The sequence below is a fragment of the Populus alba genome, chromosome 2 (assembly GCF_005239225.2).
Source record: "Populus alba chromosome 2, ASM523922v2, whole genome shotgun sequence".
Taxonomy (NCBI): Eukaryota; Viridiplantae; Streptophyta; class Magnoliopsida; order Malpighiales; family Salicaceae; genus Populus; species Populus alba.
Window position 1 is genome coordinate 14,341,020 of NC_133285.1, and position 72,089 is coordinate 14,413,108.

The 72,089-nt window shown below is 34.4% G+C and overlaps 4 protein-coding genes across 6 annotated transcripts; 3 read left to right on the forward strand and 1 right to left on the reverse strand.

Moving 5' to 3' along the window:
* Window positions 1-23,511: 23,511 nt before the first annotated feature.
* Window positions 23,512-30,245, forward strand: LOC118050009 (receptor-like serine/threonine-protein kinase ALE2). Its single transcript, XM_035060206.2, has 9 exons — window positions 23,512-24,017; window positions 26,564-26,647; window positions 26,821-26,934; window positions 27,016-27,123; window positions 27,200-27,568; window positions 27,653-27,913; window positions 28,247-28,636; window positions 28,835-29,075; window positions 29,322-30,245. Exons 1-9 carry the CDS (start codon window positions 23,954-23,956, stop codon window positions 30,031-30,033), a joined length of 2,343 nt encoding a protein of 780 aa, XP_034916097.1. The 5' UTR covers window positions 23,512-23,953; the 3' UTR covers window positions 30,034-30,245.
* An 885-nt stretch (window positions 30,246-31,130) lies between these two features.
* On the forward strand, window positions 31,131-37,702 carry LOC118050044 (uncharacterized). Of its 3 annotated transcripts, none has more exons than XM_035060263.2 (13): window positions 31,132-31,432; window positions 31,531-31,582; window positions 31,665-31,754; window positions 31,839-31,916; window positions 32,360-32,434; window positions 32,616-32,668; window positions 33,330-33,480; window positions 35,014-35,124; window positions 35,505-35,631; window positions 35,746-35,816; window positions 36,669-36,807; window positions 37,295-37,347; window positions 37,455-37,702. In XM_035060263.2, the coding sequence occupies exons 1-13, from the start codon at window positions 31,299-31,301 to the stop codon at window positions 37,536-37,538; spliced, it is 1,218 nt and encodes a 405-aa protein (XP_034916154.1). In that variant the 5' UTR covers window positions 31,132-31,298; the 3' UTR covers window positions 37,539-37,702. The 3 variants fall into 3 exon arrangements, 2 of the variants coding, with proteins under 2 accessions (XP_034916154.1, XP_034916153.1); XM_035060262.2 differs by having other exon boundaries at window positions 31,135-31,432; window positions 35,746-35,843; XR_004687791.2 differs by lacking the exons at window positions 37,295-37,347; window positions 37,455-37,702 and having other exon boundaries at window positions 31,131-31,432; window positions 35,746-35,957; window positions 36,669-36,797.
* LOC118050043 (multiple C2 domain and transmembrane region protein 10) lies at window positions 37,677-41,462 on the reverse strand. Its single transcript, XM_035060261.2, has one exon. It carries the CDS (start codon window positions 41,045-41,047, stop codon window positions 37,976-37,978), a length of 3,072 nt encoding a protein of 1,023 aa, XP_034916152.1. The 5' UTR covers window positions 41,048-41,462; the 3' UTR covers window positions 37,677-37,975.
* Window positions 41,463-51,907: 10,445 nt separating this feature from the next.
* LOC118050000 (myosin-6) lies at window positions 51,908-65,931 on the forward strand. The gene is made up of 39 exons (XM_035060199.2): window positions 51,908-52,272; window positions 53,835-53,963; window positions 54,230-54,373; window positions 54,505-54,650; window positions 54,734-54,890; window positions 55,004-55,062; window positions 55,167-55,326; window positions 55,770-55,919; window positions 56,009-56,145; window positions 56,266-56,412; window positions 56,570-56,671; window positions 57,226-57,283; window positions 57,379-57,480; window positions 58,180-58,217; window positions 58,375-58,501; window positions 58,603-58,773; window positions 58,854-58,985; window positions 59,090-59,199; window positions 59,281-59,341; window positions 59,556-59,733; window positions 59,814-60,019; window positions 60,172-60,291; window positions 60,755-60,853; window positions 61,393-61,605; window positions 61,769-61,908; window positions 62,054-62,168; window positions 62,249-62,293; window positions 62,376-62,459; window positions 62,564-62,734; window positions 62,915-63,067; window positions 63,145-63,336; window positions 63,457-63,585; window positions 63,659-63,729; window positions 63,812-63,911; window positions 64,055-64,111; window positions 64,207-64,263; window positions 64,485-64,565; window positions 64,670-64,752; window positions 65,376-65,931. Exons 1-39 carry the CDS (start codon window positions 52,270-52,272, stop codon window positions 65,488-65,490), a joined length of 4,542 nt encoding a protein of 1,513 aa, XP_034916090.1. The 5' UTR covers window positions 51,908-52,269; the 3' UTR covers window positions 65,491-65,931.
* The last annotated feature ends 6,158 nt before the right edge of the window (window positions 65,932-72,089 follow it).

Here is a 72,089-nt window from a genome sequence, read left to right on the forward strand (position 1 = left end):
CCCCTTGCTCTCGGTGTTGCTCGGTTTATATAGAGGCCGACGGGTTGGTAACGGGTGGTAGGCTGAGGGTCGACCACCATTAAAGCACCCATAACTGAGGCCAACGGATGATTACTGCTGCAACGTCTCCCTGCCTTTACTGTTGAAAAACCGTCGCTGGCTTAAAGAAGAAGGAAGACGAACAACGTCTTAAAACGACATAACACATTTTCACTTTGACCCGTAAAGTTTCGAAAATTTTGATAATTAAGCCCCTAGTTAAAATTAATCGGACCCCTGCATTTCGGCGCCTTTACAAATTAATTCCCTGGACTTTAATCTTTTTCAATTATGCCCCCAATTAACCTCTAAACTTTGATATTCTTCAATTTAGTCCCTGATTTCATTAAAATTTAATTAAAATCCAAAGTCCAAATAAGTCTCAAAACTCAAAATTAAACCCTTAATTGGATTAATTAAATCAATTCCAAGCTTAATTAAGTCTCAAAAACTTATTAATTCTCCAATTAAATCCTTGATTGGATGAATTAAATCAATTCCAAGCTTAATTAAGTCTCAAAACTTATCAATTCTCCAATTAAACCCTTAATTGGATTAATTAAATTAATTCCAAGCTTAATTAAATTAATTTCAAATTTTAATTAAACCCCAAAACTTCCATTCATATTGCCCTTAACCCAAAATTTAATTCATTCTTCATTTATTTCATTTTACTTGTTTTTTTCATCATCATTATTATTTTTTTCATCAAATTTTTTATCCTTTTCAATAAATAAAATAATAATAATAATAAAAATAAAAATGGTCAAAAATTGGGTTATGACACCTGCTGTCTTTTCATCTACGTTGCTTGATAGCAGAACCTAATGATTATTTGTAGTAAGTTGTTATATCTTGTTGAATAACCAATATTGGAAGAGGCCAGAGAACAAGACATGCTCATGTAATAAGGAATAAAGAGGTTTTTTCTCATGAAAAAAAGGTTTAAGATTCGATGATAAAAGACATTCAAATATAGATTGTATAATTGACTCGCTAGTTGTAAGAGGTGAGAACATCTAGGGATTATGAGGAGACTGATTGTGGTTTTATGGATAGCTCTGAAAACCCGTTCCAAGGGTGAGAGTAGATAAGGCAACCTCTTGGTCAGGATGAGTATTGTGAAGATTTTAATGATCTCATTTATAATGAGATGAATGTGAATTGCTATTCTCAACCAATTTATAATATTTATTTCGATGATGGTTATGTTGATAATGATAATATAAACAATAACATGAATCACAATTATAATGTCATTGGTAGTATCTTGTTGATAAGTAATCAACTAGGTCTTCGATTAGTTGAAGCTAGAGATATTTAAATCATTTCATTAATTTTATATACAAATTAAGGTCAAGATCATAGAAAAATACTAAAATAAACACCTTGATCTCAAAAAGACAAAGTATAGGGAGGTCAAACTTTAAATTAAGAACATAAAGACTTATTTTCTCACAAAGAGGTTTAACTAATTTAATAATCAATTGAAGTGGATATTTTTCTTCCTAGTTGAGTGCTGCTAAAATCACATAGAGCATTATTTGTCAAACGTGTAAAATAAATGGTCTATGTATTTATAAAGGTGGAATCACGTAACTAAGCTATTTTCCTAAAGATAATCTAAGGTATTTTAACTTAAAAAAATGTTGTATGGGTGCAATTTATGTGAGGTAAACATTTTTCATCTAATCATGTGTATTAGGTTCTAAAGCAAATTGATATGATGTTTGTGTGTTTTGTATTGTGGTAGCTTTTGTAGTTGTGGTTTGAAAAAAGTTATTTTATAAAAAGTATTTTTAGTTGAGGTTGGTTTGATATTTATATATGTTTGGTTAAAATTGTGGTTAAATTTGAGGTTGAATAAAAAGTAATTTAATGTGTTTGGTTAAAAAATTGTTTTCCAAATTGAGGTTATAAAATATATATATATATATATATATATATTGATGGTTTTTAATTTAAATATTATAGATTTAACTATTGCTATTACATCATGAAATAAATAATACTTTATATAAAATATTTTTTTATTAATCAATTAAACTATCTACAATTCCATCACGTATGAAATACATCCGACAAGAACTACTATTTCCTTCGTTTCTTAAGCGTGCAATAACATCAGGTAAAATACAATCAGGAACAAAATTGGGATTGCGATCAAATTCTGCAAATGCTATGTCATCAATAAAATACAATTAAAAATAAAATTTAATTTTTATTACTGGGTCAGACCTGGTTCAATGCATTCAGCTTTGAACCAGATCCGGTCTAGCCAGAATCATGCACCACTATTCACATGAACAGCAGTGCATGTCTCCATTGTTCACTTTTAAGAGCATAGTGGAGCTCTCCACATTGAAAGCATCATTGTGTTGCTTTCATTGAGCCTGCGTTTTTAACGCGAAAATTGTTGGGGCCTATGCACGTGAATTAACTTTTCAGCCATTACCAAAAATTTATTTTTGTGGCTGACTTCAAACACAGAAACAACCACAGAAACAAACGGTATCTAATACTTTTATTAGGGTTAAATGTTTATAGGTTATAGAAGTTAGTTTCAAACAAATCCTTCTGGGTTATGAGTGATGGTAAAATTATGAAGGTTTGTTCGATTAACTTGGTAGATTTTAGTCTTTTTTGAGTTTTCAAGAGTTTCCAATGGTGTTAATGTATATGAGTTTGTTAATTATATGGAGCATGAAATTAGGGTAAACTTTAACAATGATCATCTTCTTACTATATTGATGATACATTTCTTATCTATGTTTCTCATATTAGAAATGACAATGATCTCATTTTTCTAGAGAGAGGGAGTGATGAGTTTTTAGTTGTTTTAATAAATATACATTTGAATAAAGAGAAATGAGACTTTTCAAATAAAATGTTAGAAAATAGCGTGGAAGTGAAAATGGTTATAGTGAATCATAAACATGAAAAAAAACCCTCATAAAATAGTAAAGATTCAAAAGACACCTAACATTATGAAAACAATTGTTTGTGTATTGTGCAATCTAATTATGGTAAAAGTCTATGTTGATTGATGTAATGTATTTAAAGTGATGGGATTCCTTTATAGGTTATCTTAATCTATTTGGTCTACTAAAAATGTGTTGATGGTGTGTTCTAGTAAACTCATAAAGGAGTAGATTATTGTATTTACCATGGCTATTTGGTATTTCTAATATTGGTGTGATAAAAAGGGGTTGACAATATTCTATCGTGTTTAATAATAACTTTTTTTTTGTGATATTCAGGGTGTAACATCCAGCTAAAGTAAATGAAAAAAAGTAGATCCAATCAGGTCATAATACAAGATAGAATAAAGCTCGAAAGGTGGCTCTTTCAAAATATCGAAGTTGCTATCTAAAGTATCCCTAGTTTACCCATAATTAGCCAACCAATCAATCACTGAGTTTGCTTCCTTATAAACATGTATAGTTTGTACCTCTCAATCTCTATCTAACAACCTCCTAATTTGCATGATAAAATTATAATTCCTATCCATGGTAGCATTATTCCTAGTTATAAGATTAATCACAACAACAAAATTTGACTATAACATAACTTTTATAAACCTTTTTGTCATGCCAGCTCTAACCCAATATAAACTGCCTACAACTAAGTAATTATCGAAGAGCAAACCTTATTATTCCTAGCAAAAACCACCAACTAGGTCCCCATACTATCTTGAATAGCTCCTCCTGCATCTGCCACCCCTGAGTTACATTTACTACAACCATCCATATTGAGCTTGGCCCAATCTCCTGCAGGATAAATTCAGCTAATCTACCTGAACTCTCTATTAATCGTGTTCTCCTTATTTTCATGTGTTTAAATCATTTTAACATCCACCACCATTCTTTTTACAACTAAAACAATATCGTAACAATTAATTTGCTCCACGTCAAAAACTCTTTGACATTAACCCTTCCAAATAAACCACAATGCAGTGCCAAACTTTAAAGGCCAATATGCATTATGAGAATCTCTGTTTCTCAAAGCAAGATTAGAAATCAGCCAAGTATACCAATTTATGATTGTAAAAATACCCTCTCTCCTTAACCTTGACAAGAGATTCCCAAGCCTTCTATGCTTTAGGATAATCACACAAAGTATGAAGCAAAGTCTCCACTTCTGTTAAACAATGACTGCAACATGAATTTAACACAATTCTTCTTCTCTACCTCACTTTATTGGTCATTATAACATAATAACCACAGTTCAAATAAATGCTTTAACATGTTCAATTCCTTTCCACTTCCGGATACTCTAACATAAAGGATCTCGATCCATCATAACATTATACGTCGAACCTTTTTTCGCAATTTAAATTTAACAAGTAAAGGCTTTGTGAGATCTACCTCCACACACAGTTTAGCGAAATTTCCTCTCATAATTATTGATGTATTCCTATCAACCTTTAAAGTTTTCCCAGTTTTATTGCCTAGTCCACAGCACTGAGGTGTCATAATATTCTAATGCCAAATCTGGAAATCTAACCCAAACAATTACCTTGTCTATTTTAGCCTTTTAGGAATCAAAGTTGGGATGCCATGTATAAACCGTAATATAATGATCAACCACCATCCAAGGACCTCCAAATAATATATGCTATCTGTCCTCAATATTAGAGAACTTCATCAAAAATAATTCATTGCCCAAATTTGTTAGCTAGAAATCACCTTGTAATTTCCATATTGATCTAAGACGTTTGATCATATACATGTAACTCACCCTTCTTCCCATAATTTTTATAATTAAAGCTTGTTTTTATGGTGCATGAATTCTCTTTTTTTCCCTCTATTGAAAGCTTGATAATTAGACAATAATCCTTATCACAATCATTCTCATCATCTTTGGATATATATATTCCTCGATAGGACTGTCATTCTCAGAATGTTGCACCATAAAAGATTCTCTCACAAGAGAATCCTTATAACCATTCTTATCTTTTGCCCTTTTTTTGAAGTTCATGCTTAGAATCATTATCAACAAACTTATTATTTTCTCTAATCTTGACTTTATTACTTGAACGTGCCAATAAATTAGACCCTTCTATGGTTCTCTTTGTAGCTTCAGGAGATAACATAATGTTTAGTTGGAAAAATAACTTAACAATGCTTTAAAATGGTTAGTTTCTATTATGTTAAGATCAAGCAAGCTTGAAAAAGCTACTTTTCTTCAATTTCCTACCACCTATATATGGACAAATTAATGGAGCAACTAGATCTATTATCCTAATGGTTGGACAATATCAAATATAAATGAGGCAAGATAGGTAAGGTCAAATTTGGTCAATAATCTTGTGATGCTTTCGGTAAATTTCAAGGTGGTTTTGCATATAGAGTAAAGGTGTGTAATGACCTTGATGCTAAGCTAGAAGTGGTGAAGATCATATTAAAATTGACTCGAAACACTAAACTAAAATAACTTCAACTCGAATAATTCATGGGTTGTGTGAGAGCTTATAATTAGTCAAGTTTTTATACCATGACATCAAAACAAGTTTTATACCATAACATCAAAAGATAATGATGTCGTTACAACTAGTTTTAAGGAAGGAATAACTAAATAATCTTTAGAAACCATGAGTTTTGTTTGGGGTATACGAGCACAATTAATTAGAGGGGAGAGAAAAAAGAACTAGAGAGATGATTTTCTTTTTTCAATTTAGTGCGTAGGTCATTTATTTAAGCATATATTTTTTTTTTTTAATGTTTGGATGCATTTTAAAAGTGTATTTGGTTTTGAAAAAAAAATCAAATTAATATTTTTTAACTGTTTTTTATGGTTTTAATGTGTTGATGTAAAAAATAAAAAAAAAAATCATTTTTAAACAAAAAATACTTTTTAAAAAACACTATGAACCACAATGTCAAACATACACTTATAACAACACATCATCTTCCATGCAAACTCTAAAATAAATAATTATTGATTATACAAGCATTAATCCATGTAATAGATTGATTTTATGATAGATAATATATGAGACACATATGTGATCAACCTCGTCAATTTTTTCACAAACATTACGAGAAATTTTATCATCCTATAATATTTTTCCCTTTAAAGAACACAAACCATTTTCAAATTGCACCATCCATTGGCAACAAGCAAGTCAAATTGACATACCTATTAATAAGAAAGCCCTCCCTGATAAATATAACAAGCTTCACCCTTGTCGTTGGTGTTCTCTGAACAAGTAAACAATTTTTTATTTTCAAATAACGACAATGATGAAATGCTATTGTTTAAATCTCATGTCCAAACCACGCTTCTAAATCCATACATGATCATGTTTGTATGTGTGGTTAAACCGTGCTTTTTATTTTTTTATTTTTTTTAATTTTTTTAACCTTTTAAAAACTTTTTTGGTGTTTTTTTAAGGATTTTGATGTGTTCATATAAAAAATATATATTATTTTAATATATCTCGAAATAAAAACACTTTAGAAATCAATCCCGATCACATTTTCAAACATGTTAATCATCACTTTTACAAAAGCTAGTGCAATTTTTTAGTTGGGTTAATAAGCTTAAAAGTACATCTATTGTTGTAGTTATCTTAATATGATCCCTTATAAATTATTTTTATCAATATGGCACTTCTACTTATCCTCCAGTACCAATACAAGTTCTTGCATCCAAATCCACAAGTTAATTCTTGAGTTGGTCTAATAAGTAGAACCCATTGCTCACTTTTTGTTTTTTAATCCCTGGTTAAGGATGGAATTACATTTTGAAAGGTGTTTCTAAAAAATATTTTTAATATTTTTTTTATTATTTTGATTTGTTGATGTCAAAAATATTTTTTAAAAAATAAAAAAAACATTATTTTTATATATTTTAAAGATAAAACACTTTAAAAAGCAACTATTATCACACTCTCAAGCACCCTTAAATTGGTTTGGATTGTTGTTCACACTAGAATCTAATAATAAATATCAACTAGATACATGACCCGCAGGATGCCGCAGTTCATTTTTTTTTTTTTGCATAAAAAATATTAAAAAAAACAAAAATTTAAAAATCTTGGGTTTTTCTGCAAAGCTATACCCAAGAATCTTGAGTTTGGCTGCAACGCCTGACCTAAGAGTAATATTTATAATATTAATAATAGCATTAAACTTGTATGACCCAAGTTTAAGTAAGCTTGGCTGCAACACCGGGCCCAAAAATATTGGATGTGGGTCTGGCTATAAGGTCGTGTTATAAAAGTGTGATAATTAAATAGATTAATTAAAAAAAATCAACATGAAAGAAAAAACTTGTTGTAACCCATTTTTGGGTCCCCATGAAAAATAAAATAAATGGCCAAAAGAGTTTAGAAAAAATAACAGGAGGCAGAAGCGCTCAGAAAACAGTCAGAAAATTTGTCAAGGAATTTAAAAAATACAAGGATTGAATTTTTGACAATATATTCTTGAAGGATGAGGACCCTGGTGGATAAGAAAATTTGAATTTTGAGGAGAAAAGCCCAAATTTGAATGTTTATGGACTTAATTGGATTTTTGATTGAATTTATAGAAGATTTGATGGCAAGAAAAATTGATTTTTAAGTCAATTTGGGCTTTAATTAGAAGAAATTTAAGTTCTGGGGCCAAAATATATTTTTTAGGAAGTTATTAGGTCAAATCAGGGGCTTAAATGCATAAATATTGAAGTTTAATGGCCAATTAGGGACTTAATTAAGAAAATCCGAAACCAGGGACCAAATTGGAAGAGGCGTGTAAATGGAGGGGCTGCAATTATTCGGTTCAGGGGCCTAATTGAAGAAATTGAAAGTTTATTAATCAATTGAGGGCTCAATTGCATAAATCAGAGGCCAAGGACTAAAGTGAAAAAGGCGGCCAACAAGAGGGGTGGGGACCGAATTCGGAGGACTGATTTGAAGTTTGCCCATTTAAATGAAACGGCGCGTTTTATCCAAAACGACGCCGTTTCATATATGAAAAAAAAAAAAAAAAAAAAAAGAGGAAGACCAGAACGGTGTCGTTTTGAACGACACTGTTCATCTTCCTCCTTCCCCCCGAAGAAGAGCAGCAGAAGAAGAAAACCATTTTCTTTTTTTCAAATCTTCCCGCCTCTCTCTCTTCGTCCCCACCACCTTTAAACATTGGCCGACCAGCCGTTGCACCGCACTAACGATGGTCCCCCGCAGTTCTGACCCTATAAATAGAGAAGAAAACCGAAGAAAAGGGAAGAAAAAAAGACCCGAAAAACCGAAGCCGAGGGAGGCCCGCCGCTCCCCGACAGCCGCTCCTCAACCCGCTCCTGGGTCCACGTCGAAATCGCGCCATGGTTCTATAAATAGAGAACCAAAAGGGAGAACGAGGGGGCGAAAAGGAAAGAAAAGAGAAAAAAACCCGAGAGAGGACCGGGAGAGAGAGGAGAGGGAGAGGACCGGAAAAGAGAGGAGGGAGGAGAGAAAGAACGAACGAAACAGAGGGGAGAGAAGTAACAAACCGAAAACAAAGAAACCAAAACCGAAAACCAAAAACAAACCGAGGCAGAGGAAGCCACTGAGAAATCCACAGAAAACAAACGGGGAAAAGAGGAAGAGGAAGAAGTTTCTCGCCGCCGTTTAGCAACGACAGCAACACCGCCCGGAGCCACCGTCCGCGAGCCACGCCACCGCAGCACCTCCAGCAACCGCCTCCTCCACGCCAGGTAAAATTTCTTCTTCCCCCATCGTTTTTGTTGCAGGCGTTGCCTCCTGCATGCAGAGTTATGCATGCAGGAGGCGGGGGGAAGAAAATTAATTCTTCCCCCCGCTGGGCCTGGGGCTGCTGGGCCAGCCCGATGCTGGCCCAGCCTTGCAAGTCTGGGCCGATCTTGGCCCAGACTGTATAAGTTTTGGTTGGGCCGATTTCGGCCCAAATCCATTTTGGGCCGAGGTCGGCCCGACCCTTTATTGTTTTGGGCTGAGCCTGACCCATTTATTTGGGCCGGCCCAGCCCCATAATATAATATATTATATATTATTATTATAAATTATAATATATGTGTGTGTATATGTTATATATATATATATATAAAATATTTAGGTTAAAAAAAATATATATAATATTTTGGAAAAATCTTAAAAAAAATAATATTGTTGATTTTCTTGCATATTTTTTGTAAAAATGGTTTAATGTTGGTTTGTATTTTTTATACCATAAAGATACAAAATCAGTGTTAAAAAATACCCGGTTTTCGTCAAAACATCAAAGATTTTCAGAATAAAAAATGTTTTTGCTTTCAAAAAAAATTCTAAAAAGTCCCTAAAAATGTTGTTGTTTTTTTTGCATATTTTTATTAAAGTGGATTAATATTGGGTTGTATTTTTTACCGTAAGGATACAAGCTCAGTATTAAAATACCCGATTTTCGTCAAAGCATAAAAAAAAATTGTTTACAAAAATGTGTTTTCTTGCGTGTTGCATACGGCCAATACTCTAACATATTTTGAATGTTATTTTTTTATAAAAAAAAATATATTGGAAGCTTAGAAAGTGTGTTTTCGCATAGATTTCTTAAACACAAATTATTTTCTTGCATTTCTGGATTTTACAACATGTTTGTAAAACTCCAAAGGGTATGGGCCAATATTCCAAAAACTATAAAAATCTTATTTTTGGAAAAGGAATTTATTTATTATTTACCGCTAATGTTTGGATAAAGAAATCCTTAAAAGGATGAATATCCAAGATATTATTGGGAGTAATAAATCCACACACATTCTTGAAAGAAGCCTTGATTATAATCGAGGACATTTCAAATTTTTTTATTATCCCACGATTTATGAGTCGCAAACTCTTGAAATACTAAGGGAAAAATGAGCTTTCAAAGCACATGGAGTCTCCTTAGATTTCTATCCAAAATCAATTGACGAGCCTAGAAAATACCAACACCATAGCAATTATAAAGCAAACCAAACACCAAGCAGCTTACCTTAGGTAGGGCGTACTAGGGGTGCTAATACCTTCCCTTTACGCAACCAGTCCCTTACCTTAGAATCTCTGAAAGACCAGTTCGGTTTCCTAGTGACCAAAATACTAGGTGGCGACTCCAAAGAACCAAATCAGCAAAACAGAACAAAACGAAAGTCGCCAGTCGAATGTCGCAAAACAAAAACCGGATTTTTTTGGGGGTGCGACAGGATGGCGACTCCACTGGGGACCCTTGGACTAAGCTTGATTTGTTTGTTTGTTTATGTTATGTGTTATTGGTTTTTGTTTTCTTATGATGCTTTGTTTAAAAGCTTTAACATATATCTTTACATTCTATCATACATGGCATAGTCATGCATCACTTTATTATTATTATTATTATATTTTGGAGTGCACACACATGTAACTCTAAGTTTAAGTGGGGGACTAGCAGCTTGCCTTATGACTTGAGTCAAGGTTTAAGTTTGTGTAAACCCCAACTCTTTGTTGAGTGTTTAGACTGATTGTGATTGGTACACGTATCATCCCACTATCTGCTAGACCTCCATATCGCCTTTACGAAGGTTGATCACTGGAACAGCAAGAGACCCTCTTTTAGAGACCCAGTAGTAAACCTACCTTATGTCTCACGTAGAAGAACTATAACCTATCCTTGCTGCATCCATACCCAATAAAAGGCTGTATCCATACCCAATAAAACATGCATTTTTCAATCATGCATCCATCACAATCATACATTTCTCTCATACATCTATGCACGCATCGTCGCAGATCGTGAAACATAGGTCCCACATCCAAAGTCCACCAAACCCGGTCCAGATCAAGAATGGAAAACGAAGAAAGAACTCATTTAGAGTCGCACTACCAGACCGAGTTGGAATCTGTGAAAAATGAAGTTTCTAGACTGACCAATCTGCTTGAGCAACTTTTAAGAGCCAAGAACGGGGAGGGAACGTCTACCCAACCACCTATAGGAGCACCGTCAGGGATATATCAGAACTTGGGGGCAGATTCAGTGACGGGGTAGCACTTTGCGCCTGCCATTCCCATTCAGCCCCCTCAAGCTCACATCACTGTAGACGGGCCTTCCAATAATAGGTCCACTAGTTTTATGAACGATGACAAGATATCAGCTTTGGAAGAAAGATTAAGAGCAGTCGAGGGAAATGACTGGTTTGACCCCATGCGAGCGTCTGAAATATGCTTGGTACCAAACATCACGGTACCAAAAATATTTTAGGATACCAGAGTTTATAAAGTATAGTGGGTTGGAATGCCCAAACACTCACCTTCGATCTTATTGCAATAAGATGACTGAGGTGATTCATGACGATAAGTTACTGATCTACTTTTTCCAAGACAGTCTATCGGGGTCGGCGCTAAGTTGGTACATGAGGTTGGATAATGCCAAGATCAAGAAATGGAAGGATTTAGTTGAGGCTTTCCTTAAGCAATACAAGTTCAATTTGGAAATTGCTCCAGATCGAACGAGCCTTATGTCAATGGAAAAGAGAAGCCAAGAATCAGTAAGGGCTTATGCGCAAAGGTGGAGGGACGAGGCCATGCATGTGCAACCCCCTTTGATAGAAACGGAGATGGTGACTTTGTTCGCCAACACATTCAAGGCACCCTACTATGAGCATTTAATGGGTAGCTCATCTCAACATTTTTATGATGCTGTACGCATAGCGGAAAGAATAGAGCAAGGGATTAAAGCTGGACGCATAATTGAACCATTGGAGACAAAAGGTTTTTTTTTCGGGAGAAAATTGAAAGGTCCCGTTAACAACTTTGAAGGTGGGTCCAATGACAAGATAACAGATTCATATCACCCACAAATACCTACCTCCCATGTGGCCCACATAAACTTTAACAAACCTTTTTCCCCTAATCGAGCAAATGGCCAGTCAAACACCCAAAACAACCACCAAAGACCAAACACAAGATACATTTCAGAACAACTACCGCCATTACCCATGCCTCTGAAGGACATATATGCCAAACTACTGAGCATTGGACAAATAAATCATATCCCTACATTACCACTACAGCCACCATTCCCCATCTGGTATAAGCCCGAGCTGACTTGCGATTACCATGCTGGTATTCCCGGGCATTATCTTGAAACGTGCTATGGTTTCAAGAACAAGTTATTGAAGCTCATCAAGATAGGATGGGTGTCATTTGAAGACACACCCAATATCAGTTCAAATCCATTGCCTGGTCATGACAAAAGTGATAGGGGATAAAGGGTTGGAAAACCTTGGTCAAGAATCTTCGATAATGAAGAAGGCGAGATCGAAGGAGAAGACAAGGAAACGCAAGTAGGGAAGGAAGATGAAGCATTGCCTCGGTTCACTTTCCACATACTAGAAGAAGTTTCAGAACGGGTTGACCCAAGAACTTCTCGTAGTTTCAAAAATGTAAAACAACTTCATTTGCCTTAGCATGTTTTTGTCATTGCTTTTGTCATTGCTTTTATTTTCTCTAGTGAGCATTCAGGGCTCATATTGTCAGCCAGATTTTTGTGTTTGAGCCTACCTTTTTCTTTAAATAAATGATGAGATTATGCACTTTTTAAACAAGGTTTAGTGGTTACAAAGAATGTATCATAAAATCATTTGATATGAGATTTAAGAAAAGCTAACCCTAAAGTACAACCCTTCACTCACTAAAAAAGTTTATCACTGGCTGAATGAATTTCTTCTCTATATAAAAGCCTAGACTAGGATCACACCCCTACACTGGGGGCAAGACGAGATGTGTTATGAAAAGTCTTACGTGTTTAAAATTGGATGTAAGCTTATAGATTTGAAAACCAAGCTAAAGCATTTGACAAAAGCATGACAAAAAGGCAAACACAAGTCATACATTTTGAGAAAAGGACTACTTGAAGAAAGTCAACGACTTCTTCTCCAAGAATATGATAGGCAACACGAGAAATGAATCCAGCATACGACTTCAAAAGCAAGTTCATGTTAAGAGGGAGTCTCATGAACTAGAAGAAGAGGATGGGACCTATGTTTCAAAACCAGGTACGAATACATGCATTGCATCTAATCATAAATCATTGCATGTATGTTTTTTTGGATCGTTACAAGAGGAGATTTTAGCGCATTCCAACAAGATTATGGACGGAGAAAGAATCATTGAGTTGATTCTAGAACAACAAGAAGAGAAGATAATATTTTTCAAATCCTGCCAGCAGGAAGAACGACATCGATAGCAATCAGTAAAAGGGAATCGCCAGATGGGATTCCAAGTTGTTTGGTGAAAAGAGATCGCCAGAAGGGATCTCATATTTCGATAAAGGTCGCCAAGAGGGACCTCATATTTCAGCTTTGAATAAAAGGGAATCGCCAGATGGGATTCCAAGTTGTTTGAGATCGCCAGGAGGGATCTCGTATTTCGATGAAGGTCGCCAGAAGGGACCTCATATTTCATGTTTGAATAAAAGGAATTGCCAGATGGGATTCCAAGTTGATGGAGATCGCTAGAAGGGATCTCGTATTTTGGTATTTGGAGGTCGCCGGATGGGACCTCATATCTCATGTTTGTTAAGAGGAATCGCCAGATGGGATTCCAAGTTGTTTGAGATCGCCAGAAGGGATCACGTGTTTCGCTATTTGGAGGTCGCCAGATGGGACCTCATATTTCATGTTGGTAATAAAAGGAATCGCCAGATGGGATTCCAAGTTATCTGAGATCGCCAGAAGGGATCTCGTGCTTCGACATTCATCAAGGAAGGTCACCAGAAGGGACCTCATTTTGAAACCATTTCTTAGAAAAGCATTGGAGTTTACTAAGAATTATTTTTCTGGGTAGGTCACCCATACAATGAGACCATTATTTTTCTTGGGTAGGTCACCCATCACAATGAGACCATTATCTTTTCTGGGTAGGTCACCCATAAGAATGAGACCATTCTCCATCTTTTTTTTACCTGGGTAGGTCACCCATAAGAATAAGGCCATTCCTTCCCCTGGGTAGGTCACCCAAAGAATGAGACCACTCTTCCTTTTTCCTTGGGTAGGTCACCCATAAAAATGAGACCATTCTCCATTTTTTTTACCTGGGTAGGTCACCCATAAGAATGAGGCCATTCCTCCCCCTGGGTAGGTCACCCAAAGAATGAGACCACTCTTCCTTTTTCCACTTGGGTAGGTCACCCATCACAATGAGACCATTATCTTTTCTGGGTAGGTCACCCATAAGAATGAGACCATTCTCCATTTTTTTTTTACCTGGGTAGGTCACCCATAAGAATGAGGCCATTCCTTCCCCTGGGTAGGTCACCCAAAGAATGAGACCACTCTTCCTTTTTTCCTTGGGTAGGTCACCCATCACAATGAGACCATTATTTTTTCTGGGTAGGTCACCCATAAGAATGAGACCATTCTCCATTTTTTTTACTTGGGTAGGTCACCCAAAGAATGAGACCACTCTTTCCCTTTTCCATCGGGCAGGTCACCCATCATAATGAGACCATACACACATTTTTTGTATTGATTATGGGTAAAGGAATCGCCAGATGGGGTTCCAGGTTAAAGGAGATCACCAGATGGGATCTCGGATGGATTTCCATATTGATCAAACTAAAGTAAGAATTCAGAGGATCGCTGGATAAGGATCTCGAGATGACTAAATTTGGATCATAGTTTTTGGGCTAAAGAGGATTGTTGCAAAAGACAAGGTTTCAGATCAATTAAGCTTCGACCAGATCAGTTTCGGGAGTTCCGTTGTGGGTTTATCTTTATAACACTTACTGCGCAAAACCCATGCTCCGTAAGTATTATAAAGAGGGGGCATCTGTTGTAACCCATTTTTGGGTCCCCATGAAAAATAAAATAAATGGCCAAAAGAGTTTAGAAAAAATAACAGGAGGCAGAAGCGCTCAGAAAACAGTCAGAAAATTTGTCAAGGAATTTAAAAAATACAAGGATTGAATTTTTGACAATATATTCTTGAAGGATGAGGACCCTGGTGGATAAGAAAATTTGAATTTTGAGGAGAAAAGCCCAAATTTGAATGTTTATGGACTTAATTGGATTTTTGATTGAATTTATAGAAGATTTGATGGCAAGAAAAATTGATTTTTAAGTCAATTTGGGCTTTAATTAGAAGAAATTTAAGTTCTGGGGCCAAAAATATATTTTTTAGGAAGTTATTAGGTCAAATCAGGGGCTTAAATGCATAAATATTGAAGTTTAATGGCCAATTAGGGACTTAATTAAGAAAATCCGAAACCAGGGACCAAATTGGAAGAGGCGTGTAAATGGAGGGGCTGCAATTATTCGGTTCAGGGGCCTAATTGAAGAAATTGAAAGTTTATTAATCAATTGAGGGCTCAATTGCATAAATCAGAGGCCAAGGACTAAAGTGAAAAAGGCGGCCAACAAGAGGGGTGGGGACCGAATTCGGAGGACTGATTTGAAGTTTGCCCATTTAAATGAAACGGCGCGTTTTATCCAAAACGACGCCGTTTCATATATGAAAAAAAAAAAAAAAAAAAAAAGAGGAAGACCAGAACGGTGTCGTTTTGAACGACACTGTTCATCTTCCTCCTTCCCCCCGAAGAAGAGCAGCAGAAGAAGAAAACCATTTTCTTTTTTTCAAATCTTCCCGCCTCTCTCTCTTCGTCCCCACCACCTTTAAACATTGGCCGACCAGCCGTTGCACCGCACTAACGATGGTCCCCCGCAGTTCTGACCCTATAAATAGAGAAGAAAACCGAAGAAAAGGGAAGAAAAAAAAGACCCGAAAAACCGAAGCCGAGGGAGGCCCGCCGCTCCCCGACAGCCGCTCCTCAACCCGCTCCTGGGTCCACGTCGAAATCGCGCCATGGTTCTATAAATAGAGAACCAAAAGGGAGAACGAGGGGGCGAAAAGGAAAGAAAAGAGAAAAAAACCCGAGAGAGGACCGGGAGAGAGAGGAGAGGGAGAGGACCGGAAAAGAGAGGAGGGAGGAGAGAAAGAACGAACGAAACAGAGGGGAGAGAAGTAACAAACCGAAAACAAAGAAACCAAAACCGAAAACCAAAAACAAACCGAGGCAGAGGAAGCCACTGAGAAATCCACAGAAAACAAACGGGGAAAAGAGGAAGAGGAAGAAGTTTCTCGCCGCCGTTTAGCAACGACAGCAACACCGCCCGGAGCCACCGTCCGCGAGCCACGCCACCGCAGCACCTCCAGCAACCGCCTCCTCCACGCCAGGTAAAATTTCTTCTTCCCCCATCGTTTTTGTTGCAGGCGTTGCCTCCTGCATGCAGAGTTATGCATGCAGGAGGCGGGGGGAAGAAAATTAATTCTTCCCCCCGCTGGGCCTGGGGCTGCTGGGCCAGCCCGATGCTGGCCCAGCCTTGCAAGTCTGGGCCGATCTTGGCCCAGACTGTATAAGTTTTGGTTGGGCCGATTTCGGCCCAAATCCATTTTGGGCCGAGGTCGGCCCGACCCTTTATTGTTTTGGGCTGAGCCTGACCCATTTATTTGGGCCGGCCCAGCCCCATAATATAATATATTATATATTATTATTATAAATTATAATATATGTGTGTGTATATGTTATATATATATATATATAAAATATTTAGGTTAAAAAAAAATATATATAATATTTTGGAAAAATCTTAAAAAAAATAATATTGTTGATTTTCTTGCATATTTTTGTAAAAATGGTTTAATGTTGGTTTGTATTTTTATACCATAAAGATACAAAATCAGTGTTAAAAAATACCCGGTTTTCGTCAAAACATCAAAGATTTTCAGAATAAAAAATGTTTTTGCTTTCAAAAAAAATTCTAAAAAAGTCCCTAAAAATGTTGTTGTTTTTTTTGCATATTTTTATTAAAGTGGATTAATATTGGGTTGTATTTTTTACCGTAAGGATACAAGCTCAGTATTAAAATACCCGATTTTCGTCAAAGCATAAAAAAAAATTGTTTACAAAAATGTGTTTTCTTGCGTGTTGCATACGGCCAATACTCTAACATATTTTGAATGTTATTTTTTTATAAAAAAAAATATATTGGAAGCTTAGAAAGTGTGTTTTCGCATAGATTTCTTAAACACAAATTATTTTCTTGCATTTCTGGATTTTACAACATGTTTGTAAAACTCCAAAGGGTATGGGCCAATATTCCAAAAACTATAAAAATCTTATTTTTGGAAAAGGAATTTATTTATTATTTACCGCTAATGTTTGGATAAAGAAATCCTTAAAAGGATGAATATCCAAGATATTATTGGGAGTAATAAATCCACACACATTCTTGAAAGAAGCCTTGATTATAATCGAGGACATTTCAAATTTTTTTATTATCCCACGATTTATGAGTCGCAAACTCTTGAAATACTAAGGGAAAAATGAGCTTTCAAAGCACATGGAGTCTCCTTAGATTTCTATCCAAAATCAATTGACGAGCCTAGAAAATACCAACACCATAGCAATTATAAAGCAAACCAAACACCAAGCAGCTTACCTTAGGTAGGGCGTACTAGGGGTGCTAATACCTTCCCTTTACGCAACCAGTCCCTTACCTTAGAATCTCTGAAAGACCAGTTCGGTTTCCTAGTGACCAAAATACTAGGTGGCGACTCCAAAGAACCAAATCAGCAAAACAGAACAAAACGAAAGTCGCCAGTCGAATGTCGCAAAACAAAAACCGGATTTTTTTGGGGGTGCGACAAAACTAATGAAAAAAAATTGAATTAATTGGGTTAACCCTTTAAACCAGGTTATCCCGTAAAACCTAGGATTCACATCATGAAAGTTTGATAACTAAATAGAAAAAAAAAATCATGGGTTTACCCAGAATTAACTAGGTTAACCCATCAAACCAAATTAACCCGTCAAGCCCAGTATACGTGTCATGAAAGTATGAAAGTCTGATAATTAAATAAAAAGAAAATTAACTTTAACAAACTAAACTAAATGAAAAAAAATAACTCGTCAAATCAGGTTAACCCATCAAACCCAAGATTTGTATCATGAAAATTTGATAACTAAATAAAAAAATTTTAACATTAACAAACTAAATCAAACAAAAAAAAATCATTAAAAAAAATTAAAAAGAAAAAAAAACAGTTATATAATATAATAATAATAATAATAATAATAATTATTATTATTATTATTATTATTATTATTATTATATAATAATTATAATAATATAATATATTAATAAGTAAATTTATTAGTAAAAAGGCGTGACATGCCTGCGTGATGTCGCGGGCTTGTGGCATGCTTGTGCATTATCATGGATTTGTGAAAAAAAATCATATAAAAAAAATTGTTACCATCCACAATATTTTAAAGGAAAAAACTACAAAGTTATATTCTCAACTAGCTCAATATTAAAAAAACAAAATTGACAAAAATAATTATGAAAAAAAAACACAAAAAAATGAAAAAAATAAGATGACAATTTTGGAAGAAAAAAAAAAAGCAAAAAACAAATAATAAAAAATAGAAAAAAAAACATGTGGGGAAAATTAAAGCTAAATTTTTAACCAGCTCAATATTAAAATCATTTAAGAAAACACTGTAGCAAACTATAGTATTTTGTGAGAAAATATATAATTATAATTCTCAACCAGCTCAATATTAAAAAAAAAATCAACAGAGATAAATTTGACAAATATAAAAAAAATGAAAGGAAAAAAAAACATGCAGGGAAATACTATAACAATCTATAGTGTTTCATGAGAAAATCTACAGTTGTAATTTTTAACCAGCTCAATATTAAAAACAATAAAAACAACAAAGACAATTTAAAAAAAAAACATAACAAAAAAAATCATATGGAAAAACACTGTAGCAATCAATGATGTTTTAATAAAAAAAAGCTAAATTGCCAATCGGCTTGATATGAAAAAAATAAATTTGACAAAAACATATTTGGAAAAAAAAACATCGATAAAAAAAACATGTAGGGAAACACAGTAGCAAGGCAAAAATCATGTGGGAAAACACTGTAGCTATCAACAATGTTTTAAATAACTACAAAGCTAAATTCTCAATCAGCTTAATATAAAAAAAATAAAATCGACAAAGATAATTATGAAAAAAAAATTATTTAATAAAAAACCATTTAGAAAAACATTGAAGCAATCTAGTGCTTTAAAGAAAAAAATTAAAAAACTAAATTTTCAATCAACTCAATAGTAAAAAAATAAAATCAACAAAAATAATTATGAAAAAAAAAAGATAATATAAAGAAGAAAGATAATTTTGGGAAAAATTTAAAAAAACAAAAAAAAACGCGGGGAAAGCTAAAGCTAAATTCTAAACCAACTCAATATTGAAAAAATAAATTCAACAAAAATAATTTTAAAAAAAAAAACATGTGGGGAAACACTGCAGCCAAACAAAAACCATGTAAGGGAAACACTATAGTTATCCATAGTGTTTTTTGTTTTTTTTTTTAAAGCTACAAAGCTAAGTTCTCAACTAGCCCAATATATAAAAAAAAAACCGACAAAGACTATTTAAAAAAAAAAGAAGAAGAAGTCAATTTTGGGTAAAAGAAAAAAAGAAGAAAACAAAAGCGAAAAGAAAAACACGTGGGGAAAGCTACAGTGTTTTAAAGAAAAAAAACAAAAAAACTAAATTTTCAACTAGCTCAATAGTAAAAAAATAAAATCAACAAAAATAATTCTAAAAAAAACAAAACAAAAAAAAAAGAAAATATGTAAAAACTGACAATTTTGAAAAAAAAGAAAAAAAAAAACATGTGGGGAAAGTTAAAGCTAGATTATCAGCTAGCTCAATATTGAAAAAATAAATTCAATAAAGATAATTTTTTTTAAAAAAATATGTGGGTACTGCAATAAAACAAAAACTATGTAAGGGAAACACTATAGTAATCCATTTTGTTTTTTTTTAAAAAAAAAAAAACCTACAAAGCTAAATTCTCAACCAACTTAATATAAAAAAAAATAAAATCTACAAAGACCATTTTGAAAAAAAAAAGAATAAATAAATCATAAAAAGAAAAAAAAGAAAAATATAAGAGAATATTATAGCAATCCACAATGTTTTAAAGAAAAAAACTTCATAGTTAAATTTTCAACCAACTCAATATTTAAAAAAATTAGCAAAGATAATTTTGAAAAAAAAAATTTAAAAGAAAAAGAAAGAAGAAGAAGTCAATTTTGGGTAAAAAAAAAGAAAAAAAAACATGTAAAAAAAAAAAGAAGAAACAAAAGCAAAAAAAAAACCTGCTACAGTAAAAAACCTACGTGTTTTAGAGTTTTTATTAATATGACAATTTTAATAATAAATTAATATTGTATAGTTGAGATATAGCATGAACTAGTTACATGCCCCGCGCGATGCCGCGGATCAATTATTTTTTGCATTTCAAAAATAGCCAAGATCTAAAAGTGTTAGGTTTTTTTGTAAAATTATACCCAAGAGTCTCAGTTTTTGTTGCATCGCCTGATCCAAGAGTAATGTTTATAATATTAATAATAACATTGAACTTGGGTTAACCCTTAGCATAAAAGTGTCTGGACTACAATATCAAATCCAATAGCATTGGACGTGGGTCTGGCTGCAAGGTCGTGTCATAAAAGTGTGATAATTAAACAAATTAGTTAAAAAAAAAACCAATAGGAAGAAAAAAACTAATGAGAAAAAAGAAAAAAAAATATGAATTAATTGTGTTAACCCTTCAAACCAGGTTAACTCGTCATACCTTGAATTCACATCATGAAAGTTTGATAATTAAAAAAAAAAAACAAATTAATGGGTTAACCCAGAATTAACCGGGCTAACTCGTCAAACCAGGTTAACATGTCAAACCCAGAATCCATGTAATGAAAGTTTGATAACTAAATAAAAAAAATTTAACATTAACAATTTTAATTAAATGAAAAAAATTAATTATAAAAAAAACAAAAGGCATCAGTCTTTCCACTGTGAACTGCACTGTGCAGTCCACAGTTAAAGACATAAAAACAACAAAAAAAAACAAAAAAAAACTAAAGGTATTAGCCAAAAACTACTTAGAAAAAAATTTAATATTAATAAACTAAATTAATTAAATAAAATAAAAGAAAAAAAACCTCTAAGAAGAAAAAAAAACTAAATATAAAGAACTTTAACATTAACAAACTAAACTAAATGAAAAAAATAATTAAAAAAGAAAAAAAATTTCAGGTTAACTTGTCAAACCAAGTTAACCCATTAAACCCGGGATCCGTGTCATGAATATCTGGTAACTAAATAAATAAAAAAGTGAACATTAACAAACTAAACTAAAGAAAAATTAATTAATTAAAAAGAAAAATAAATCTGGGTTACCTCGTCAAACCATGCTAACCCGTTAAACCCAGGATCTATGTCATAAAAGTCTGATAACTAAATAAAAAAAATTTAACATTAACAAACTAAATTAAACAAAAACATTTATGGAAATAATAATAATAAAAATTGACGGATCAACCCGGAATTAACTGGGTTCACCCGTGAAACCAGGTTAACCCGTGAAACTCGGGATATGTGTCATGAAAGTCTAATAACTAAATAGAAAGAAATTTAACATTAACAAACTAAACTAAATGAAAAAAATTAATTAAAAAGAGTAAAAAGCAAAAAAAAAATTATATTTTAACTTGTCAAACCAAGTTAACCCGTTAAATCTGGTAAACGTGTCATGAAAGTCTAACAACTAAATAAAAAAATTAAACATTAATAAACTAAATTAAACAAAAAAATTTTGTTAAAAAAAACAAATGAAGAAGCAAAACAAAATCCCAAAAAACATAAAAAAAACAGCTAAAAAAACTAAGACAACTTTTAAAACAAAAAAAAGGCCTAGGGAATCAGTGTTTTACTGTGGAAATGAAAAAATTAATTAAAAATAAAAACCAGAAAAAAAAAAATTGAGTTAACCCGTTAAACCTAGAAAGCGTGTTATAAAAGTTTGAGATAGAAAAAAATTTAACATTAACAAAATTTTTTTTTAAAAAAATATGCATTAAAAAAACAAATAAAAAATGAAGAAAAAGAAAAGCAAAAAATATAAAAAACAAAATCTGAATTAATTGGGTTAACCCTCAAACCAAGTTAACCCGTCAAACTTAGGATTCGCGTCATGAAAGTTTGATAACTGTATAAAAAAAAAATTAACGGGTTAACCCATAATTAATTTGGTTAACCTATGAAACAGGTTAACCCATTATTAATTAAACAAAAAAATTAATTAAAAAGAAAAACTATACAAAAAAAATCTGGGTTAACCCGTTAAACCCGGAATGTGTGTTATAAAAGTTTGAGATACAAAAAAATTTAACATTAACAAAAAAGTTTTTTTAAAAAAATATCCATTAAAAAAAAACAAAGAAAAAGTGAAGAAAAAATACTGAAAAAAAAAAAAGCAAAAAGCAAAAAGTTAAAAAAAAAAAAAAAAAACAACTTAGCTTTTATTGTGGACTGCACTGTGCAGTTCACAGTAAGACAGAACCCTTTTAATTATAGTTTAATAGACAACTCAAACCAGCCTAATCGTTAATTAGAAAAGAAAAGATGAGCAATGGATCTCACTTGCCGGGCCAATTAAGCATTTAACATGTAGATTTGGAGCTAATGTTTATTTTCTCTCTCCTATTCCATAATTAACTTGGTTCGAGTTGTCTATTCATATTATAGATTAATTATAAAATTATGATAAATATTGCTATTGTAGCTGCGATGATTAATTGATACAACTTTATCACTATTCTGTAATTGAGCTTTAATACTGAAAAGAAATTTAAGTGATTAGATAGTGTGTTAATTATTAAAATAAAAAATATTATTTTAATATATTTAGACACAAAAAACAATTCAAAAAACAATAACCACCATATTTTTAAACAGACTATTAATCCTAAAATGAAAGAGAATATAAATAAACAAGTTTGTCCATGTTTATTTGCTTTTCAAGTAAAAAAAAATCATTTTTTAAAGTTCTTATCTTGAATGGAATTGAATTTTGTTTTCTTTAAATTATCATTTTTGTGTTTTTAAATTATTTTAATGTATTTATATTAAAAATAAATTTTAAAAAATAATAAAAATATTATTTTAACTTAAAGAAACCATGACATAATGTCACTCAGGCTTGTACAAAGCGGACCTTTACAAGTTCAAATGAGACTTATTTATTATTATGTTTCAAAAGTATTTTTGAAAAAAAATTAATATTTTTTTTGATGTTTTTAAATTATTTTGATGTGCTGATGTAAAAAATAATTTATAAAAAATACAAAATATTATTTTAATATATTTTTAAATAAAAAATATTTTAAAAAACAATTATATTTACACTTTTAAATAGACAAATATGGATTTTTCCGTATGGATTTATTTGAGTGCCAAAGAATAAGTAAAAGGACCACATTAAATAAATAATTGATAGAGGACTACATTAAGAAACTTACAAACAATAAAAGGACTTTTGAGCTTATTGACCCTCCCTTTGAAAGGGCAACACCAACAACAAATAACACTGTACGACACTCTCGCAATTAAAGCACCCTCCTTCTCCACTCTCTCTGTTTCAACAAACTCTCTCTCTCTCTCTCTCTCTCACACACACACACACTCTCTCTCCCCTCCCCCTCTCTAATTCTCTGCACTCCGAATCACTCCATTATTCCTTCTCCAACACAAGCCGCTATACTCTCTCCACCATAAATTTATACGTATGCGAGAGTATCTTTACAAATCTACTTGTTTTTCTAGATCTTTACCGCATTTTATGGATCTGCAACCCCACACCACACTCACGCTGTCTAGATTTTTCTCTTTCCTAGGGTTTTGATTTTGACTGAACGTTTACTCTCTCACTGACCAATGCTTGACACTGAACGCGACTGTGAGCTCAGCCGGAGCTCCTCGAGCATCCGTTGGATCTCCGGCAAGCTTCAAGGTCGTCGGTTTTGACAATGCTTTTGCTCGGATTCTGGATTTTGGTTTGAGTCAAGATGCATACCTTGGCGACATCGCTGCTTGTTCTTTGCTTGTCTAGCTTTGTTTTTACTTGTTTAGGTAACCGTTTCTTGCTCGTGCTTCTTAATTTAACGCCTTCTTTATATTTTTATAGCTATTTCAGCTTGATTGAGCTAGAGACCGCTGGATTTTCTGGTCAATTTTGCTTGCATTTTTACGAGAGCAAGCGAAGAGTCTCCTTTTCCTTGCCTGTTTAGCTTTGACGCTTCTAAGAGTTTAATGTGGTGTTAATTGTGGTGAATTGCTGTTTAGCATAAACTTTAGCATTGCTAATGTGCTTTTTTTTTTTTTTTCTAATTAACTATCAGTAGTTTCAAGACATTAAATTACGTGATTTTTCTGCGGCTAATTGGAGCTGTTGTCTTTTATTTCTTATGAATTTGAAGTGTCATGGTTGTGCATTCATGTTTCTGTCTCTTTAGGTAGAAACGATCTCACGGATTTGATTTCTGTACCTTCTGTCTTGAGATTCAGGACATTTTTTATCGAGTTGACAGAATTTTGGAAGCACATGGAGAGGAATTGCATAATTCGAACATTTATCCACGCCATGTCCTTGAATGGGATTGGGTTTTGATATGCGGGGATAAAATTGACAATGATTCTAAAAATATCAGGAAATAGACACAATGTGTGATGTTTATTTGCTAAAATTGAAAGAAAGCATACATGGCAATTGCTTTTACAAATTGATGAACTAAGTCTTGTGATGTCAGATAGATAAGATATGGCCTTCATTATAAGCTCAATGATGCTAATAAATAAAGTATAATATCAAGGTCCTAAAAGGTATCGCTCCTCATGATGCACATTGCTCATGGTCTTGCATATCTTACTTCCTTTGTTTCTTTCTTTTTGTTTTTTGCGAGGGTAAACAGTCTGATATAGTAGGATGTATGCTGTAAGTTTGATATGTCTATTTGTTTGAAGTTTCTTGTCTTAATTACAAAATATGAATCCCCAATTTTTTTTTCTTCTCAAGTCAATTTTAACACCAAAATTTCAAATTTTTATTTTATGTATAAATGAGATGTATAATGATGAGGAACTACTCTAGACAAAGTGACCGAGATTCATTTCGTCAAAGGAAATCATCTCATTTTCTTAAGGAACTCTTTAGAAATTCAAATTTCATTCCTAATGCTTTTGTTAAAAGTACATTAACATCAGTTTTACATTTTGGCAATGTGAAGAAATTATTCACTTTTTATGATTCTTTATTGGATTCTCCTTGGTTTTTTCTGATCCTCTAAATCATGATGTCTATGCCCACTGCCTATGAACGTTAACTTTATCCAAGAACTTGGGAGAAGGAAAATTCTAGGTTGGCATCTATTCATTGACTGTACTTTTTATGAAATCAAGCAATGACTTTAACTTTTAGCCTATTTTCTTTTAGGCTTTAGGAGAGCAATTAGTTTTGGGTTGTTAATCTGGATACTTGCTGTTTAGTAGGTTAAAATGATCTTGCCAGTTTTTTGATAGCGTGGTTGTCAAGTTTACTGTATGTATTAAGAGATTGGCATGATCTCACTGGTTTCTATACCTTCTTTCTGGAGAACTAAGATTTGTTTTTTTAAAGAGGGCAGATAGAATTTGGAAATGCAATTTCTGTCAAGTATAATGTACATTCATTGTGTGCTGAAGGATAGCTTAAATTTTAACACACGCCCATAGAAATTGAGAATGATGCAATAAACCTGAGGAAATAGGCATGGTGGGACATGTTTATTTGCTAAAAATTGAAAGAAATCATACATGGAAATCTTTTTATGCTGAAAAGGCATTCACTTGCTTAAGAAATTGATTACCTAAGTCTTGGGATTGGATTAGATATGTTGTTTGTAAATTTGACAATGCTGATTCATCAAGTAATTGTTTTAGGCACTATCACTTTTACAAATTCTCCTAGCCACTGGTTTTCTTTTCACATGAAAGGAACCATCTTATTTACAAATATATATCCACTATGTTTACAGTTGGATTTACACTCTAAGCATGACGTGTCTCCTTGTTTTAAGGTTCTAGTCTTAATTATGAATTGTCATATTCTTAAAATCTTGAATTTATTATGATAATCTCAATGCATTTTAACATGTAAAGGAGATGCATGATGATGAGGAACTACTCCATATTGAGAACACATTAAGTGGCCAAGTTTCTTTGCATAAATAAAATCATCTTATTTTGTTTCACTGATGGAATTCAGTAGACTTCAGATGCTTTATTTAAATCACCCTAACAAAATCAGTTTTAATTTGGTCAACGTGAACAAAACAATTTCCATTGTTTATACGTTTTCAAAATTCTTTTTTCTGACCTGCTTAATAGGGATGCCCATGCCTAGTTTTGTGAGATACATTCACTTTATCATTGAGTTCGTTTTTCTTTTGCTTGACTTTTCTATTATTCATTAATTGTTTTCTTATCCATTCCATTCATCCTTGCACAGTTATGACATGTTTGATATCAATTATTTGCATATGATTATTTTTGGTTAGATTCCTTGTATTATTTATCACTAAGGGTCTTGCAACATTGCTTCATTCAAGAAAACCGACTTATCTGCTCTCTATCTTTTTCAGGACATCCATTACTTCATATGTATTTGTCTCCTTCTTTGCAACCAAGCTGGCCATTATCTGTGAAAGACATTTTTGTGAGACATGGTAAGCTGCAAAGTCCAATGTCATGCTGTAATGGAAAAATTCAATGATAATAAATCAAGGCACTGTAGTCTACTGGTCATCTTTTTTTATTTCTTATATACCAATCTTTAACTGTATGTGATTAGCTGTGCATTTTTGCTGACTATGGATAACATGCAACCTACTGGTTACAGGAATGTCGGCTGCAATGAAAGTGTCATTTGCTCGACTGCGGCCATCTCGAAATCATGTGGTTAAGCCTTCTTTGGGCCCTATCCTCTCACCTGCAACTTCTTTGGTGCATCAAGGTACCATTTGTCCTCATTTCTCACCAACTTGCCTTGGCACTGCTGTAAGATTTTCACTAATACTGCCTTTTCTTTTTTCAGCTCTCCCCCCTGTTCCTAGCAGTGCACCCTTACCAAGACGTCATAGTGGTCATCATCATCGCCATGGGAAACCTGTAGTGACTGCTCCATTCCCATCAGAAGAGCAAAGTAAAATTTGGCAACTAAAGTTTTAGTTCCTTTTGAGATGCTTTTGCTTTTATGTTGACAAAAGATTTTCTGGCAGGCTGTGATCAAATATGCACAGAGCCACTCACTGCATCTCTCTCTGGCTCACCTTGTGGCTGTGTTTATCCTATGAAAGTTAGACTTCTCCTAGATGTGGCTCCGTATGCTGTTTTTCCTGTAATGAGAGAGCTAGAGAGTGAAGTTGCAGCAGGCACGTATCTGGAACAGAGTCAAGTGATAATAATGGGTGCAAGTGCCGACAGTCAGAACCAGGGGAAAACTGTCGTGGATATCAACTTGGTTCCACTTGGAGAGAAGTTTGATAATACTACTGCAATACTTATATATGATAGATTTTGGAAAAACAAAATGCCTTTAAATATAACTCTTTTTGGTAATTATGTAGTAATATACATTAGTTATCCAGGTAGTAATCTCGATTCTCTTGTAAATCTTTGTGGCTTTACATATATTATTATAATGGTTATGACCTAACTCCTAAGAGTACCAGGGATCCCTTCTTCACCACCATATCCAAACTACACGGGGAGCGGTCCGAGTGGAAGTGCAGGAGATCTTCCCATTACTGCTAATTTTGTGAGCAAGACCCAGAGGATGAATCTTAGAACCATCACCACCATTGCTCTGTCAGCATTTGTGGTTTTAGTGGTTTGCATTGGGGCAATTGCTGTTGTCGTGAAATGGAGGAAGTCAGGAAGACCATCAAGTGCTGTTGGTCCGGCATTTACATCCTCTATAAATAAAAGATCTGGTATGTCCCTTTATATTCATTCTGTAACAAATCTATCTGGTCAAAGTGTCATGTAATATTTATGCTTTTATATCTCCACTTTTGAATGTCAATCCTGTTATTTTGCAGCTTCTACTATAGTTTCTAATGGAGAATACAAGTGGGAAAGTTTACAGAAATGCATGCTATCAAAATCTTTTAACATCATTTTGCAATTCTCTTTTGGAATAGAGCATACAGTTTTAGTAGCTGTGTTTTATTGTACTTATTTTGTATCATCTCTAAATTATTATTATTAAATAAGATTAGTCCATGCCTTAGTTAATTATTACTGGATTGCTACATGTAATGCAGGCATTGGGTCTTTCTTGTCAAGCAGCATTGCAAGCTCGGCATCAATGTCCCTCATGTCCAACATGGCTACTTGTATGCTGTCTGTCAAAACATTTTCATTCGCTGAGCTTGAGAAGGCAACAGACAAGTTCAGTTCGAAGAGGATTTTAGGTGAAGGAGGATTTGGACGAGTTTACCGCGGGAGTATGGAAGATGGAACTGAAGTTGCTTTTAAGGTGCTTACAAGGGACAATCAGAATGGAGACCGTGAATTTGTCGCTGAAGTTGAAATGTTAAGTCGATTGCATCATCGAAACCTTGTGAAACTTATTGGCATATGTATTGAAGGGCACACACGGTGCTTGGTGTATGAACTTATTCGGAATGGCAGTGTGGAATCGCACTTGCATGGTATTTTCCTTGTCTTATTTTTTTCTGTTTTTAGTTGCGCCATGTGCATTCTGTATTTTGTCCTGGATACCTCCTGATGATAAGGAGCCTCTCATTTGGTAACATTCATTCAATTGTCTTGCAAGTGATTTTATTCTCCCTGAAATGAGAAGGTAAAATGAAGTTTCTTGTTCAATGCCCCATTTATTGATGTTTTAGGTGTTGACAAGAATAAGGGGCCTCTTGACTGGGATGCACGGTTGAAGATTGCCCTTGGAGCAGCTAGGGGATTGGCCTATCTTCATGAAGATTCTAACCCTCGTGTAATTCATCGAGATTTTAAGGCTAGTAATGTTTTACTAGAAGACGACTTCACCCCCAAGGTCTCTGATTTTGGCTTGGCGAGGGAAGCAACAGAAGGAAGTCATCATATATCTACTAGGGTCATGGGAACTTTTGGGTAATTATGCTTGCCTCGCCAGTTTTTAGCACTCCATACTTAACAGATTTATTTGTCATCACCAGTCATGTTGAACTGTATTTATTGTACTATTTCTTTTTGGGGTTGGTGAATTCTTAATTATCCATGAAAGTGTGTATGGGTTATGTTGGCTGATGTTTCTTTTATTTTGTTCTTTACATTATACTGACAGTTATTCAGATATTACTTTAGTCCCTTGTTAACTCTTAAATTTTTGGTTTGTAGGTATGTTGCCCCTGAATATGCAATGACAGGACATTTACTTGTAAAGAGTGATGTCTACAGTTATGGGGTTGTGCTGCTTGAGCTTCTGTCTGGAAGAAAACCTGTGGATATGTCCCAACCTCCGGGACAGGAAAATTTAGTGACTTGGGCACGCCCGCTGCTAACTACTAGAGAAGGACTAGAGCAGTTGGTGGATCCTTCCTTGGCAGGAAGCTATGACTTTGATGACATTGCTAAAGTGGCAGCCATTGCTGCCATGTGTGTTCACTCAGAGGTGACTAACAGGCCATTCATGGGTGAAGTTGTCCAGGCTCTGAAACTGATATACAATGACACAGATGAGACTTGTGGAGACTACTGCAGTCAAAAGGAGTCCTCCATTCTGGGATCTGACTTCAAATGTGATCTTGTTCCTTCGGACAGTAGCTGGTGGAATGCTGGCGGGACACCCCCTCGGTTAACTTATGGGCAGGCCTCATCCTTCATCACAATGGATTACAGTTCCGGTCCACTCGAAGAGATGGAAAGCAGACCGTTTTCAGCTTCAAGTTTAGCCGCAGATCACCTGTCTCTGCCAATTAGACACATGAACCGCTCCGGCCCCTTGAGAACTGTAAGAAGTAAACCTGCCTTCTATAGATTAAGGGGCAGCATGAGCGAACACTGGGGGCTCCTGTCAAGGCGTTCTCGGAATGACGGATATTGGGCTTGAGGTTTTCTCTTAAGACTTCTCAAAGTGTACAGTTCAGAAGGACCAGTAGATTTCAGTTTAACGGTCGAATGCTGTAGTTTAGGTGTTTGGTATTCAAGGGGTTTCCCTTTCTTCTGATTTTGAAAATCCTGATTCATACTACACAAAAGTTGGAGATGTAAGATGAATACTCCTTGTATTGTATATCCATTTAATTGTTTATTACGGTCCAATGCTGTACCAGTTGCCGAATGACTAGGCTCTGCTCCAATGACAAAATTCTCAATTAACCCGCTGCCGTGTAACGATGGTTATAAGACCTATTCAAGGTTTTATCCGCCTCGTTGATGGGTTGATAAGGTAAATTTATTAATTTTTAATTTAAATAATATTATTTCGACAATAATACATTTTTTTATTATTATTATTTTAACCGGACTTGATTTTGATGGTGGGTATTATTAATTCTATTTTGAATGCAATTTCAAACCTTTCAAATAAGTTTAAATTTAAATTTAAAAACTAGATAATAATCTATTAAATCATCCTTCTTTCATAATCCTTCTATGTGGTCCTCATCGGTTATATCTTTTAACATAGAGGGTGTTTGGGAGTGTGGTAGCGGTTATTTTTCAAATAGTTTTTTGTGTCGAAAAGCATGCTAATAATGTTTTTTTATTTTTTAAAAATTATTTTTAATATCAGCACATCAAAAAGATTCAGAAAGTACAAACCGAACTCAATTTTAACAAAAAAAAAAAAAAATAAATTTTTGCAAAAAACTATTTGGACCGCAGTGCCAAACAGCCTTATAATAGCCCTCCTACTTAACCTCCATTCTTAAAATAAGTTGCATGAACAAATTAATAATCTTATCAGTTTTATAATTGAGATAAAATATGGACAAACATCTTAGAGTGACTTCAAGCTGATTAGAGAAAGATAGAGTGAGCACTGGATCCCGCTTGTTAAACCAACTTAGCATTTAAGGTCTAATTTTGACAGAAGGATTTATTTAAATAATAATAAAAAAGTATGAGAGCCATATTAAGAAACTTAATTGATTGTCAAATTGAAAGAATTACAGAAGTAAAGGGACCTCTAAAAGCTTGTTAACCAATCAACAGTATAGCCAAGCCATGGCCGGCTGAGAGTATAGGCTCTCGTAGGCCACAGAAATCCTCTCTCCCTCTCAAATCTCAACAGATGGCCTGCCTCGTTTGATTCGCGTCACTCATCAGTCAGTCGTGAAGAAGTCTCATCCGTGTCATCTAATAAAAGAAAAGATGCACTTGCTGTCAAATTATCCTCCTTCTCTCACCTCTCCACCCCGCTTCTCTTATTTACGCCACCCTTCCTCCTCCTCCCCCTCTCGTATCCTCTCTCCACCACCACCAACAACCACCGTCACGGCCACCAGGTCAGCTCCACTCTAACACATTGCTGTAATAATAATATTTTTTAAAACTAAATTGTGTTTAATTAAAAGTCGAAAGGATTGGATTTCTCACGTTTCAGAGTGAAAATTACGTCATCGGAGATGGACTCGCTTCCTGAGCACCGGATCGTCGTCAGTTCCTCTCTCTCTATTGTCAATATTTTCTAATAATTGATTGTGCATTTATTTAAATGTAAGTGATTATTTTTGGCAGTTAGGATGCGGAGCGGCAGGGGTGGATTTCCTGGCGGCCGTCGCTTCTTTTCCTAAACCTGATGACAAGATCCGAAGCACTAGCTTGAAGGTCACCCTGTTTCCCTCTCTCACTTTGTTTTTTATTTTTATTATTTATTCTAATAAATAATAATACAATTGGTTTGCCTGTCAGGTGCAAGGAGGTGGAAATGCGGCGAATGCGTTAACATGTGCTGCTCGTTTGGGTTTGAATCCCAGGCTCATTTCCAAGGTACCGCCTTTAACTTTTTCCCTATCAATGTCTCCCTTTTTTCAAAGCAATTAAGGATTTGTTTTAAGGCTAAATGACCCAAAATTACCCTGAATTTTGGGTCAAAATGAACTTAACCCCTAAATTTTAATTTTTTTTATTTTAGTTCTTGAACTATTTTTTGGTAGAGAATAGACTCGTCAGTTAATTTAATCTCAGGTGATAGTCTAGAAACACACCAAAAAAAAAATTAATTAATTTTTTTTAAAAAAATAATAAATAAATTTTTTTAAAAATATATAAAATTAAAAAAAACATTAAAAAAAGTTAAAAATTTAATGGAGGAATAGAAACCGGGATGGAGGGGTTATTTTTTAAACTTTTTTGTTCTCCTTTTCTCAAGGCAATTCTGGATTTGTTTTCCTTTTAAGAAAAATAATTTTGTGCATTTTGAAATTGACTAGGTTGCTGATGATATTCAAGGCAGGGGAGTTTTGGAGGAGCTAGAATCCGATGGTGTTGATACTTCTTTTTTCGTGGTGAGACTATACAAGATATAGGATATCTCAAGCATTCATTCATTTTGATGCGTTGCTAAACTGCATTCAATGTGTGGTATTAGATTGCTATGTCTTATGGTTAAGCTCTTCCTAATTTCCTTTTTGGCATTCGGCTATGAACATCTTCTGTTATATGTTGACTCGATTGGTCTTGTTTTAGGTTTCCAAGGAGGGAAATTCACCATCTACGTATATTATTGTTGACAATGAAACGTAAGGGCTTTGTTTGAATACTCCATTCTCTGTTATCACACTTGATTCATTGTGTAAATAGTGTGTTTACTAATGGACAGGGTGTTTTGTTTATAAGGTTTGAGGATTGTGTTTGAGTAGCTTTCTCGTTTGTTCATAATCCTTACGACTTTAAAAGGGATAGAAAAAAACTGATCTTTGGGATTCATAATCCTTATGACTTTAAAAGACATGATTGGAGTTGAAAAAAAATTGTGTGCTCTTCCAAAGGAAAAAATGAAAGAAAGAACCACACGGAAGTTTTAGTGGGCTGTATTTGTGTTAATTGCATGTATAATTCTGTCACAACATTATTCAACAGAAAAAAGAAATATGTCACGACATTACATCTATTTTCGTTCTCCTTGGAAAGTTATCCATGTAGATCTTTGGAGATACATAGACTCTTTCTTTTCTCTCACAAATAATCCCAGTATCGCAGCAGCATTAGGAATCTTGGCTAAACAGATTGTCTTCTTTGCCAGTGCTTAGACATCGGTGTGTTATGATTGGATCAGCACTATGGTTTAATTAGCTAATTTTGTTAATTCACTTGAGTATTATGTTTGACCAGGAACGAATAGTTGAAAACTTGGTTTCAAAATTTTTATAGTTCCAGGTAATTTTTCTATGTGATATTCAGGAAAACCCGTACCTGTATTCATACTCCAGGATATCCTCCCATGATACCAGATGAACTTTCCCGGTCAAGCCTTTTATCTGCATTGGATGGAGCAAGACTTGTTTATCTTGATGGAAGGTTACATGAAGCTGCCTTAGTCATTGCACAAGAGGTAAAAGTTATTGTTTGTTACCTCTAGTTGTTTTAGTGCTTACAGCTTGTGCTTGACCTTATATTAGGGTCATCTCATTAACAACTAACAAGTTAGAAATTAAAAATAGAATGTGGTTCATATGTTTATTTCTTTTATATTGATTATGAAAAAAGGTTGCCAGTCATATTCATCACCAGGTCAATATTTGTCTTCTAAATGTTTTAATAGCATATCTTGCCTTCCCTTTTTAATCATGTAAAATCTACGTAACAGTGTCAAACAAATTCAGTAGTGCACCTTCCTGTTCTCCCTCTTCTTCCTGTTCCATGATAGTTATAATCCATTGGGTTGCCAAAGGCTTATCATGACAAATCTGTTTGCACTTGCCATGTTCTTTTGAAATGTTATGCTGTGATTAAAGCATGAATGGCCAAATTAGTCTAGGTGATGTTATCATCAGAAGCCACTATAAAGTATAAACTATTCTCACAAATCCTTTTGTTGGATCTAACATACTTGTGCCTTTTCCATTTGTGCACTTAGGGGAGGTCGTTCCCCTTTGTTGCTTGTGTTATTGACCACTTCAATTTGCGAACTTTCATTTTCTTAATATGCATCCCTTTGTTTTTTTCTTTTTAAACATTCAAGGAAGTGGATCATCTGACCTAGCTGTAGGACTGTATATGAGCTGAGCTTTGATGTGTTCGAGCACCACTTATCTAATTTTAGCTAGGTTCAAGCTTGGCTCATTTAAAATTTGTTAGGCTCAGGCTTAGTTTAGGCTTGTCTCAAACTTGATTCGTTTAAGCTGCTTAATGAGCCTATAAACAGGCTAGAATTAAACTTTGGAATATGAAAATATCATACAATTGTGATATCATAAAAAGTCTTATATTTATATTTTTTAACTCCATGTAACGCACACGTATATAATTGCTAAGTTTCTTATTAAATTTTGTTCATAAAAAGAACATTTTTGGTTAAGTGTTTAATTAGTTTATTTTATGAAATGTTATACAAGTTCTTTATTCTTTCAAATTTTCTCAATCTTATAAATGAACTCATTTGCAAGCTTTTAAACAAGTTTGCTGATAAGCCTAATTCATGAACCTAAGTGAGTTGACTCACGAACCTTAATTAGCCGAACTTAGCTAAGCAGCTCAAGTCTGGTTCATTTATATAGTGAGCTTTAACATATAAACTCATCATGGATTGACAAACAAGTTCGAGCCGAGCCCTTAGCGAGCCAAGCTTTGAGTGACTCATGGTGGCTTGGCTCATTTGTTGCCAAACCTAGTCGGAAAAGCAATCTAGTATAATCCTATAACTATTTCCTTGTATACAGGTTATAAGGCTGCCCTGTAGAACCATATTATGCTGATATTCTCACTCGCCCAATTTGTTTCATGCGAATGTGTTCTTTCATATACAGCTGTACCTGCACATATCCCTCCTTTGTTTTGTTACCCTTGCTTTTTATCAAGGAAAAAATAATCATCTAACAGCAACTACTGGGAGGTCAACATCATGTATTTGGTTCTTCCAGTGCAGACAGCTCGCAAAAATATACCCATTTTGATTGATGTGGAAAGAAAGAGAGAAGGGCTGGATGATCTTCTGCCGTTGGCTAGTTATGCTGTATGCTCGTCAAAATTTCCACTGGTAAGTTGAATATTCTTTGATTGAATAACATTTGATTCGCACAACGACATATTATAGACATATTGGGGATATACTGTCACTAATGCATCTCCACTCTTCCTCCTCCTCCTTCAGAAAGGGGCTTATGATGTTTTAGCATTTTAACAGGTGGTGAACATTTAAGAAAAAACTCTCATTAGCTTGGAAGCATGTAGGTTGTAGAAAGTTGATTTGAATTTGCAGTACTCTCATGACTTCTTTTATTCATCTTTTGCATGTTGAGTTTTATCTTGTTTTTATAAAGCCCTATGGTATGTACCAATCGACAATACATATATGCTTTTTGCAGAGAAAGCTTCTCAGGTAATCTATTTTGAACACCTGAATTGGTCTTATGGCAGGCATGGACAGAGGCGCCATCTATTTCAAGTGCACTTGTTTCCATGCTTCTGAGATTGCCGAAAATCAAATTTGTGATTGTGACCTTGGGTGAAGATGGATGTATAATGCTTGAGAGAAGCACAGAAGGTGAGTGTACACTTAGTTTCACAATGTAAAATACAGTGCGGTGACAGCAACACTCTTTTAGAACTAAACGTTACTTATTTGCTTTGTGAACTTGCCTTTTGTTTTCTTTTTTAGAGGCTCCTGCATCAGAAGAAAAGGATGTAGATAGCTTGTTGGAGTCACTGAAGCAGAGAAAGGATGATAACGTAGCCATCCCAACATGTTATGCATCAGTAATTTATATCTTACTGAACTCAAAATTGACTATCTTTCCATATTACTGAGCTTGATCAGTCTGCAGCAACAATCTCAAGTGAAGGGCTACATGAACTGCCTTTTCTTTTAAAGTATGAAATCATTAATTAAGAAAAAAGAAGCCTACATCAGGCACATTCAGTGCATCTTTCTGGCATTTAATTTAGAGCAATAGGAGAGATTGTAACTTTCCTTTTTGATTCACCATGGTGGTTCTAAAGTGCCACTGTTACTGGGAAATAATATGTTTAATAAAAATATCTTTGAGATTGTCATGTACTAGAAAGGCCTGGCTACTTTCAAGGACGTCTTTTAGGTTTACTCTATCACAGGGAATGAAAACATTTTTATGCTAGTTGTCATTCAATAAAAGCATGCTCAGATTAATCGTTATTTTCAAGAATGGAATGGAATACCCTTTATCCCATATAGGTATCCTGTATATGGTTGTTGACGACGATGCCCTCTTGGCATCTGCCAACGTGATTTCTATTTGGAGCAATTTTCTGCCCAGTTTGCCCTATTTATTCATGAAGTTTCAAATTTGTGCTCTTTGGATGGTCAACATGAATGAATGTTTGAAGGTTATACTGCATGTTTCTGAGCCTTTGTTGAACAGCTTAATGTTATTTGGAGCTTTTAGGAGGATGCTACAGTGGTTATATTTGTGATTTGCTTACTTGATCACCGAATGAAATTATAATTTCATTTTGATGTACCTGTTTAATTTCAGATTAAAGTTACTATGATGTTAACACAATGAATTCTCAATGGACTAATCACTTCACATCTTTTCCTTCCAGCCACTGACAAAGATAAGAGCAAACGGTATAGGGACAGTGAATGGGAGGTTGTTGGTGGGAACAGCTGAGAAGATACCACCACCAGAACTTGTCGATACGACTGGTGCTGGAGATGCTTTTATTGGTGCTGTTCTTTATGGTAGGTGTAACTGGTGAATGTGATTGCGTGTGCTTTGAGGTTGTTGTGTTTTAATGTTGGTCTTCCACAGATCATTGTCTTATATAATATCCCTGTTGTGGATTATATGCTTGTATTAGATTCTAGGTGAACCACAAGCAGTTTTACCAATATCAGATTATGAAATTCACCTGACACCAGGGATTGAGAACAACATTGTTTTCAAAGGAACAACATTGTTAGCATGGATTGTGTTCAATCCAGTTCAACTGCCAGGTCGTTCATCCCCTAGACATTATCCCAATCAGTCTGGGATTGACTTTACCTTGCCGGGATCTGGTCCATTACATTTATCGATCCAGTGTATTACAAGGATCTTAAGACCTAATGGCAGTGTCATGTTATCCATCATTTATACTATTACCATATTCTGTCTGTTGATACACTTAGATTGCTGTCGTCATGAAAGAGCTTGGAACTCATCTATGTTCATTTGTTTTTCTCCTAGCTATCTGCGCCGACATGCCTCCGGAGAAGATGTTACCATTTGCTTCTCAAGTGGTACGCTCACATGTTTTTTTAACCTAACATCTCCCTCTCCCCCACAAGCCCTTTGTGTGTGGTTGGGGCTCATTCAACAGGTTATTTTAACGTGGAGTTGATTGCAGGCAGCTGCTGGCTGTAGGGCCTTGGGAGCTCGAACTGGTCTCCCGCACCGCACTGATCCACGGTTGGCAGCCTTCTTACATTAGAGCTCGCATATTGTGTACACCATTTGTCATTATCCGTTATATTAACTTGTAATCAACTTGAATCATGGCAACGTTCCATGTCGAAGCTTTCAGTCCTTGACACAAGGACTGGAATTAATGCTCAGAGACCTGCTGATCTAGTAAAGTTCATATTGATTGTCAAAGTGACCCAGTTGACCCAGTAACTCATTGGTAACTCGGTGATCCAATAGTTATGGTAGAAAAGGAGAGGTGTAAACAAATGGCCACCTAAATAAACAAGCAGATAAACGCTTCCAACATAGGCAGGCGTTTGAGGTTCCACACATTACAGCACGATGACTAGACAAAAACAAAAAGGATATCACAACCAAAACCTAAGCCCTTCTACTATGTTCAAATGTCTATCCCAGCGAATCAGCTAAACCCTACACATAAAGACATGAACTCCTTGCAGCCTACAACAAACTATCAGCCTTTGTCGGCAACCTTCTGAAGAAACTCAAAGCCCTCGGAGGCAACTTGTTCCTGAATTTGGGCGGCCTCATCACATACAGCCCCCACAGAGCCACCACAACCCTGATTGGCACAGCATAGAACCCAACAGCCGCGAACAGGCACATAACCACGAACAAGAAGGTGGCTCTCGGGTCTCTCCAACCTAGCAATGCCTGGAAACGTTCACCTTGAGAAGCCATATCACCAACCACAGTTTGAATCCTCCCTGCCACACTCCTCAGCCTGTCATACCTCATCCTGACTGTCTCGGCACTTCGGCTTGTCGGAAAAGAGTCAAATTCTTCATCCAGTTCATCGGAGTAAACACTTACAACATGAGAAAGCTTGGTATCCATGTGGGGTGGGTGACGTGGTCGTGCCCTGTATCGCCAGAGTCCCACAAATGCCATGTAGAGCAACAGTGAGGGGATAATGAGCTCAGGCATTGCAACCCACAAGAGGAACGCTAAAACGAACAAGGTTGAGTAGACTGGCTTGTGCCAATTGCGCATCGACTCCACCCACCGAGCCATGGCAACAAGAACAGAGAGTACACTTATTAGTCTAGCGAAGTTAGCCTTGCTTCTTCTCATGCTCCACATATGAGAATCGTGATCAAGCATGTACTCCACCACTTCTCGCCCCAGCGGTGGCTCTGCTCGACTGAGCCGTGACGCCACCACATTCATTGCTTGATACCTCATGGCATCCAGTTGGTTCACACTCAATGGTTGCACATAATGCATCTGTGGCAGCAGTGGCAGTGTGTACATGTGCAACATATTAGCCATGTTCGCACAAGAAAACCTTACAGCTAAATGAAGCTCACCCATCTTCTTGACACCAGTGGTGTGAAGCATAAGGAGAGGATAAGAATGCGTGTAAACCCTGTCTGATTCAAGGGTTGATAACCGAACTCTAACTTTCCCAATACGAGAATCACGAGCACCGGCATTGTTAAACACGTTCTTGTCTGTTCGACAGTTATCAAAAACCCCAACAGTGATGACTGTGCAAGGATCAAACACTTCCCAGGTGTACTGCTCGTTCCATTTGGGTGAGAAACTATCAACAACCGTGCGTGTTCTCACCCATTTCTGACCATACTTTGCAACACAGTAAGCATCTATGGACTCCCTTTTCCCTTCCTTGAGTTTTGTTGGCATCAGTCCTGTTGCACCCAAAATTCCCATCTCAAGAACACCAATGTGAGGCTTCCATAGCTGTTTTGCTGTTGGCCTTACATCGCTGCTATACATTGTGCTTTCATCCAGCACATGGTAGCCCCCATCTAGAGACAGCCTGAGGTGAATTTTAGACCCAAATCTCGTCACAAGTTTTGACTCAACTGCACTGCCAAATTGATTATCAAGATTGAACCACCTAGAAACGACTTGTTTATCATCGTGACGCCTTTCAATCGCAGCCACTGGAAGCATAACTCTGCCTACAGCCTCCTCTCGCCCCGGTCCAACACGATCCTCGACAGAAAGGAACAGGAAATCCTCAAATGGCTCTGCAACTACAAACATCAATTCCTCACTCCAGTAAGGATTGATCATACTCTTGTTGGGGTTAGGCCCTGCTATTTTAGTCCTCAGAATCTGGCTGCCCACCTGGACTTTCACAAAAAGTTCCGGGAACCTCATCATTCCCAGACCCTTTTCCCCGGGAACAATATCTTGTGCTTCAATAACAGCCACCCGTAGATACCACAGCTTAGGTGATAGATAAACCTTGGATTTGATCGAGCAAAGCCCCTCAAAATGCACATTTGCTGCCTTTGAATGCCAAGCCTCGGAGAAGGCCTCGTCAGCTTGAGTCCCAAACCAAATAGACACCATAAGCTCGCCACCTTTTGACTTGTCCCCTTTCTTGTCCTCCATTCTGTACCATTGTGGTGCTAATTGACTGTCAGGGGGTACCCTTCTAGGAACTTCATTCAAATCAAACCAAACACGGCCCAAGTAATCATCTTTGTTGCCTTGTTTGACAAAAACCTCCACCATTGATGACTGTATGCAATCTTTAGAGAAAGCAAAAACTTGGTCCCATTCCACATTACTTGAGCTGATTACCTTCTTTGTAACCCCCCTATAGTTCCCTAACTTCACCTCCGCCACTACTTCACCACCACCAAACAACATATTACATTTAGCCTTAACAACTCTAACATAAAGATACTGCATTAGCTCAACAAGATCATAAGTTGAACTAGTTTTATCTTTGTTTAAACGACCCCCACCAAGGTGTGGACTTGTCTCTTTAAGAGAGAACTCACTAGACCCGTTTGAGTGCACACTAAACCCAGCAAGACCATTACCTCCAGCAGGGCCTACAATGCTCCCTCCAGAACTAGAAACAAGAGAGCCAGGACCATGAGCAGCAGTGGTGACAACAGGTTGAATCCCACCTGGGTTCGTCTCAACAGGCTTTGCATTATTATTGTTCTGGCCTTGCTCTTGTGCTTGCTTGTTATTGCTGATGACCTCTTGAGACAACTGTTGCGGTTGCTGCAATATAACTGGATTCTGCTGCTGTATCTTCTTGTTCTTCTTTGAAGAATGAGAAGATCCAGGAGTACTAGAAACCACCTCTCCATTACCAAAAACCCCAACTTCCTTAACCTCCTCTCTTCTAGAAACATAAAGCTTTAAACTTATCTCTCCTCTTATATGAGAAAACAAACTTCTTTTATCGAGAGTGTGCAACTGCACCACCTCCTCACCTTGTTTAGCAACACTTGAACCAGAAACTCTAACTTTACCAAGAAAGTTTCTGCTGTTGCTTGACCTCCTCTCATTGAAAACATTAACCTCTATAGCTCTGTAAGAAAGATCTGCAACATCTTTGATGTGAAACACAAGCTTCTGATTCCATATAGGGTTCAAGTCTTTGTACTTGACTTGAGTTCTTAGTCTTTGGTTCTCAAACTCCACCTCCACAAAAGGTGATGACGAGCCTTCTCCATCTTTTGGCATCAAGTTGTGAGCTGCTACCACCTCCACCACCAGCTTTTCTTTCCTGGTCATGGCTATGCTGCTGCTGCTGGTTCTTTTTTTGACTTTGCAAACAGAAAGACACAAACGAAGAATCTACAGAGAGAGGACAATGGAGACAAACACGAGGGCTGGAGGGAAAGCTAAAAGGAGGAGAGGATGCAGAAGGGCAGGCAACAAATATGCTCTTGTTCAAGGTAGTGGACAGTTTTGTGAGAGAAAGAATACTGCTGAGTCTGAGTGCTGAGTTGGTGAAGGAAGGAAAATGTTTTGAGTTGTGCTACGTTTTCACTACTGTAGATAGTTTGATATACGAACTAATCATGGACTAATCAAAGCCAACAATGGCTGTGACAGAGTGGATATAATGGAACCTGCAAGTGCTAACATTCCTAGTGCTTGTTCGAAGTGTAAACCTCCCTTCTCAAGTCAATCCCCATGTTTTACGTACGTCCTTTGTTTCCGTTCTAGTTAAGCACTATACAAACTTTTGGCCGGTTTTAAAAATAAATCTAAATCGTAATTTGACTAATTTAACATGGTTGACCTTAATATATTGATTTCTTTTAAATATTTTTTAAAAATAATATTATTTTAATTCATACGGGTTAACTTATTACACAGTTCTTAACCGAGTTAGGTTTAATTACTTTGATTGTTGCTATTACATCATACAACAACAAGAACAAAGTGATAAGAAAAAAATCTTCTTCTTTTCTTAATTTCGTTACGTACTCAAATTCAAAACAAATTTTAACTAAGAACACCAGTATTATGCCTTGCACATTTTTTAAGAACAGTGGGTCGCAGTGGATCGAAAGCCTTTTCACGTAATTAATATTGCATAAAATTTGTTTATTAGAACTCATGCGTGCCTATTTGAAAAAGCATATGCAAATTGATATTATAAAACGAACATTTGATGGTGATAACTGATAAGATTTAATTTTTAGGGGCCTGCTGCGTGGAAACAGTAGCTTTTTCAAGCGTTTCGAGTAAAGTCTGCCTTGGAAGGAAGGAAGTTCAGCAAGGAGTGACAGAATCCTTACAGGGAATCCAGTATTTTCTTAAAATACTTTGGGAGAGAGAGGGGGGGAGCATAGGGTAACACAACTTTTGCTGCCCTGAATCTCGAAGTCCGAGGTTTTAAGTAAGCATTGTCTCTTCCAGACATTTTCTTAGGGTTCTTGTGTTTTTCTTCTCTGCTTTTTGACAACGTCTGGTCCCTTGTTTCTTACACGCAGGTAACATGGTCCCATGTAATAAGCAATGGCTCTTCTGCTCTCTTATCTGCCTGGAATTTGAAAGCCATAGCTCCTTCTTCTTGTTCACCTTGTGTGCAGCACCTATAGGGTCCCCACTCATTCCATGAAGCCATGTAGACCCCCCGCTACTGGTTTGTTTTTAACCAGGATGGGAAGCTTTTGAATTACATTACATAAACACCAAGTACATGCTAGTAACAAGTAAAGAGAGAGGATTGGTGCTGCCACTGCTGATGACACAGGGCTAGGGCTAGGGCTAGGGCTAGGGCTGCCTAGGGCTACAGCACTTGCTACTGTAGCAAGTGAATTATAATTCGCTTGCACATGAATTATAATTCGTTTATTTTCATCCAATCAGATTTATTGGTTCGATAAAATGCAGTACCGATTCACTAAACTTTCCAAATTGCACCCAAAAGAAAATTATTTTCCTGCAAAAAACGGAGCCCTTTGAGGAGCGACGTTTTGTTTTCCTGCATGCTCCATGAGGAAAGTTCTAGACCATTGCACCAACCCTAGCAAAACATTTGTTCGGCTAGCTAGTGTCTATAAATTATAGTTTCTTTATAATTAAGGTTTTAAAAGTGAGTTTTTAATGTTATTTATAAAATAAAAAATTATAGTTTATATTAATTAATTAAACATTTTTAAAATTATAATTAAGTAGAGCGAAAGTTTAACTTCCAACCATCACATTTCACTACGTTATTAATCAGATCTTTACGTTATGTTTAGAAATAGAATTTAACTTCGTATTTTTAAATATTTTAATTTTTTTAATTTAAAATTAATATTTTTATAAGTATTTTTAATCGTTTTGATACACTGATGTTAAAAATAATTTTTTTTTTTAAAAAAAAAAAATATTATTTTAATATATTTTTATATAAAAAACACTTTAAACCGTTTACAATCATTATGCAATTCTCAAATAGATCATTAACTATCTAACAAACCTAATGATTAGCTTTAAAAAAAAAAAAACAAATCTGTACAAAATATCTTTGTTCAATGATTTGAATCGTCATCTTGCAATCGTATGTTTGTACCCTTAATTAATTTTATGCATGCATTATTTAAGTAGATAATTCAGTTGTGAATATGAATATTATAATTGTACAGTATAGTTATAAAACTTGGTAGCAATTTAATGGGTCAACGATAGCAATTGAATGGGTCAATGATAGTTGAACCCTGATTCGGATTGAATTTTACTTTGATTTTTTAAAACAAAATAAAATGACTTTGTTTTTATAAGAAAAAACTTGGATTTTTTTTAAAAAATAATAACTTAAATTTACAATAACCCAAGTCTTCCCTCGTGTTATCATTTTATATAGCTTTGATTAGCACATTAATTGTCTTTGTATTCATAAATTTGGCAATCTACATACAAAATCAAAATGAATAATAAATTTATTTAGCAACAAAATTTTTTGGTAAAATATTAGATTTTTGAATATTTAGATGGTAAACCGCAACATTTAATTAATATTATGATTTATAATAACTTTAATTTTCTGTTGTGATTATAAATTATAATATCAATTTCATTGATACAAGGAGGTATTTTAATTTCACAACATATTATGTTTTTAAATAATGAAGTTATTGTGCTTGCTGAACATGAAAATAGTATCATTTAGTAAATACTACGTAAGTATGATAATATAAAAATATAATATTTGATTTAAAGAATTTTTTAGGGTTGTTTTTTCAAATAGTTTTTTGTGCCGAAAAGCATGCCAATAATATTTTTTTATTTTTTAAAAATTATTTTTGATATCCGTACATCAAAACGATCTAAAAAGTACAAACCGCAGCTTCAACTTTTAGCAAAAAAAGCCAAAATTTCTTCTTTGTCTTGTCCTGTCCTGCTGCAGGAGGAGCCTATCCCATCGAGTGCTGTGTATATTTCTCGAGCAGAATTTTCGAGGCTTGGGGCCAGGGAAATTATTTATCTTAAAAAATATTTTTTAAAAAAAACTCTTTATACGCTCGTGTCAATGAAAAATATTTAAAAATTATTGTTTGGTGTTTTTCTATGAATCATAAAGGAAAAGGTAAGAATTAATTGATGATGGGTCCATTATTTATAACGGACATCTTTATTTTATGTTTGAAAGGATAATTATAGTTATTTTTTAAAATATTTTTTTATTAAATAATATTTTAAAATTTTTAATATTATTAAAATATTTTAATTTTAATTTTAAATTTTAATTAAAAAAATAATTTTTTTTAAAAATACATTTTCAAATGCTCAATTAGTAGAATATTTCCATCCCTCAATGGCAACGGTAAGTTGCTTTTTTATTGTTTTAAACTTATTTTTTCTTAGTCTATAAAATATTTTATAATGGTCAGTTTTTTTTTTAAATAAAAAAAAATTAAGGGCGCTTGAAAAAAATCATTGACAGCTTCATTTAGAATTTGACGTACAGGTTTGTACGTTGGATTGGAAAAAAAAATAAAAAAATAAAAGTTAACCAGACTTCACCCACCATTAATTTATTGATTTATTTTTTATTAAATATACAGGAAAAAATATTTTACATTTGATTATGTTACTGGAAAAAAAAAAAAAAAAACTCCAAGTTTGACAGTTGTACTTGCTGATTTTATTCCTCACCGGTCTCCATTTTCTCTGCATTTGCTCCACCTTTCTGCGACATTGCGCATCTTTTTTGTTTTGAGCTGGCCCAGTTTGCAGCATTTTCTTATTATTCAAGAATAAAGACGCAGGTTTACCTGGGCCGCTATCAGGCCCATCAAAGACAATCCTAATCAGCCCAATACCTGAAATGGCCCACTTAACATTCATCAACCACTCTAGGACTTATCATCCAAGTGAGAAGCACAGCCTGCTTGGTACTTGGTTGTGAAACCCGGTTTGATCTAATAGATATACCTTATGGCTCAAAACTTGATTTATATTAGATTATATTTTGAATAATTTTAAATGACCCGAATAGGGTTTAGATAATTTGACCAAATCAACTCCTAATAAATTAAAAAAAGTAATCAAATTAATATTGTTTTGTATAAAACTGATTGGGCAAGTGATTAATGGATTGACCCAATAATCCAATAATCTTTAATCCAAACCAAGCCATACCCGAGCCAAGAAATTTTATAGTGCCATTTAGTTGAAATGGTAGTAAATGAGAGGGCTGGAATAAGCAAATGATGATGGTTGGATATGTATCTCTAAATATGTTTTAATGTGATACTAATTATTTTTTAAAATATTTTTTATTTAAAAATATATCAAATAAAAAAATTTATTTTTGACATCAACATATCAAAATGATTTGAAAATACTGAAAAAAATATTAATTTGAACAAAAAAAATAAAAATTTTCAAATTATTTTAAAAACACTTTTAAAATTCAAAAACAAACAGGCATATGGTCACCAATCTTTATCATAGGCTTGACATGAAAAAGGAGTTCGGGTAATTGGTTTATCGAGCCAATTCGAATTAATAATTTTTTTATTAAAATTATATCGTTTTATTTTTATTTTTCTATATTGACTGACGAAGTTTGATTAGATAAATATTTTTATAGTTTAAATTAAAATTCATCCTAGATCGAGTTCTGAATTGCAAGTTTCTTGCGTCAACCTACTAAGTTGGACCGGGTTTAATAATTATCAACAACAGTGACGATCCAAATCTGCAAGGGAGGTTAGTGCATGGCAAGGTGGTCAAGGATGGGGTCGAGTGGGCTAAGGACTCAATGGACCGAGGCTGGTGGACAAGAAAAGGTAAAAGGTCCTCCATTTGTCAAGCATGGTGGTTTGTGCTTTGTCTTGTTGCCACGTGTCCGATTCCAACAACCAGGGTTCCAGCTTTTGGTCTTTGCTTTCCAATCAGCTGCAGCTCTCTGGTCTCGTGTTTTCTTGTTTGTGTCCAGCAACCATCCCAGTTGCTTTCCTAAAATAGTTATAAAACTTGTATTTACCACCGAAGTCAAACTTATAACTTGTTGATTTAGAACATAGTTTAAATCATATTTCATTTTAAATAATATCTATAAAATATGAACAGGGGATTTCGTCTTGACAAAAAAAAAAAAAATCAATGTGATGAGAGTTGGGTTTTGATTGCGTCAACCACCGGATTTATTTTATTTTATTATTTTTTTTATTTCAGGCTAGTTCAGTCCTAGATCAATCTCTAGTACGGTCCAATCCAGCTTTTTATTTTTCAATTGCAACTCAACAAATATTTATTTATTTCCCGGTCTTTTCTAGTTTAACCTGATTTTCCCAGCATTTTTTTTTAAATAATTGAAATAATGTTGTTTTGACAAGAAAATCAATGGATTGATCAAGTTAACCAAGTTTTTTCATTTTAGATCATAGCTATAAAATTTGAATTGAGATCAACCCGGAACAAAGTCTGGATCATGGGTTGAAAGGGTCAATTTTAATTTGGTTTGCCCAATAATTTTTTTAAATTTATTAAAATAAATTCGTTTTAATTTTTTAAAAAACAATTAATGAATTGTGATTTGGGTTTTGACTAGGATCAACAAAGTTTTTCTTCTATTATTTCTCAACTCGAGCTGGTTTAGTTCCTGGATTACCCTAATGCGCCGATCTGAATTTTTTTTATTTTTTAGTAGCTGAGCAGCTATCTGTCCCTTTCCCCTTCTTCCCCTCCCCTATTCCTTAATTATTTTCCTTCCTTTCTCAGTTGTCAACATGTGAAAGCAATGATAATAATCATCACCACGGAGTTTGACTCCGTCAGTTAAGGCGGTGACACGGTAACCATCTTCCTACGACACCCCACAAAATTCCATTCTCAAATCCAACGGGTGGTATTGCACCGTAACACCCTCCCTCATCTCAGGCCGACGATTTCGATTCTCACTGGCAAATTCTAGTCCATGCTTTTTTTAAGAAAATAATGGGTCCGACGTGGTGTCAAATACGCTCTACAACGTGCTTTTAAGCAAATCAAATTCCCTGTCTACGCCCACGCGCAAATTAGCTCACGCTCCGTTGTGATTTGTTGTTGAAAGGAAGCTCACAAGTTTTAAGGTCAATTGGATTAATCGTTTACACTCTTGAAATACAATTAACGTATATTTAAAATCATCTTAATTAAATTTAATTTTTGAATTATAATGAAATTTTATATTTTAAATTATTAAAAAAATAAATTTTAAATAAAATATAATCTTTATAAATGTTACTAAAATAAATTAAAAATCAACTCATTTGATTTACAATTCTAAAAATAATAAATTTAATATTAAAACTATTTTTTTGAAAATACTCAACTAGTTTTTTTAAAGATATTTTTTAAGAAATAAAATGAACAAGAATACTATATAAAAAAAAATGAATTAAATTTTATCTCTTCTAGGTATTTTATCAATTGAATTAAATGAGTTGAATTAAAATTGAATTAAAATCAAATACTATAATTGAATCCAAATACAATATAAAATTGATTCTCAATATTTTGTATGTTTTCTCTCATTTCTCTTTATTAAAGATCAAATTTTAAGCTGAGTAAAATTTATATTTATAAAAAATCACTTAATTTATTTTTATAAAAACAACATTACTGTGATCTATCATTTTAATTATATCTTTAACTGTTATTATAATAATGGCATAAAAAATATAAAACAAGTCTAATGCTACCACTATGCTATAAATAAACACCATCCCTTTTTATTTTTTTAATATATATATATAATATAATATAATATAATAAACATGCATATAAAGTAAAATTATTTTAAGTATCATTTAAAAAAGTCGTTATTTAATTAATATAGTTATTATTTAATAAAACATAATTAAATTGGATTAAATGTAAAAATGTTATAAAATTATTTATTTAATTTTTTTCATATGGGTATGAAAAATCTTGAACATAATATAAAATATTTATTTTATTTTTTTAAAAAATGGTATGAAATATCTCGAACAAAAATAAGTGAAGGGAGCGCTATTGACATTTGACATAACCTTGAAAATTTACATCACATCATACAGTTTGCACGAAACATAAGCGCGTGGGGTATCATGATAGAGGCTGGATTACGTGGCTTCTTCCAATTGGTTCGCTCTCTACATTTTTTATGTGGCGATCGCAGGACAGGCGTTTGTTTTTTTTTTTTTTTTTCCATTAATAAAAGATTTTGTTTCCCTCAATATTTGCTGCCTCGATTTAATCCTTGCCGTCCATTTCTAACATGGAAAGAAATTCCATGAAACTATCTTTGTTTACATTTATGCCCCTGTAGGTAAGAGATAATTACGGCAAAGTCTCTGGACGGATTTTCTCTGCCATTCGTTAGCCGCTACAAATCTCCAAGCTCAGCTACTAAAAGCTATTTAAGATTTATTTTATAAAAAACAATGCTAACACATCAATGAAATATAATTATATAATTATAAAAATAAAGATAATTTTTTGGAGTATGATCTCATTATAAAAATAATTTATATCAAATACAATATAAAATATTTAAATAATATATATTTGTGATTCAAAACAAAGAAGAAGAAACTAAAATAAGCTAAAATTCAAAAAAAAGAAAAAGAAAAAGAAAGGCATAAAAACCAAGGTTTTTCACCCTTAAAAATTCCTTTATCCCTCCCTTGTCAAGATTAACACTTAAACATAATTTTTACACTCGGTCCGGTCCAAGACTCTGGTTCCAGGTTTTGACTGAGTTATTGGGTTATCCGGGTCATTTTTTTTTTTAAAGTAAAAAAAGACATTGTTTTAGTAAAAAAAAATAGAAAAATCAATGAGTTGTAACCGGGTTTTTAACGGGGTCGCTGGATCACACCAAGTTTTTTCTTTCCCTGTTTTTTCTTTTTCCCAACTCGATTCCAGCTCCAGATTAGTTGGGTCCTAAGTCAACCTGTCGGGCTGAGTTTTAAAACTACATGTTTAGCTCATTTTTGGGGTTAAATGTTAACCTATTTTAAAATTTATTTTTCTAAAATAATAAAGGTAATAACTTTTCACCCAACTTTTATATAAAAATTCTACTAGGCTGGATTCGCGCCCAGTCTTATAATATTTTTTAAGTAAATGATATAACAACTTTTTTGCTCTTTTTATGAACAAGCAACGAATCTTAGTTGTTTGTGTTTTTTATAGTCTAACTATAAAATATAATTACTTTTATATTCTTAAAATGAAGAAGCATCGCAAAAAACTTATAGCTACTAACTCCAAAAAGAAAAAAATATATTTTCTGTTGGATTCATGATAAGAAATAAATTTATAACATTAACAAAATGCAAGAAATATAAAAGAAAATAACTTTAATATTAGATATTAATAAAAGTGTTTGTACACAAAATAAGAATAGTATTTACTCATCATTCTAGTTCTTCTTTTCATTTGCTAGAGTGAAAATATAGAAAATATATCTTTGAAAACTTAATATAAATTTAGATCTGTTGCATGTGCAGTCCCTCTTTGAAAACTCAAACCCTTGATCCATGGCTAAAGTGCCACAAATTAATAACCACTTTATGTCATGGCAACGTCCCTTTGGTTTCCTTTCAAGGTCCTCGTGGATTCTTTTACTTGATCTGCAAAAACTTTTCATCATTGATTCATGGCTATGCCCGTCAAAACACTCAACTTTAGGGGCATGATCTATAAACTTTTCTTGCAAAAGCAAAGTGATGCATCAAAGTATTTTCAAAAATTAATTTTTAATCTAGTTCCTTAGTTAAAAGATATAACAACCCAATACTAGATTGGTGGGGATTACGTTCACATCTAGTATACCTAAGTTTATTAGAATACCAAACCCAGTTGACATGAATCTAACTTACTTTTAGACCAAACACCTTTAGGTGCAGTTAAAAGAAAAGCCCAAGTGAACATGAATTTGGTGAATTGTTGATCTCAATATTCTTGGGAGTAGTTATGCACTAAACCCAAATAAAAATGAATCTGGTGAGTTGTCAGAGTTCATGTCTTAGAGTTTAGTTACGCGTTGTGCCCAAACAAGCATGAGCCTCACGAATTGTCAAACCCAACGTTCTTAAGTTCAACTACATGCTATGCTCAAATAGACTAGACCCAATATCCATGGGTTCAGTTATGCGCTAAACCTAATTAAACATGGATTTGATGAACTATTAAACTCAATATCTTTGGGTTCAGTAACATGTTAAGCTCGAACAAATTTGAGTCTAACACATTGTTAGACCCATCACTAATGGGTTTGACATTGTTTCATGCTCAAGTGGGTATGAGCCATGTTAATGATATTATTTTTTTTACACTCCTATGTGTATAAAATCCTTCCAATGAATTACCATAATTTCCACCATCATTAATATTGTGAGAAGAATATTTATCTCTTATTAATGTTATATAAGAGATGTTTAACCCTCGTTAATGCTATTAAGAGACAATGACTTTTCAACCCCTTCACTCTAGCAAAAACAACAAGATCTAGGGACTATATATCTCATGAACCACACATGTAGAGAGTTCACAATTTCTATTATCTAAGTATTCATACTTTTAACTCTTGTTCTTAGAATTTAAAGATCATTCTCTCATTTTATTAGAATTCCTTACTAAAAATCATTGACTTTATCATTTGATGATATCTAAATCCTACAAAAAAAAAAAAAAAATATTTTGCAAGTGTTAGGTATTTTACCACCAATCATCTACTTTGTGAGTTCTGGAGAATGAAGTATTAACATGAACGAATGATTACACACTATCTAAACACTAAAAAACCTTATTCCTAAGCATATTGAATTTGAAAACACCATCACATAGCAAATTAATACAAAGTTATTACATTGGACACAACTCATGACTTGGTTCTAGAATTGGGTCACAAGTTGATAGGTCAACTTGGATTAATCCAAAACAATAATATTTTTTTTAAAAAAAAGTCAGACAAAGTTTTAATTAGATTGATTTATTAGATTGACAATCTTATATTAAATTAACCTTCAACTAATTTTATTAGAAACTAAGTTTGGGCTAGAGGTTGAGTTTAATAATCGACAAATAGTGTTTAATGTACAAAAAAAAAAAAAACTATACTTATATATTGATGGCAATTTATGAATGGCAAGTTATTGAGTTGCAATTTCTTTTTTTATAACCTATTTAACATGGGTGATGAAATCAAATGCACACACACAAAATAAAAATATATTTTATTAATTTCAAGACATATTTTCTCATTATTTTTATTAACTTTATCTTTTTCGTTTCAATACATATTTTCTCTTGTTTGTTTTTTTTTTTTTAAAGTTTATGAGAGCAACTCTATGATTGCATGCAAAATCTTTGCACTTAAAATTTTCCCTGTTCGAACAGCAGCCTCTTTACAAGCACAGAGCACTCCCTCATTTAGCGCCTTGACACTTCAATTTTGTAAGATTCAGACAGCAAGACAAACCTTAGTGGACTCGAATCTGACCGTGTCGTTAGTTGTCAATCAAAAAGTTAGTAATTTCGGCCCATATTCAAGGGCACCATCGGAATATCGAGTTGTGATTACTCCATTAAACGTTGCCCTTCTCTATCAACAAACATTAATTACCTTGCTAATGAAGCTTTTAATAATAATAGTTATTATTATTAAGGAAGAGAAAATCAAGAAAAAACAAGAAGAGAGGAAAAAAAAAAACATACAGAGACAGACGTTAAAGAAGGGGAAGAAACGTTAAACAAGAAAAGTTCCTTGCTTTGACAGCAGAGACAGAGAAAGAGAAAGGAGAGAGGAGCTTATTCTCTTCTTCATAAAATTTTGGCCTTGTTGAAGGGTTTAAGCTTCTCTTTTTTTAAAATCAAATTCTTTGTATTGTTATTGGTTTTTTTTGGTGTAAATCCATTGTGGGAGCAATCAGAAGTGGAAACAGAAGTGAAAGATTTTTTTGTTTTGGTTTGGTTTTATCTATAGTAGTAGATCGAGGAGCGAACCCAAGTTTCTGATCTGATCAGTCCCGGTTAAAATGGTACTTGCTGCTTATCTTTTTCTTTTTTTTTCAAGTTTTGTTATTTTTTGTTGTTGCAATTTCAAGCTGTGGATGCTTTAATGGATGGCTTTTCTTCTGCTTGCTGGTGCACTGATCTGTGCTTAAATTGAAGTTGAAGATGTTATCTGTTTGGTGATATTAGCATATTCTGCACCCCCATTTTGCTCGAATGTTTTTCTTTCTTTTTTTTGGTGATGATTTGATCTCATTGAGATATGTGCAACGATGATGTTTTTTTGTTTTTTTAAGTGCCCATTTTAGTTCAAGAAGTAATACTAAGGGGTTTTGGACTTTTAGGTTTACCATGTTGACAAAGCTATTTATAAATCGATTAATGTAGTTTAGGTTTTAATTGAATCGATTAGCATAGATGAGATGCACAGTTTGATGCGATAATTGAGTATACTTGGATTGCTGTTGTGGATTAATGATGATAACTGACTCAAGGTTTGCTATCAAAATAATGAACGAACGAGTCCCTTTTTTTATATAATTTAGCAACACATTTTGATGTTGTGTTCTCGTTAGATGGTACATGAATTGGAAATGGAAGCTGCATTCCATTTTTGCAATTTGTATTTGTTCATCTTTAGTACCTCACCTCAAGTCAACCCATTTTGAACTCGTGGGCTAGGGATTACAGGGGACTCTGCTCTGGCGTCCTTTTCAATACTTTATGTATGGTTTAGTTGTCCCTGCATGATTAAAGCTTTGTGAAACACCATATTTTAATTAGTTTTTTGTTGCTGGTACCTTGAAATGGAGCTGGAGTCCCTTATTTGATGCATTTTTCATCAATGGCTGTACTTAATTCAACTCTATTAAGGCCTCCTTCCTGCAAAATGTGGCAGGCCACATGAATCATTTCAGTTTATTTCTTTTTGTGGATGTAATGTATCTGTATGAAGAAGACTTGGGGGCATGTAATTGGATTTAATGGCCTCAGTTTCAGTTTTATTATTTGTTAATAACTTCATGCAACCCACACATGGCCCCTAAGAAAACAGGCTTTGCAACAATCTCTTGCCCGGTACCCTCCAAGCCCCCTAAGAAAAAAGGTTAAGCAATAAGCACTTGCCTAGTACTCTCCAACATTTGCTTTAATTTTCTATGAGGGCTGTTGTTTCCACTATGGGATTGACATTTTGAGTATCAAGTGGAGCCAATCAAACAAATATATCAATCAACACTGCATTCTCAGCATATAGAATATGGGTGTAAATGATGGAAGGAGATTGTATTTTCTGCATTAGCAACTCGAATGATGAAACAATGACAGCTGAAATGTTCCTTTGTAGTCTGTATCTATTGTTTGGTGTATTTAGTATACTTATGGAATTAGATGTAGAAATTATTTCTCAGTCGATTCATAGAGATTGAAAATTCATGGTCACCATTTCGACAATCATCGATGGCTATATACAATCAAAAGTGCTCATTTACTATAACAATACCATATCTGATGCTTGTATCTTATTTGGGTGGCATAGTATGACTTGATAAATTTAAGAGTCAAAACATTGACACTTTTGGCTTTGTAGGCCTCTGCTGCCAGTCTGGTGGTTGGATCTCTTGTTTGGCTGGAAGACCCTGATGAAGCTTGGATAGATGGTGAAGTTGTGGAGATAAACAAAGAAGACATTAAGGTCCTCTGCACGTCTGGAAAGACGGTGAGTGCTTTTATTAAGACTCCACAATGCCCATGTTTGATGTGCCCAAACTTTAATTCGGACTTATTATTTACTTTCGCTCTTTTGCCATGCCTAGTTGGTTTGTTTTTGTCATCAAGCATATATCCCACTGAAGTTCTGTGTTTCATTGCATGAAATTTGATCATATATATAATTTTTAATTATATTACTGAGAATGCATGGCAATGAGAAAGGAGATGTGCTGAATTTGGGTTTCTTTTTTCTGTAATCTTGGAAAACTACAGGTCACTGTCAAGGCTTCCAAAACATACCCTAAGGATGCTGAAGCCCCTCCATGTGGAGTGGATGACATGACAAAACTGGCTTATCTGCATGAACCAGGTGTCCTACAGAATTTGAGATCGAGATATGACATGAACGAAATTTATGTGAGTATTCAAAAGCAAAAGGTTGCATTTTCTTTTTATGAGGGTTGTTGTCGGGTAGCTAAGTTGAACTGGTGCATGCTCTTATCCACTTCCTAATCTATTGACACTGATACTGTAAATGGTGTCCCCAGACTTACGTTGGGAATATATTGATTGCCGTGAACCCTTTTACGAGGCTACCACATCTGTATAATAGTCACATGATGGCCCAATATAAAGGGGCAAGCTTTGGTGAGCTGAGCCCACACCCTTTTGCTGTTGCAGATGCTTCATACAGGTACTAAATTGTTAGTAATTGACAGTTTGTGTACTTATAACTTTTCTTGTTAGACGATGAAAAGGCTATTGCTGCTGATGCAGACTAATGATGAATGAAGGAATAAGTCAGTCAATTTTAGTTAGTGGTGAGAGTGGTGCTGGTAAAACGGAAAGCACAAAATTACTTATGCGCTACCTCGCTTACATGGGAGGGAGAGCTGCAACTGAGGGGAGGACTGTTGAGCAGCAAGTCCTGGAGGTGATATGGTCTCACAATTTCAGTTTTATTTGGAAGTTTTGAGAAATTTGCTATTTCTGCCATTAGATAATCCATGACATGCTTGCTTTTGTTGTATTTCATCCATTTCGCAGTCTAATCCTGTTCTGGAAGCATTTGGTAATGCAAAGACTGTTAGAAACAATAATTCAAGGTGGGATGACCTATCATAAAACTAAATGTATATGTTGTTAATACTTTGCTATTTTGTCAGCTTGATTAGGCTCTGTTCTTATTTGCATGCTGTGAATGCTGTAGTCGTTTTGGTAAGTTCGTGGAGATTCAGTTTGATCAGGGGGGACGGATTTCAGGAGCTGCTATCAGAACTTATTTGCTAGAAAGGTCACGTGTTTGCCAGCTTTCTGATCCTGAGAGAAATTACCACTGTTTTTACATGCTTTGCGCTGCACCACCTGAGGTAATTTGTCTAGATTACTTTACAGATGGTTGCTACTCGCAAAATTTAAGACAATAGATATAGATCCTGCCCCTTCTGTAAGAGTTTTGTTTTCTCTTTCCAACTTGTATTCATTTTTTTGGTACTTTGGTGATAAATTTCATGGAGTGCAAATATCGCTTTCTTTTATCAGCTTAATTTATACTTGTGTGTAAGATTCACTTTTTTGAAATTTTTACTGTATTTTGTCTCATGAAATCGAACTGTGATATATATATAAACCAAAATTCATTTGAAAACTAATGCCTCCAAAGTTATTGTTTAATCAATATACTAGTATTTGTCTCCTTTCTGCTTGGTGGACTTTAATTATAGCCACAGTTCTAAAAATTACTCATAAACATTCAAATGTTGAATTTCTTACTTTCTAATGTTTAGTGTAAATTCTTTTCCTTATGCTGTAGGATGTTCAAAAGTACAAATTAGGGAATCCAAGAACATTCCATTATCTTAATCAATCAAATTGCTATGAATTGGATGTTGTGGATGATTCCAAGGAATACATTGCCACAAGAAGAGCAATGGAGATTGTTGGAATAAGTGCTGAAGAGCAGGTATATGGAGCTATTTCTCAAAGACAGTGTCTTTAAAAGATAGAAATCTCATTAAATGTTAATTGTCATCTTTCTGCTATGCTTTTCAGGATGCCATATTTCGAGTTGTGGCTGCAGTCCTCCATCTTGGAAACATTGAGTTTGCAAAAGGGAAGGAAATGGACTCATCAGTGCCTAAAGATGAAAAGTCTTGGTTTCATTTAAGAACTGTGGCTGAGCTTTTAATGTAAAGAATCAATTTCATTTACCACATGCATACACTCTAAAAGCCATGCTATTCTAACAACACATACACTTTATATGCCATCATAAGAAGTGCAGCTTCTGAAATCATGATTTTCCTTAGGTGTGATCCAAAAGCATTGGAAGACTCTCTCTGCAAACGTGTAATTGTTACCCGTGATGAAACCATTACAAAGTGGCTGGATCCCGAATCTGCCGCAGTTAGTAGAGATGCATTGGCAAAAGTTGTGTATTCAAGGCTGTTTGATTGGCAAGTTTCATTCTCACTCTTAGAAAGTTATTTCAGGATGTCCCTTGCACATTAATTAATGGTTACAGTGTTAAATTATGCTGACTTCTTCAGAGCATTGACTCCGCTGTTTGGGATCACTCATCTTATCTAGTAGTTTCCCTTGTTTTTTTTGCAGGCTTGTTGATAAGATTAATAGTTCAATTGGTCAAGACCCTCACTCAAAGTTCTTAATTGGTGTGCTGGATATTTATGGATTTGAGAGTTTCAAGACAAACAGGTGCTTAACTGGTATGCCTTTCTGTTTTATAATTGATTAGTTCTTTAAGAGAACCAGTACAAGTTTTACTTGTGCCTCTCAAGACAAGTCCGGCATCATGTCTTGAGGCAATAGAATCTGTGCTATGTAGGAGTGGATGCTAGGGTGTAGGGTATGGTTAGGCTGTGTAGATTAGTTGAGAAAGAAACTAAGATTGTTAGGCCAATCACTGTCTTCCAGCTTTAATGTTTCTGCATTTGTAATCGCACTGGTTCAAGAAACTCCACCAAGCTTCCTTCACCCATCATTGTTGGAGCACTGTACTTGCCTCATGCGGACATTGAGAGAGGAGCTCATGCCCAGTTAATGTTCTTATCACTTTGGGATGTGCTGGAGTATATGATGGCGTGTGGTGTTCTGGGGATGTTTTCAATATAGAATAGCCACTAGCTCTGCTTTCATAGAGGGCAGAGCAAAGACGTCAATGATAGTGGAACCAATCACCTTGTGATGACCTTTTGTTGATGCCTATTTGATTCTTTCATCTGATGCTTTGTATCATTTGGTTCCTGCAGTTTTGAGCAATTTTGCATCAATTTGACAAATGAGAAGCTTCAGCAGCATTTCAATCAGGTACATTTACGGAAGTTTTCTATTCCATACAAGGAGGCCCTTGTTATTTCTCATTATATTGTATAATTTATGATGCAAATCCTTCTTTTGTGCAGCATGTTTTCAAAATGGAGCAAGAAGAATATACAAAAGAAGAAATTGATTGGAGCTACATTGAGTTCGTTGATAATCAAGATATTCTGGATCTCATTGAAAAGGTTTTTTAACCTCTACATAAGTTTTTGCTGGCATGGCTTAATCGGCTGTAACACACTTAGTTTTTTTTTTTCTAATCGTGGTAAATGATATTCGAGTCTGCTGCATGCTATGCAATTAATTTCTTTCATTATTGAGTGGATTTCAAATGGATGGTGTAGCATCCGTGACAGATATTGATGCAGTGATTTTTGTTAACTTTCATCTCACTATCTCGATAAAGAGGGTTTTTTTTTTAAAAAAAAAAAGTTTAAAAGAAGATTTTATTTACTGACTGAAAAGAATTATGAAATTGCGATGGAGAATAAGTCGTGTTCCTAATGTGAAAGAAAAACAAAGAAATATCATAGAAGAGCAGTCCAGTCCTGCTGAATATCAGCTAAGTACAGCCCTAGAGCATTTATAACTTTAAATCAAAAGAAGAGATGAAAACTATTGAATCCTACAACCTTGTCTATGTACTGGTCCTCAAAGATTCTAGCATCTCTCTCCAACCAGATATGCCACAAATGTGACACTACTTTTGGTGCCACACTGATTCTTTTCTTACTGTCTTGGAACTTATGTTAGTCTTACTCTTCTGTGTTAACAGTCAAATGCTCACTATTTCTTTTTGAAACTGAAAAGGCAACAATGAAATCTTTAATTTCATTCATGGGTTACCTTTTTGTCAATATTCACTGTTTCCAATGAATTTTCAGAAACCTGGTGGTATAATTGCTCTTCTGGATGAAGCTTGGTAAGTATGCTAGCAAAGTTGCTGTATGCATTCTCTTCTAGCACACAATAAAACCAGTGACTTAAAAGTTCTGGCAAACATTACCTTTTCTCCCTGAATCAGTCTTTGACTTTTTCTTATTGTAGGATAGCTGATTCATGTCTTTTGTACTTTGTAGCATGTTTCCAAGATCAACACATGAAACATTCGCCCAAAAGTTATACCAGACATTTAAAAACCACAAGCGGTTTGCCAAGCCAAAATTAGCCCGAAGTGATTTCACAATTTGCCATTATGCTGGTGATGTAAGTCTCTGGCTGACTGCTTATGGCATACACTAAATGTTGTAAAAAATAAGGAACTTTAAATTTTGAAACACTGGCAAGTAACTTGAGATAATTATCAGGTCACATATCAAACAGAATTATTCCTGGACAAGAACAAAGATTATGTTGTTGCTGAACATCAGGCACTCATGGGCGCTTCCAAATGTTCCTTTGTGTCGGGTTTATTTCCACCTTTAGCAGAAGAATCTTCCAAACAATCAAAGTTTTCTTCTATAGGTTCTCGGTTTAAGGTGTGATGGTCTATTTTTTTTCATTATGATGTGCTTTGTCCGCTTTTTGGGCATGAAGTTCTGATTTGTACTTTCCACAGCAACAACTGCAAGCATTACTTGAAACTCTCAGTGCAACTGAGCCACATTACATTCGTTGTGTAAAGCCCAATAATCTTCTTAAGCCAGCGATCTTTGAGAATAAGAATGCTCTTCAACAACTGCGATGTGGGGTGAGATTGTTACTGTCTATTACTCTGTCCGTGAATTTTTTATTGTTGTAATTAGAATTGCCTGAATGTTTACAATCCAATATGGATTGCGTGTCTCATCTCAGGGAGTCATGGAGGCAATTAGAATTAGTTGTGCTGGATTTCCTACTAGAAAGACATTTGATGAATTTGTAGATCGATTTGGCCTTCTCGCACCTGAAGTTTTGGATGGGAGGTATATGATTGTTTCTCTTTCATAAGATGTTCTTCCCAAGGATTGAAGATGCTGACTTTTTCATCATATACTTTATGTTAGTTCGGATGAAGTCACTGCCTGCAAGAGGCTCCTTGAGAAGGTTGGGCTCACGGGCTATCAGGTAATTATTTGACAAGTGAGAAACCCTCTTCTCGCAGCATTATTCTTTTTTAGAGCTGTGTGCCCTTCCTCAGCTGCTGTGAATTTTAACACCTTTTAATGGTTGCTCTAATAATAAAGCTTCTTTTGAAATTGTGCATGCATTCTCATGTGGGCTTGAAGTGATCTTCTGAGAAGGTTTTTGAGCTACCATGACATTTCATTTTCTTTTGCAGATTGGTAAAACCAAGGTATTTCTTAGGGCTGGTCAAATGGCAGAATTGGATGCTCGTAGGAGTGAGGTCTTAGGAAGATCAGCTAGCATTATTCAGAGGAAAGTCCGGTCATATTTGTCTCGCAGAAGCTTTATTACACTCTGTCGGTCTGTGATACAGATTCAATCTGCATGCAGAGGTAACATATGGTGTTAAAAGCTGTATTGGTGCATGTATTCTCATTTCTAATTGTCTTGAGTTTATCTGTACTTGATGCAGGACAAATTGCTCGCCATGTCTATGAGAACATGCGCAGGGAGGCTGCTTCTCTGAGAATCCAAAGAGATTTACGCATGTATATTGCTAGGAAAGCTTATAAAGATTTGTGTTATTCTGCTATATCGATTCAAACAGGCATGCGTGGGATGGCTGCTCGGGATGATTTACGCTTCAGAAGGCAGACTAGAGCAGCGATTATGATCCAGGTAAGATATTCTTGAGAAATCAATCATCAAGTTAAGAAATTTTCTCCAGCAGTTTTTGGTAATAATATTCTGTTCATGTAGCAATGATTTGATTTCCCTTTTCTGCTTTGTGTTGCTGATTTGAATTTGTTCAATTTGTTTCTGTAACCCAGAGTCATTGTCGCAAATACCTGGCCCGATTACATTATAAGAAGTTAAAGAAAGCAGCAATCACAACGCAATGTGCATGGAGAGGAAGAGTTGCTCGTAAAGAACTGCGAAATCTTAAGATGGTCAGTTTCCCTTGTTTTTCTTGTTTTTCCATTGGATCTTATGGTGCATGGTTTGGGCAACAGCTGAGGATGGAAGCTGTATTTTCTTCTCTTTTGTTCCATCAGATCTTGTGCTATGAAAAGACTATTACATGGTTTTCTTCCTGTCAGTGTACTGTGTCCTGCACTGCTAGGAAGGTTGCATGCGACAGTTGGTTTTTGCTTAATCTGTATTTTGTGAAAGAACTAACCACACTCCACTGCATTTGGAAATAAAATATAGAGAATTATTTTTTCTTGTTCCTGGATTTCTTCAAGCTGTCTGGAGTTTGGACTTTATGCCTGTGTTATTATGTTTTCTAGTTTTGTATTTAAAAATTATTTTGTTCTCTCAAAGCAGGTGCACATGCTGTTCTGTTCTTTTATTTTATGTATATTTAGAGGTTCTTCTACATGAATTCTTCTTCTTCTTCTTTTTTTTCAGGCTGCAAGAGAAACAGGAGCTCTTCAGGCTGCCAAGAATAAGTTGGAAAAGCAAGTTGAAGAATTAACATGGAGACTTCAGCTGGAGAAACGCATGAGGGTATGTATGATAACACACCAATAAACTTATTAAATGAGCTTTATTTGTATCCGTCTAAAAATGGGACCAAATTCCATCAATTTTTAATTGTTGTCTCTAGTCATTTTTCTTTTAGTTGTGTCCTTGCTTTTCAATTGTTTTTTATAGCACTCTAGAATTTGGTCAAAGTAATTGCTGAAACAAGCGTAAGAATAAGTGTGCAGTTATTTTTTAAAAACTTCCATTTTGTTCCTGTTTTCTGCTCCTTGTTTGCTCTATTAAGCCCAAGTACAGGAGACACTTAACTGTTGGACATGTAGCTTCAACAAAAAATAGAACTCCAAAAACGTGCATGGACAAAGCTCCTGTATGCTAATGCTTTTTAACGCTGATGCCTATAACTTCTGCTTAAGCTATCTGCTTCTCTTGTGACTACCCAATGTGAATGCTTTTTGTATATCTGATACACTTAACTGCTGAATATACTTTGGCAAAATATAAAACTAAATAAACCTTGAACATCTCATCCTATAACTTTATGTTTCACATGTAATATGTAGGCTGACGTGGAAGAGGCCAAAACACAAGAAAATGCAAAGCTACAATCTGCTTTGCAAGAAATGCAACTTCAGTTCAAAGAAACTAAAGAAATGCTAGTAAAGGAACGTGAGGCTGCCATAAAGGTGGCAGAGAAAGTACCTGTTATACAGGAGGTTCCAGTAGTAGACCATGTGGCCCTGGAGAAACTTACTGTAGAAAATGAGAAACTCAAGGTAAGGAGGATTGATAGTCAAGGATCTCTATTTCGCTTGATGATGCCAACATTTATATCACTGCATGAAGTAAAGGCTTCTCAGAAGTTCTCTCCAATATTTGGGTGAATTACTTGTGAATTCGTTTTTGCTAATTAGATTATTTTTATGTGATTAATTTCAGGCTCTGGTAACATCACTGGAAAAGAAAATTGATGAAACAGAGAAAAAATTTGAAGAGACAAGCAAAATAAGCGAGGAAAGATTGAAGCAAGCTTTGGAGGCAGAATCAAAAATAGTTGAATTGAAGACTGCTATGCATAGGTATTTTTCATGGTTAAGCTGTGTTTGTGAGAGGGGGCAGGTATTTTTATGATCATTGATTAGCACAATGTGGGAATTGGACTATTCTGTGTTCATAGCAGTCCCTTGATACTCATGCTCTCTGTTTTCCTTTTTGACTTGTTAGGCTTGAAGAAAAGTTTTCTGACATTGAAACGGAGAACCAAGTTCTTCGGCAGCAAGGGCTGTTACAAACACCTGCAAAGAAGCTGTCAGATCGCCCTCCAATTCCACCTACTCAGGTGAATGTTTTCTGCAAGCTTGTTTTGGTATACACTCTCTCTCCTTTCTTCTCTCTCATTTGTTTTTATTTTAATTGCAGAGTTTGGAAAATGGCCACCATCCGAACGACGAGAATAAAGCCAATGTAATGATTTTCTTTTCTTTGACCATCTACTTACTGTAACTGTGCTTGTGTTATTTAATAACTGTTTGAGTTATTTTTGCAGGAGCCACAGAGTGCAACACCGGTTAAGATGTATGGCACAGAGTCAGACAGCAAGTTTAGGAGATCCCACATTGAGCGTCAACATGTATGTGCTTTCAAAGATTGGGATGTGCTTCATCTGTTGCGTTTGTTCTTATGCAGAGCATCGGCTATGTAATTTCAACATTTTGAGTCTTGTTCTTGCTGCAGGAGAATATTGATGCGCTTATTAACTGTGTAACAAATAACATCGGGTTCAGTCATGGAAAGCCTGTTGCTGCGCTTACCATTTACAGATGTCTTCTCCACTGGAAATCTTTTGAAGCAGAAAGGACTAGTGTGTTTGATCGTCTCATTCAAATGATTGGTTCAGCAATTGAGGTAACTGGGTATATTATGATGGTTGTTCCTTAAAAGGCATTCTTGAATTGGAGGGAAATGATTAATTAAACAAGGAATATCATGGATGGAGATACATAAGTTGAACTGTTGGAGCTCTTACAACTTCCACTCAACAATGATCAAACAGCATAAGTACCATAACTGTATTCTTGATTGCAGAATGAAGAAAACAATGAACATATGGCTTACTGGTTATCAAATACATCTACTTTATTGTTTTTACTGCAACGAAGTATAAAGGCAGCTGGTGCTAATGCAACTCCACAACGGAAACCTCCCTCGGCAACATCCTTGTTTGGGCGGATGACAATGGTATCAGAATTTTCGTTAAGTTTCCTCTTTTGAAAGGTGGATTTCTTTCTCTAAATTGGCTTTTGTGTCAATCCCAGGGTTTTCGCTCATCACCATCATCTTCCAACCTTGCTGCTGCTGCTGCACTGGCTGTCGTGCGCCAAGTAGAGGCAAAATATCCAGCCTTGCTTTTCAAGCAACAACTTGCAGCATATGTAGAGAAAATTTATGGAATTATTCGAGACAACTTGAAGAAGGAGTTGGCATCTTTGCTTTCCTTATGCATTCAGGTATTCTGTTTGATTCACCACTCTCATTTGCAATTGCTTTGGAGCCAATTTCAGTCTCATTTCCCTTCATATTTTGAAGCAATATTTTTTTAAGTCAAGTTGTTTTTATGCTGAATTTAGGCACCCAGGACTTCCAAGGGAAGTGTACTAAGATCTGGACGGTCCTTTGGGAAAGATTCTCCTTTAAGTCACTGGCAGAGCATTGTTGATAGTTTAAACACTCTCCTGAGTACATTGAAGCAAAATTTTGTACGATCTTTATTGGTTTCTCTGTTAATTTTCTTTTAAAATGCAGATGTTCTTACAGTTATTGGTGTTTCAGGTGCCTCCAGTTCTTATCCAGAAGATCTATACTCAAACTTTCTCATATATCAATGTGCAATTGTTTAACAGGTATTTAGTCATTTCGGTCCTTTGATTTTATCATTGTTTTGCTGAAAGGTTTTCTTATATGGGAATCCCTTGTGATATCCAGTCTTCTCCTACGTCGTGAGTGTTGCACATTTAGCAATGGTGAATATGTAAAATCTGGGTTAGCTGAGCTAGAGCTATGGAGTGCCCAAGCAAAAGAAGAGGTAATCTGATATGCCTTTACTTGTCAGTTTACTGTCACTGTGCTTATCTTGTGATGATTATTACTTTTCTGCGATGTGGATTCCTTGTCTTTCATGTGTGTAAATTTCCCTGATTCTCATGCTTTCACCTCCTTTGATTGCAGTATGCAGGTTCATCTTGGGATGAACTTAAGCACATAAGACAGGCTGTTGGATTTTTGGTATGCTAGAAGAATGCTTCTCTTCTGAGTCTTAAACCACTAAATCTCTTGCCGTGTTTTTCACTGAATCTTTTATTAATAATTTTGAATCACAGGTCATACATCAGAAGTACAGAATATCCTACGATGAAATCACAAATGATCTGTGCCCTGTAAGTCTCTCTGTGCATGTACACATGTATATCTGCTTGCATTGTTCGGTAGAGCAGTTTTGAGAAACTTGATTTGTGCAACCAGCCCTATTTTATTTTTATTCAGGCTGTGTTTTTATTTCTCTGCATTCCCCACCCTTCAGTTTTATATTTATGTTTGGGCAATTTGTTTTGTTCTTTGTTTCTTGCAATTCTCTCACATCAATGCTTTGATTGCTCAGATCTTGAGTGTTCAGCAGCTATATAGAATATGTACACTATATTGGGACGACAATTATAATACTCGGAGCGTGTCACCTGGTGTAAGTTCTTATATCTAAATTTTTTAATCATGGTGTTTCTGGATTTATATACCTTATCAACTGGATTTGAATGATCAATGACTTCAACCATGATTTCTCTTCAGGTCATTTCTAGCATGAGGGTACTGATGACAGAAGACTCCAACAGTGCTGTTAGCAATTCCTTTTTGTTGGATGACAATTCTGGGTGAGAGTTTCTTCAATTTCATATACTTGCGATGTAGTACCATACAAAGTAGATTCAGATTTCAGAAGAAGCTTTATTAAAAAAAATCCTCACTTACATATTTGGATATGCAGAACATTAATGTGAAAAGCTTCTTCCTATCCTGTAGAAGTAGGAAAGCGCATGTTCTTTGAAGATATATATGATTTTTTTTACATCTATAAGATTAAGTACAAAAAAATGATTGCACAGTGCAGGACCATTTAGCGAAGTTTTGGATGTCTGTATTAGGCTCAGGGTTGTAGAATTTGGTGGTTTTGGGGTTTATAAATTGGAAACAAATTTGAATTGTAAGAAATGAAATGGAACAAGGTAGAAACTACTAGCCTCCACTAGTAGATTTTAAGGAATCACTCCATGGGTAGAAAATCTAAGCATTACTCCCGGGGGGGTTTCGAGGAGTTGCTCCATAGAGAAAGCACCTGTATGGTTATTAATAAGACTTGTAATTTCGCAGCAACATGTAATTTGACAGCAACAGTGCTATGATTGCTTTTCTATGAAGTGTTCTTTTCACAACAACTAAAACAAATGTCTTTACGTTCACTCTTTCAATATGATCAAACTGATTATTCTTAATACAGCATTCCCTTCTCTGTGGATGACCTTTCTAATTCACTGCAAGAGAAAGATTTCATGGATGTTCAACCGGCGGAGGAACTACTCGAGAACCCAGCCTTCCAATTCTTACACGAGTAAAGATAAAGAGGCTCAAGCATGCTCTTCTTATTTTTTTTTGGTGCGAAGTAGGCAAGGAATCTTGCTCTTTGGTCAGTAGTGTTACTTGGTTGTAAATTTACCCCCTTTTTTGGTGGTTTACACGCTTTTTCTGTGTCCCTGCTCCTTTGTAGAATATTCCTATTTATTTATTTGTTTCTTTGAGATTCGAAGTTGTAAAATCCTTTTTGGCTATCGAAGGGGCAAGGATATATCTTGTTGTTCAGTGAGTGTGCATTCATTGGTCATTTTTTAGGCAGCAAAAATTCATAGAGAATTCATTAGGGCAAGCAGTGTCTTTGGTTGGTGGTTGAGGCATTGCTCTCTCTCTCCACCCTATTTTTTTTTCTGTAAAAAAGACACAAACTCAGACATACAAACATTATACCTAGTAATGAGAAGTATATGGAATTGGTTTATGCACTTCTCTGTTTTCTTTTCTTTATGTTATATGCCTTCTTATTGAATGAATTTTGCACCTAGCTTCATAACATTTCAACCTCAACAGCCATGCATTGCTGCTAAAGATTGAGCAATAAATCATTGCCTGTATGAATGGCTGTTGAGGAATGATCTGCCAGGGTATAATTTACTGACTTGTGTTTTCAGAAGTCAAAGAAGGTAGCAAGTACTTTTATGAATTTCTTGTGTTTGCTGAAGAAGATTCATGTATCATCGAGCAGCCGGTGGATTTTGCAGATTCTGGGAAGTTGCTTAGAAGCATGTCTTAACTTTGGTGAGGTTTCAAGAATTTTTATTAAGCATAGTGTTGATGAGGAACAGAAACAAGATTTTGCCTTGCGACGGGGGATTCCTTCCTTCAATTTGTGTATCCTTTGGTGCTAGATGTACAAAGTTCCACTTCGACGAGGGCTGTGTATGAGTCCTAGCTTAGAGTTCCCCAGTTTGAAACTGATACCTGTTTATCATAGTAGATACTTTGGAGTAGTGTATTTTTCATGTATTTATCGAACCGGTTTAGTAGTCGTCAATAACTTGTCATCTTGGATCCTATTTCGCATCGGGTTTGCTTTGAGCTAAGTCGAGAGTTGACTCCGATCAAATACAGTGACCTAATAGGTTATTTTATGATATAATTGACTTAGTTAAATTCAGATAAAACTTGATCAGGTCATTTTAGAAGAATTTTTTATAAAAAAAAATTATATTTTATTTTCTTGTTTTAAATTTAACAAAAACTTGAAACGATATTTTAAGAGATTAATTTGTAAGTTCGACCTGAGTAAATCAACTCGCAGCTCAATCAATTCATGTTATTATGATAGAGTTCACTTTACATGATTGAGAGTACTGATTCAGGAGTTCCTTACAATTTCTTTTAGCCATGTGTAACGTTTTTCTTTACATATACACATAAAAGCTCGTGATTCAACAGTATTCTTGCAACGCAAGAGAGACAGGGACTCAAAGTTTAAATGCTATATTTGTCAGTCCAAATCCTCCGTTGTTCCCAATTTCTTTTTGAGAGAGAAAGCTCAACTAAGCCTTAAATGTTCTTGAGCTAGATAAGAAAAGGTTCCTAACTCTCTTGAGTAGTGAATGGGATTTGCCTTTAGTATTTGCATATGCCATTGTTTCTGTTGTTGTAGGGTCCGATCACTACAGTTTCTCGCAAAATTAGTCTTTGATTCCAATATTATCATCAGTAAGTATTATGGGAACCCAAGGAGCATAGCTCTCTTCACTAGGATAGATTGTGTATTTTTTTTTGTATAAATATAAAAGAGATAAAAATATATTTAATCGAACGACAAAGATAAGACAGGAAAGAACCGATAAAAATTAAGAAAATAAAGAAAGAATTAACAACCTGCAAACACAAATATCCAAGATTTGATGCAATGGAGTTATCATAGTAGATGAAGATTGACGAGCTATATTAATAAATGAACAATGATAATGTGAAATCAAATGGAGCTTTTGATCATAAAATGGGGACAAAAGTTCTCTCATGGCACCCATGGGAATGCACATGGAAAAACCACAAAAACTTCACCTAGTACGCTATGGTGTGTGTCTAGTACGACTCCACCATAGCCATCTCCACCACAAGGTTCACCAGAATTTAGGGTGAGGACCATGCATGATTCTTGTTTATAAATGTGGATTTGGACTCAGGACCCCTACTACGTACTTGGACCATTTTTGATCTTCAAAACTATACAACTGTAATACTATATATGTGATTAATTCATTTGGTCCAACATGAATAACATCTCAAGTTATCGGGTTATGTGTCAACATGTCAAACCAATGAATCTATCTAGTACATCAATTATGCTAATATATACTATCAAAACTAAATATTTTTATATATGTTGATCTTATAAGTTGAGTTGATTTTGATTTTGATTAAGAAGTTGAGTTTTGGATTTAATAACCATGTTCAAAATGTATATCTATATATCTACAAAATCATAGCGTAAAATTTCTTGATTAAATCATATCCATAGTTTAACGCGGTCAAACAAGCGTATTATGGCGATATAAAACAAACAAAACCTTAGGTTGAGACCGACTTGGCCCCTTTTCCTTGATCAGTTTTAACAATCTGTAATCGGTCCATGGTATAGTTATAATTTAGGTCCCCTCTCCTCCATGTCTCTCTCTTCTTGGTTAGTTCTTGCTGACACTTGGGAGATTTAGAGAGGAAGAGGACTCATCCCCATCCACATGCATAATCATGCACCCACCTCGCAATCAACTCATCTCTTCCACTTGCAATTCCACGCCTACTGACGATGTTGGGTCCATTTTTCAGGTTGTGAACATGACGAGCCACGCCTTTGAACCCAAACTTAACCATCCAACCCTTTCCCTATCTCAATCTCTTCTCTATTTTCTATGAAACAATTTCTTGTTTCCTAATTTGTAGTCTACTGCCGATGCTGCCATCTACAATACTTTTCGTTTTAAAATATTTATTAATAATATTTTTTATTTTTTTAATATCAACATGTCAAAATAATAAAATATATAAATTTAAAGTAATTGCATGGCTAAATAAGAAGTGCGGAAATCAAGTAAATTTATTGTCTGGTTTTGACTCCACCATTAATATTGTGGCCTTGCTTATGTGTTTTCTGGTGTTATGCTTTTGAGTTTATTTCTGTTCTGTTTTGTAGAGGAATGTTTAGTTATGAGTTTATTAGGATGGATATTTTCTGGTTTTCTTTGTTTTTACTTATCTTAAATTGTGTTTTTTTTTCTTTATAGCCTTCTGTCATATTAAGATATTGTGCAGCTTCTGTACTAATCTTGCCAGACTTTTGACGTCTAAATAATATAAGTATCTTTTAAAAAAACATATTAATTTGAAGTTAATAAAAAAATATTTTTAAAAACATAAAAATAAACAAAATTATATATTACTCGATATTTATTTAATTCAGGACATGTTTTGAGCTAAGATTTCATTAAAAACAAAGGAGGGCTGTCGACTCTTGTTGAACCCGATACATTTATATAGAGAGGATGACTGCCAACTATATCCAACTCATCAATTGGCATGGAAATATAATTTGGAATATTGTGTTGAAATTGAGATCTTTTGTGCAATATTTATTATCTTCCATACACATGATTTTCTTCATCTCTTCGTATTTGACCTTTCTATAGCCGAAAATAACGAAGTTTCTGAGGGGATAACACCGTGGGAGCTATCAGGGACCAGTGCAGAAATCCTTGCAAATTAAATTCAGAGGAATTATGACAGACGGTGACTTCTACCAACAATATAGTTAATTAGCTAATTATTAATTAGTTAATTATAATTTCCAAACCTTATAGTAGAGATCATAATTATCTAATTAATTAAATTAGCCAAGGCACAAAATAGAAACGATTCTCCTCATCTAAAAAGACAGCAAAAGCTCCCAGCATTAATTTGGAAGATCCAACCTAGATATTAAGCATTTTCCAAAAAAAAAAAAAAAACTAAAACAATAATCAAATTTGTAATGTGCTCTTCCAATTCATTCTTTATTATGATTAGATTAAGTTCATCATAATGTCATATATCACCACCTTATTACAAATCTAATGCTCTTTTTTTTATAAAAAAAATAAAAGGGATTTTTTTCCTATGTACTCAAATGTTTGAATATATATATATATATATATATATATATATATATATATATATATATATATATATATATATATATATATATATAACACTACTTAGATGGATAGCCGACGAAGAACTATTTTTTTTATTTTTTTTTATATAGAAAAGAAGTTGATTTTTTCCATACATCACAATCAATCAAAATTATTTATGCGTTAGTGGCTAGCTAGCTAGTACATTCATTCTCTAGATGTCTTCTTTGGTTGTGACAGTGACTTGGACCCAATGGAAGAAATCCAAGTTAGTCACTTTCATATCAACTTGACAATCCCAATTTTTTAATAAATAATATAAATTTATTTTTAATTAACAATTTAATTTTCTAGATTGACACAATTATTTAACGAATACAAGAATTGTGAACTTTTTAAAATTATTCTAGAAAGTAAAGTAGCTAATATTTTGTTCTCTTTCGTTTATTTATGCTTTTCGTTGGTGATCATCTCTACTAAAGAACAAAGAGGGATGGCCCTAACCTTTTTGATGGGGTGGGATACTTGTAAATATACATAAAAATCATTATTGGAGTTTTGATATGAAATTATTATTAGAAGTTCATCCAATAGATTAAATTTTTCATTGAAATATATAATTATTTTACATTAATGATAAATTAAAATATTTTTAGATTGTTTTGGTATGCTGAAGTCAAAAATAAATTTAAAAGAAAAAAAAAATATATTATTTTGATGCATTTTCAAATAAAATAAACTTTGAAAAGCAACGATTACTATAATAACAAACACTACCTTATTCTTAACAGAGACACATATCAACTTTGAAGAAAATCAAACACCATCCTTGTTTATTTTGTAAAAGTGACTAGTGGTCATAGTTATGAAAGGGATGTTGAGGTGTGGTTGAAACTACATTTTATCTCAACCATAATTTTGAAAGCGTCTGGTTATGGACCATTTATTTTTGCGGCCTAGCAATGCTTATCAAAAATTTTGAAATTTCTTTCTTGCTTGAAATTAAATTTTTTTTTGATGTTTTTGAATCGTTTTGATTTACTGATGTTAAAAATAAATTTTAAAAAATAAAAAAATTCATGTATTTTCAAATAAAAAACACTTTGAAAAAGTAATCATTATTACAATATTAAATACTTTCTTAATCAACACACACTGCATCTTTATACAAGTCTCGCTGAAAACTCTATCTTTAATCTACTTTTTCAAAGTGTAATTATAAAAACTATAATAATATTAAACACACAAGAACATACAAGGGATTGGTGTTAACCAAATTATTATCATAATTATATCACCCCATTCAGACTTGACTCATGTAAATATGAGTAATAGATTAGACGAATTAACTTAGATTAATTCAACCTTTCTCTCTCTCTCTCTCTTTTAAACTAAGAAGACATTGTTCTTTTTTTTTTTTTTAGTAAGTATCGCCGTTTTGCTGATTCGAAATGATGCCAGACTACCCACTCACCTTGACAATCATAAAGCAATCCTCAATCATAAAGCAAATAGATTTAGTGGTCGATAACTTGATATCCATGGCAAAAAGAGTATTTATGACACCACAACGACAAACAGGTTGTCGTTTTGCTGACGAAAATATTCATCAAGAAAACAAAATTTTTTTCTCGACAAGTTCGTTCATAGAAACTCTCTTCATATTTATTTGGTATATTCCGAGGGATTCAAGTAAATTTCCTTCTTAATTGATGATCCTAAATTTGAACCAAAAAAATAATAAAAAAAAGGAGTCATTTTGTGATAAAAAAAAACACACACACACATCAATAATCTCTGTAGATTTTGTGATCTGTGTTGTGTGTATATATACACATACAAACACAGACAACACAGATCACAAAATCTATAGAGATGATTGATGATCACTTAATTTTTTTTTTTTTTTTTTTGTATTTCTGCTGGAGCTAGCAGGTGCTGGTTAATTAATTATTTAATCACGAAGAGAATTATTGATGAGAAGCGGGCTAGAATAGTTTCACATGTTAATTAACTTGGAAAATCAGATTTATATTAAGAAAATCTAGCTCGACTGATTTCTCACCAAGTCTTAATATTCCAAAATATCACATTAAACGGACAGTTCCATGTGGTCTCATGTGTTTCCACATCCTTAATTATCTCCACCTCGACGTCTCTGGCTAGAATATATTAACTCCTGGTCCTGTGACCAAACCCATCTTACATTACACTTCAAATCTAAAATCAATTCCTGCTTAGTCATGTTCTTGTCTAACTTGGTAAACCCTTGGTCATGTTCTTGAAGATATTGAGATTCCCTGTTCCAATAAAAATATATATTATGTTTATGTAGTTATTATAGTTACAAAGTTAGTTAGACTAATTAACTTCTGATTTAATTTATTTATTTTATTGTTGAAGTCGTTTGACTAATATTTAGCATATATAATTAATTTGGAAAGGCTTGAAACCATATG

Bases quoted from the DNA above. Each gene is read 5' to 3' on its own strand.
- LOC118050044 (XM_035060262.2), top strand. From the start codon at position 31,299: ATGCACTTGCTGTCAAATTATCCTCCTTCTCTCACCTCTCCACCCCGC. The intron at 35,125-35,504 runs GTAAGTTGAATA...GTCTTATGGCAG, and splicing joins GCTCGTCAAAATTTCCACTG to GCATGGACAGAGGCGCCATC. The intron at 36,808-37,294 runs GTAGGTGTAACT...TTTTTCTCCTAG, and splicing joins TATTGGTGCTGTTCTTTATG to CTATCTGCGCCGACATGCCT.
- LOC118050043 (XM_035060261.2), bottom strand. From the start codon at position 41,047: ATGACCAGGAAAGAAAAGCTGGTGGTGGAGGTGGTAGCAGCTCACAAC.
- LOC118050009 (XM_035060206.2), top strand. From the start codon at position 23,954: ATGCATACCTTGGCGACATCGCTGCTTGTTCTTTGCTTGTCTAGCTTT. The intron at 26,935-27,015 runs GTACCATTTGTC...TTCTTTTTTCAG, and splicing joins AACTTCTTTGGTGCATCAAG to CTCTCCCCCCTGTTCCTAGC. The intron at 28,637-28,834 runs GTATTTTCCTTG...TTGATGTTTTAG, and splicing joins TGTGGAATCGCACTTGCATG to GTGTTGACAAGAATAAGGGG.
- LOC118050000 (XM_035060199.2), top strand. The intron at 56,146-56,265 runs GTAAAGAATCAA...GATTTTCCTTAG, and splicing joins ACTGTGGCTGAGCTTTTAAT to GTGTGATCCAAAAGCATTGG. The intron at 57,481-58,179 runs GTTTTTTAACCT...ATGAATTTTCAG, and splicing joins TTCTGGATCTCATTGAAAAG to AAACCTGGTGGTATAATTGC.